Source organism: Sarcophilus harrisii, chromosome 1 (genome assembly GCF_902635505.1).
Source record: "Sarcophilus harrisii chromosome 1, mSarHar1.11, whole genome shotgun sequence".
NCBI lineage: Eukaryota > Metazoa > Chordata > Mammalia > Dasyuromorphia > Dasyuridae > Sarcophilus > Sarcophilus harrisii.
Genome location: NC_045426.1, coordinates 429,588,906 through 429,660,994, shown reverse-complemented (window position 1 = coordinate 429,660,994; position 72,089 = coordinate 429,588,906). Strand labels below are relative to the sequence as shown.

Here is a 72,089-nt window from a genome sequence, read left to right as displayed (position 1 = left end):
ATTCTTTTCTACATGGTACACTTAAGAAACTAAGAATTCAACTAATATTAATTAAAATAATTAGTGATGTTAGCAAAATAGCAACATATAAAATAAGCCCACAGAGGAGCAGCTAGGGTACAGTGGATGGATAGAGCACTGACTTTAGAGTGAGGAGGAATTGAGTTCAAATACAACTTCAGAGATTTGATGCTTACTAGCATTGTGACCCTGGGCAAGTCACTTAAGTCCAGTTACCTCTAATAAAAATAAAATAAACCACATAAATCATTAGCTTTTCTATATAATAACCAACAGAAAAATGTAAAGTATTAATCCTTTTGTATGTGAATAGCTCATTTCGGTAGGAGCATAGAAAAACATTATTTGTTTAAGAAAAATGGTTAAAAATCCACTTTTGAATAAACATAAATCTCTCAAATAAAATGTAAGGAGAAATACAAACTGCTCTGGGAATCTGATAGAAAACACTACATTGAGAGGACTTATTTGAGGGAAGAGCAGTACCTTACAAAAAATATAAAAATTCTTTTGAAAATAACTACAGAATTTATAAAATATTGGTTGTTCATTTACTGAGACACACCCATGGATTATAAAGATAGAACTACAAAATATTCTCTACAGAATTAAAAGTAGAACTGAGTAATTGGAGAGATATTAAAGATTCATGATTAAATCATGCCAACATAATAAAAATAAATAATCTACCTGTTTTACTTATTTAAAATAGCTAGCAAACTATCAAAAGTTTGTCAAATAGAATGTAAATGTCATCCTTTTTTTATTTGTTTTAAATTTTTATTTTCTTACTCTGAACTTGACAAACACCAACAAATATAAATATTTCTACAAACAAAGAACAGGGGAAAAAAGAATAGTGTATATAAAACCATGAAACTCTGTTAGGTATAGGTTATTTTTTAAAACAAGTATATTATACACTCAACATGGTTCCAGAGTTGTCTTGGTTGTCCATGTCTCCCTCTGAAATTCTTCTCTGTGCTTTTAAAAAATGCTTCATTAACTAGAAAATGAATGGATGCCCATCAATTAGAGAATGGTTGGGTAAATTGTGGTATATGAATGTTATGGAATATTATTGTTCTGTAAGAAATGACCAGCAGGATGAATACAGAGAGGATCGGCGAGACTTACATGAACTGATGCTAAGTGAAATGAGCAGAACCAGGAGATCATTATATACTTCAACAACGATACTGTGATACTGTATGAGGATGTATTCTGATGGAAGTGGATTTCTTTGACAAAGAAAAGATCTAACTCAGTTTCAATTGATCAAGGATGGACAGAAGCAGCTACACCCAAAGAAAGAACAAACACTAGGAAATGAATGTAAATTGCATTTTTGTTTTTCTTCCCGTGTTATTTTTACCTTCTGAATTCAATTCTTCCTGTGCAACAAGAGAACTGTTTGCTTCTGCACACATATTGTATCTAGGATATACTGTGACATATTTAACATGTATAGGACTGCTTGCCATCTGGGGATGGGGGTGGAGGGAGGGAGGGGAAAAGTCGAAACAGAAGTAAGTGCAAGGGATAATGTTGTAAAAAATTACCCAGGCATGGGTTCTGTCAATAAAAAGTTATAATTATTTTTTTAAATGTAAATACAAACTATTATTATTATTATTACCTTCTATTTTTAAAGTCATTGACTAATGATATGTTTAAATCCTGCATTTCTTATTAAATTGTATTCTTGAATGAAGGTGAAAAAAAAAATACTTCATTGACATTCTTTTCTTTTAAATTGTTACTATGGAACCAAATAATCTCTCAATCCTTTTACTTCACCCACCCACCATGAGCAAAAAATCAATAAATAAAAGGAATAATCAGATTCTTTCTGACTATAATTTTCTATTATTTGTTCTCAGTCCAAAGGCTTTAAATTAGATTGGCATAAGGATCCCATGATCCTTAAAGTCTTTTTATCTTGCTTCTTCCTCATTGTGAAGACATAAAGGGGGAGAGGGGACAGGGTTGTTTGCTTAAAATGTAAAAAGCCTTAAAGAACAACCCAAGGCATTAAAAGATAAATGATTTGTACAAGATTGAGCTGCTAATTCTTCTCTGAAATGGTAACTTAAACTCATATTTTTACTGATCTCTAGTACTAGTACTGATTCTAGTATTATCTATCATTCCATAGCTACTTAGTTTTTTCATACATTGAAAATTAACATTGTTCCTTATATTTTGTTGCCTTTAAATCCTTCAACCTGAGTACCCCAGAGAACTCTCTGAGATTATCAAATCATGAGCTTTTTGAGGACAGGGACTATCTTTTGGCCTCTTTTGTGCCTTTAGCGCAGTGCTTGACACATAGATAACACTTTATATATGTTATTCATTGATTGGTTGACTAGAAGTTGTAAAACAGTTGCCCATCTACGTTAGTAAAGGGAGTTTCCTCAACTGAAAGTTTTGTATCCCAATGAAATTACAGATCATGTTTCCCCACTCCAAAAAATGTGGTCTTCATTTGTATTATGGCAACCATTATCTATATTAGACTGCTTAAAACAAAGTTAAACTCTTGTCCCACCTACCCTTTGATGATCCTTCTCTGAGTGGGGAGATTAGGGACATGTATTTAACTAGTCCACATTCAGCTACAAAGGTCACTTGGAGAGATTGTTGTTCTGCCAAAATCCTATCAGAGATGCAGCTGTTCCCTGCTACCTTCAGACTGGAAAGGGGAGGAGGAGGGGTTAGTACTGAGCCAAGCTGGACCTAGGAGCCTAGAACTAATCAATGTCTGAAAATTTACTGGGCCTTCTATGCCCTTTTCTTCTCAGTTCCAAGCTCTGAGGTGGTTTCCACCCCTTAATACGTCTCTAGGGGAAAGGTTCTGAAATTTGTCCTGTAGAGACAAGTACATCATGAGTGGTGCTGTTTAAATAATCTGTAATCTTCTGGGAGAAGCTGAGAAAAGTTATGTCCACCCTGGGTATTGGTGAAAGAGATCCTCCTCATGGGGAGGGAGCTGTTGGCTTCTTTCTTCCTCTTTGTAATGGAGGAGGGGGGACACTGCTGTTTGTTTAAAATGTAAACACTAGAAAGAAAGTCCTCCAATTTAACCCTTGCTCAACTCTTTTTCTCAGTGGTTATTGAGTTGTAAAAGAAAGTAATAATACTTCTAGTTAACACAATGTGGTAAAGCTATTAGTGAAAATTGAAAAGGGATTAAATTTATCATTAGCTAATATGAACCTTCATTATGTCTCTATCAGTGAAGCCACACAAAAAGGCTCTTACTTCACTCTGACTCAGTTCAGATGTCTCTGAATTCATTTTTGTATTTTCTGACAGCACAATATTATTCCATTATATTTAGAGGCCACAATTTTTTCTTAAGCTGTTAGGTATATGCATTGTTTGTTTCCATGTATTTTGTTTTACAAGTAGGACTAGTATTAATGTTTTGATATATAGGGAATTTTTCTTTCTGTCATTTACCCTTTAATGTGTATATCCAATAGTGAGAGTGTTAGGTCAAAGAGTATTTTTTTCATGAGTACAAATTGCTTTCCAATAATTAAACCAAGACACACCTTATGTGGATGCTTTTCATGGCATTTTTAAAAGAAAGGTTATATTGATTTCTTTTCATTGCTGCCACAGAGCTTGCATATAGTAAGTATCTAATAAATGTTAATTGATTGATAATACCTCAGTAGAAGTCTCCATTTTAACAAAGTGCTATTGAGCAAAATAAACCGATTCCTTGACCTTCCTTGTCAGCATTTATCTCCCTCCACTCTTGTATGATCACTACTTCTCTAGGAGAGGAGAGGCCTATGTTTCACTACTGGTCAATCTGTTCATCCAAATTCCAAAGTATTTTAGTGTTATTTTCTCTTACATTATAGTGGTCATTTGTGTATAATATTCTTTTGATTTTATTTATATTATTCCTTATAAATTCATACAAGTCTTCCTAAATTGCTCTGACTTTTACCCCCTATTCTTTCTCATAAATATAGAAATTACACTGAATCTGTTTTCTTCCATTGTGTACTTTCAGAAGCTTTTTCTTCTTCCAGAAGCCCTACATTGAAGCAAAAACAAACAAAAACCAAGAAATATTTTAAGATAGATGAAATATTCCACTACTATATAGATGGAAAGGTAATCCTTCATCATACACTGATTCTCTGACAAGTATTCAGAAGAAAAAAGCAGAATTGATCAAAAAGGCACAAAGATGGTTTGTTTTCATTAACCAGAAAATATCTATGTGAACATAACCTGGGCCATACAATATTACTACATTTAATATGCTTGTAGCCTAAGCAGAATTGATGGAAACTATGAAGTATGGAGCCACCTAGTGGAAAGTTACATAAGAGGTTCTTGATTCTCTAGATTTTTGTTCAATCATATATAAGTATACATGTATAAATTGTATTAATGTTTGTATAAGAATCCCAGAATCTCAGATTTGGAAGAGTACATAGAATTCTAACCTTCCTGTTTTATAGATGAGGAAACTGAAGTCCAGAAAAGTAGAATCAAAAAACTAACCAGAGTTGAGAGTAGAAACAAGATCTTCTGAAGCCCAATATAGTGTTCTTCCTACCATACTTAAATCATGAAAAGAAAAAGAAAATAGCTTTCATTTAAGGTACTTTTCATATATTACCTCAATAGGTCCTCACAAGAATAACTGATATTTATATTCCACTTTAAAATTGTCAAACTATTGTACATGTTATCTCATTTGCTCCTCATCACAACACTGAGGCTCAAATATTATGTCCATTTAACAGGTGAAGAAACTAAGAATGAGGGAACTCCAGTGTCACCCAGCTAGTTTCTAAGTCAGAATTCAAGTCCAGGTACTCTTGACTTCAAGCTTGTTACTTTAACCACTATACTGTGCTATAGTTTCAGATAAGAAAATACAAATAGCAACACAGATCTTTGTCCTTTTCAATTAAACTGTACCTGATAAATTATCAGGCAGCTATGTAGTGCTGATACAGAGATAGATAAATTGCCACACCAGGAGTCAGGAAGACTTGAATTCATATCTGGCCTTAGAACTTACCAGCTGTGTGACCGTGGGCAAGTCACTTAACCCTGTTTGCCTCAGTTTCCTCATCTGTAAAAAACAAAAAAAAACTGGAGAAGGAAATGATAAATCACTCTAGTAATTTGTATATTTGCCAAGAAAATCTCAAATGGGTTCACAAAGACATGAGCAAAATGACAGAATACGAAATATTATTAGCTAACACAGCTGTTAAGACTTAGTTATACTTCAATACATAGATGACTTCTGTGGTCCCTTTCCTCTCTCAAACAATGGCCTTATGATCTATAGCTACTTCTTTCAAGGACGCAGATAACAGTTATCCATGCTTTTTCATCCTATGTAATTATTGTCCAATTTCTTCCTTAAAATTAAAGGATTTATCTAAAGTGCTGAAGGATTTCACCTAGGTAAACTTTTATCATACCTTGATTGTAAAATTATTCTATATATACTTCTATTCATTAGTCCTTTCTCAGGATGCAGATAGCATTTTTATTATATATTCTTTGTTTCTATGTTCTATGTTGATTTCTATGTATTCTTTACATTCATTATTTTTAATTTGTGTGTTTATAATCATCAAAGAGATCACACTAAATGTCTCAGACTCTTTCAGTTCTAAAACTATGATCCTATGACTTGGTGAGCATATTCTCCCTCTTTTATGACTTACTTGAGGTGACTCTTCAGAGCACACAGAGTAACGTTATCTCCAGTCTCATTGATTAAGAATCTTGCAGTCTTATAATATACTTGAAGGATACCTTGTCTAAGGAAAATATTTAAGACTGTGTCAAATGCTTTTTTAAAAAAATTATCAATTTTCTTGTACAGCATGATATTTATGGAAATATGTATAGAAGAATTGCACATGTTTAACATATATTGGATTACTTGCTGTCTAAGGGAAGAGAGGGAAAAATTTGGAACATAAAGTTTTGCAAGGGTGAATGTTGAAAATTATCCATGCATATATTTTTGAAAATAAAAAAAAACTTTTAAAAATTATTATCAAACAGTAAGCAGATTCAGTTATTGTATTTCCTATACATTTCAGTCGGTTGTATAATAACTATGATCTGCAGAAAATTATCTCCCTTCCTAGATTTTTCCATCATGGTCCCCCAGCATTGCTTTCACCTTGGAACTTTCCTAGTGACTTGGAACTCTTCACACTGGTATATTAATCCTTTCCTGTGGCCTTTTCACCCAGGAACATCCTGTTACTATGCTAGTTTCTTCTTTTTGCTTTTCTTTCTTGCCCCAGCTCTTACTTCATTGTCTGGCATATGGTACTTGATAAATGATTAGTGACTAATAATTTTTTTGTTGTTTTGAATTGAATTGAACTGAATCTCTCCATCCCCTTCTTTCAATTCCTGGTGCCATAATCCTAGTTAAAATGCACATCACCTTAACTACTGCAATAGCCTCCAAATTTGTCTCATTATCTATAAACTTGAAGAACACAGCACATAAGCATCATTTGAAAAAAATTAGGGAATTTTAGCCCAACAACTATCTTCCAGTATTTAAATTTGTGTCTTTTAAGAGGGATTAGACCATTGAAAAGTAGCTCCCTATATAGTTTAGGGCAGCTAAGTGGTAAAACAGATAAAGTACCAGTTATGTAGTCAGGAAGACCAGAGTTCAAATACAGCTATGTGACCCCAGGCAAGTCACTTAATTGTTTGCCTCAGTTTCCTCATCTATACAATGAGCTGGAGAAATAAGTGACAAACTACTTCAGTATCTTTGCCAAGAAAATCCTAAATGGGGTCATGAAGAAGCAGACAGGACTGAAATGATTAGACAATTATAAATGTGGCTTATGTAGTTTTGAGATTTGTAAAATGCTTCACATCCATTATTGCACATAATCTCCACCACAGTCCTGTGATGCAGATGCCATTATTATCATCACCATTTTTCAAATAAAGAAATTGAGACTTAGAGAAGTTTGGTGATTTGCCCAGAATCAAGCAGCTAGTAAGTAACCTGAAGCATAATTAGAACCAAAATCCATCATGAAACATTACTTCTCACTATTTCTTCCTTTAAGCCTCATTCTGCTTGTTGAGGACTCTAGGTGGATATAAAGTAGCATGTGTGACACTGAATGTGAAGGAAATTTTCCAAAATACTAGAACTATCCAAAAGGTGGAATGGACTATTCACTAGTAGAGTCTGTACAACTTTCTTTAGATGATATTGTAGAAGAAATTCCAATTCAGGCACAGATTGAAAGAGTACGCCCTGGCAATCCCTTTGTACTCTGAGATTCTAGGATTCCCTTTCAGTCACTAGTAATAAATGATAGGAAGATATTGCTCATCTCAAAAATTTTCAGTGGTTCACCATTGCACATGAGATAAAACACAAAATTCTTAACTGGTCCTCTACAATCTGGTTCAAAACTATCTTTCCAACCTTGATTCATATCACACACTTTCATGTATTCTCCTTCCAGAACATTTATGACTACTACTAGTAATTATTTCCCACTAATATATTGCACTCTACTCCTCAGTATTCTTTTGCAAAATGTACTCCATGCCTAGGATTCCCTGGCTTCTTAATTCTGCCTTTTCCAGGCTCTCTATTCCTTCAGGGTTTGACTTTGAGATGATCGTCCTTGAATAGTCTTCCCTAATCTGCCAACTAAAAGAAAAATTTTTTTTCTATTTTCCTAAAACATTTCAGATGTCTCCTTTGTCCTCATGCCTGGAAATTTATAAATATTTATATTTCCATATCTTATCCTTCTATTCCCAGGAATAAGTAAATTCCTTGAGGGCAAGGAGTGAATAATTTTTATCTTTCTATTCCCAGAACCTTACAATGTGCCTTATATATAATAAAAGTTTAATTGATATTTGTTGAACTGAATTGTAGATTTTGAATATCACATGGCATGATGAAAAGCCAAATAAGTAGCACAGATAGAAGGTATTTTGGTATTATAAGTTCAAAAGAAGAGAATGTTACTGTAGTTGCAATGGTCTGGAAAGACTTAATAGAGGAGTTGGCTATGAAGTTAATTTCTATATTTATCTTTAAGAGGAAATAACATATCTACCTTCCTCATCCCCAGCATTCCAGGAATGAACAAAGAATAATCATTATTGTTAGGAAGACACTTTGATCTCTCTGCATGAAAGGGACACAGCGCCTAGTTGGTACCAATAAATGTACATGGCAGGTTACCTAGAGATGGTTATCCCAAGTGCAAGGTGCTTTATAGGTCTATATCTACTCAAAACCAGAGATTACAAGCCCCACATATATGTTTAACTTGATCAGCTATCTAGATGACACAATTAGTTCAACACAAAGGCAGTTAATGAAATGACATAATAAGAAAAGTCACAAGAAAATATATCCCTCCCTCATGAAACTGGGACACCCTTCCCAAAATATACACAGCATTCCTGGGGAAAGTAGATACCTATGCATAGCATATGTAAAGAGGCATACACATAGTGACTGTGTATTAACAAGATATGTCTTTTATGTATTTAATGGTGTTATCACTCTTCTTTCCAGAGATCTACTTCCCCATGATTTCTGCTAGACACTATTCCCCAAATGCTGCTGGAAATGTGACTATTGAGATTGTCAGCTTCTTGCCTTCAGCTCTAGCTGCAGACTTTTAACTACCTCTTCCTCAAGAGAACAGTGGCATATTATTCTCATTTAGGTCAAAGTCTAAAGTTCTTTATTTGAATAGCTCTTTTAGAAAAGCATTCACTCCAGCCACAGATCAGCAACAAGGAAGAGAAAAGAGAACTTCTCCATATTTTTTTTTTGTCTATGAGATTCTCAGTCCCAGTCACAAATCCCTTTAGAAAAAAGATCATAGACAGTCCTGGTTGAAAAGCTAGTATGCTCATCTTCCTTCTGATTTTTCTTTAAGCAAAGCTTCTTGGTCTCTGAGCTTAAAGTCTCCATGGGCAGTTTCACTCTGACAAGTATCTCATGTACCTCCTGATTTGAATCTCAGAAGACCAGTCTCCACCTGCTCCTTATTCTTGTGAAAGTACAATCAAATAACTTCCAAATAGCTCTGAGGTTCAGGGTTCCCCGGTTTTTCAACTCCAAGTCTTTTCTGTTCTCTTATACAAATAATTAGGTGAGGAAAATTTCTGGAGGAAAGTGGTCTAGCCACATTCCTGGCCTTTCATATATAGATACAGCCAGCAACATTTGAAAAGGCTTAGATCTCACCATATACCAACCTCAGAAATGCAAGCAGCACTTGGTGTCATTTTAAAGCACTCCACCTGAGGCAAAAGATCTCCTGAATCCAGTGCCAATCATCTCTGAGGCTGACAAATATGAGGCTTTATTAGAGGTTTACTGAATGAAGCAGCTCAGTGAAGGATAAGATACTGAATCCTGGAGAAGGGAACTGAGTGGGGGTAGATTAAATTGGGTTTAAGGTTAAGAATTTCACTGGTTAAGAAGTTTTATGTCTAAAAATTATAAAGAACCCCCTCTCCATCATTTTGAATAAATATGGACAAGTTAGTAAATGAATGAGAATTAATAAATGAATGAATATCACTTAATGCTTTGAATGCAACAAGTATCATGCTAAACATTGGGAATGTTAATAGAAAAGTAAAAGAACTCCTGCTTTCAAGGAGCTCACTTTCCAAATGAGAAACACAAAGAAACATAGTGAAAGGTCTAATGGTCTTTTTGGTTCAGTAACAGGATGGATAGCAAAGCCTAGAATAGTCCTGAGGGAATGTCAATAGATCACATGGCAATGTTAAAGGTCTGAGAGCTGAGAGGGACCTCAGTAGCCATGTACTACAGTTATACATGTAAAAGAAATTCACACACACACACACCAATAAACATGGCCAGCAAATAGTCCCTGAGCCTCTATTTGAAGATTTCTAAGGAGAAGGAATTCACCATTTCTTAAGGAAAGTTATTTTTACTATTATAAATACCCAAATTAAGTGTAAAGGACTTCTGAAAGAAGACTCTGCACCCAGAGAAAGAATTGATAAATATAAGTATGGATATATAGAATGATTTATATATATATGTGTGTGTGTGTGTGTGTGTGTGTGTGTATGTTTGTATTTGCGTCTAATGTTGGCCTTTAGATATTTCTATAAGGTGGAGTGGGGGGAAGGAAAAGAAGGAAGAAAAAAGAGAAAAAAGAAAGTTACATGATAAATTTAATATATATTTTAAGAGGAATAACAAGTTGTACATAATAAATTTATTTTTTCATATGTAATTATATTGTTTCTCTTCTACTATGTTATGGAAATACTTGTTTTATTTTTTAAGTTCAGAATAAAACATATTTTTAAAAAAAGGATATTCTATTTTTTTTAAAAATTCTAATTGTGATAAAGTTTTCTAACATCAAGCCTAAATTTCTCTTTACATCCTCTCTCTCCAGGGCACCTGGTTCTTCCCATTGAAGCAAAACAGAACAAATCTAATTCTTCTTCTGAATGAGTCCTTCAAATTCTTGGAGATGGTTATCATTTTCCCCTCTGTGTCTTCTCTTCTTCAGGCTAAATATAGATAATTCCTTCAACTTGTGTTCATAAGACATGGTCTCAAGGTTCTTCACCATCTTAATTGCCCCCCTTGTAGATGCTTACTAACTTAACAATATCTTGCTTAAATTACCCAGTTGAATTACCCACATTACCCAAAATTGAATTATAATACTGCAAATGAAGTCCAATGAGGACAGAGCCCAATGGGACTTTCTCCTTTTCCCTGGAATTTATGCCTCCTTTAATGCAACCCAAAGTCACATGAGCCTATTTAGCTTTTACGTCATTCTACTGACACATACTGAGTTGGCAGAACATCAAAAACCTCTAGATCTTTTTCCAGAACAACTGCCATCACATCATGCTTCTTCCGTTTTATACTTAGGAAGATGATTTTTTTTTTTTGTACCCAAGTGAAAGATTTTACCTTTATCTTTATTGAATTTCATCTTTTTGGATTCAGTCCAGTGTTAAACAACTGGATTTACACTCTAAGGAACTTATCAATAAGAAGCCCCTTTATATGCCAAAGTACTTATCGTATCACTTTGTATGCTAGCAAAAAATTGGAAACAAAGAAGATGCCTATTGATGAGAGAATAGCTATACAAACTATAGTACATGAATGCAATATAATGTTACTATTCTGTAAGCAGAGCCAAGAAAACAATGAACACAATGACATTAACAATGTAACTGGAAAGAACAAACACACACATACATATGCATACACACAATCAAAAATGAACATTGAAAAATCATAAATACCAAGCATAACTGAAAAGAAGAGACATGAAAGAACATGCCCAATCTACTCCTTATCTGGAATAGAAAGAAACATCCATAAACATTGCAAAGTTTTCCAATTTTTAAATGTATTAATTTTTTTGATTGCTCCTTTTTTAATTTTTAAATTTGCTTAAAGTATCTCTTTTTGAAATGAGTAAAGAAGAGAATACTGGGGAAAATTGTAAAGAAGTAAAAAAATTCAATAATTTTTAAAAATGAAAATAAAAATAAAAAATGTAAAATAATACATAACCAAAGACAATTCCTGAGGTACTCTATTAAGAGATCTCCAATAACAGGAGCTTTGAACCATTAACAACTATGAATCTAGACATCCAACAAGGTCTAAATCTATCTTATTGTGTTATTATTTCATTTAAATCTATCTTCTTTACAAGAATACTATGAAATGTTTTATTAAAAAATCTGTTATAATATAGGCAAACTAACAATATTAGTTCTCTCTACTTATAATTTGGTAATCTTGTCACAGATAAAAATGAGGTTAGACTTTCATGACCTGTTCTTGAGGCAGCCACATACTAGACCTTTATGATCATTGCTGCCCTTACTGGATATTCACCAAACATGTCTCTAATGATTCATTCTAGAATTTTCCTTACTGGCTTTATAGTTTACATACTCTCTGTTATTCCCATTATTGAAAATCGAGGTATTTGCTCTTCTCCAATCTTCTAGTGTTTCTGTTGTTTTCTATAGTCAGCATCTGGGTATCTCAGAGGTCACAGTTTCCAATAATAATAATAATATATAATAATATAATAACGATATCAGCACTCAAGGATGCAGATCCTTTGGTCCAAGTTACAAGTGTATCGAGAGCAATGAAAAACTACTTGTTAGTCACTTTCATTCTTTCATTTCTAATGTGAAGATCATTTTATTTTGCAGGGGAAACAGACAATTTGGGCATCCCTGTCTTCTCTCTGGTGTCAGTGTAACTTGAGGCTCAAAGTGTATTTATATAAGATAGAAACTTTTTTGCCAATTTCTGAGGCTGAATAAGGGGTAGACAGCTTGAGAGAAGAGAGATCCTGTCTCCTGGGTTCCAGAGAAGACACAATCAAAGTACTGCCTCCTCTATACATCAGCTTCTTCCCAGAGTTTTTCTCTTCCTTCAAGGATCTCTCTCTAAAGAGAAACTGGAACTTCATTGTCTTCTCTCTTTCCCCAACTTTTTGCCAACTCTATACCTTAGCACTGAGAAATCAATATCCACCAATGAAAGTCTTATGCACATAAACTTTGAACAAAGAGTTGTATCAAACCATAAATAAATAAATATGTATTAAGCATTTACTATGTTCCAGAAACTGTATTAAGTTCTGAGGACATTAAAAAAATAAATAAATAAATAACAATTCCTGCCTTCAAGGATCTTACAATATATTGGAGGAGAAAACATGTAAATAATTATATATAAAGCAAGTTATATAAGAATAAATAGAAAATAATTAATAGGGGGAAAAAAGCATTGAAATTAAGAGGTTGGGAAAAATTTTCTATAGAAGATGGAATTTAATTAGAAGCCAGGGAGGGCAATATTCAAAACAAAGTGGGAGAGAGTTCTAAGCATGAGGGATAACTAGAGAAAATACTCAGAACTGAGGGATAGACTGGGTTATTTGTGGAACAACCAAGAGACCAGAATCACTGTATCAGATAGTATTTTTCAGGGAGTATGGTAAAAGAAATTGAAAAGGTAGGAGGGAGGGTTGATTATAAAAGAGGACTTTCTATTTGATCCTAGAGGCAACTATTGGATTTATGAAGGGTTCAGGATGGGAGTATGGAGACATAGTCAGACATAATCAAAAATCATTTTAAAGGCTGAAAGAAGGATCAATTAGAGTAAGAAGAGACTTGAGCATGCAGACCCACAATCAGGCTTTTACAATAATTAAGGCATAAGATGATAAAAGACCTGCACTAGAGTGGTGGCAAGTGTCAGAAGAAAGAATGAGGGTATATTTGAAATTTGTTGCAACAGTAAAATCAATAGGCCTTGGCAACAGATTGGATATAGAAGATGAGAAATAGTAAGAAATCTAGAATGATACCTAGATTGTAAACCTGAGAGACTGAGAGGATTGTGTTGACTTCTACAGTAATAGAGAAAATAGTGAGGAAAGATAATAAGTTTTACTTTGGACATAGAGTTTAAGCTGCCTATTGGACATCTAGTTTCAGATGTCTGAAAAGTAGTTGGAAGAGAGAATGATGAACAGATTGAAAGGTTGCAGAAAGGTCAAGGAAAATAAGGAATAAGAAAAGGTTTTTGGATTCAGCAAGTAAATCATTGGTAATTTTGGAGAGAGCAGTTTCCATGCAGTGATTAAGGTCCAAAATCAGATTGTCAGGAGTCAAGAAGAGAGTAAAAGGAAAGGAAGTAGAGGCACCTATTTAGAAGGCCTTTTTGAGGAGTTTAGGAATAAAGAGATTTAGAACTATAGTAAGTGGGGATAGAAGGATCAAATGAGGAATTTTTCATAATGGGAGAGACATGGGAACATCCATAGACAGTAGGAAATGAGCCATTAGAAAGGAAGAGATTGAAAATAAGTGAAAGAATGAGAATTACAGAGAAGGCAATCTCTATTGGAGGAGATGGAATGGAATGGGATTGGTTGAACAAGTAAGGGGTTAACTTTAGTAAGGAGTTAGGCTACTTCCTCATATAAGATGGGGTGAAGGAGGATGTAGTGACAGAAGACTTCTGGGTGATAAATGAGAAAGAATGAAGAAAATAAAGTTCATGGTGGACTGCCTCAATTTTTTTTCTATAAAAATATGAGAGGATCTCAGCTGAGAGAGCTGGTGGAAGAGAAGATATAAGAGGCTTAAAGGAAGGATAAAAAGGTTACATTAATTATCATATTCCCCACCCCCAACTACTCCACTGAAATGTTGTACCCTTCTTTGATACTTTTTTTTTAAATCAGTGTTTTTTTGTTATTCTAAGCTTTTTTTCCCAGCCTCAACTCATTTGAACTTTAACATTCCTGATACTCTTTCTATAGGATTATACTACGTTTTTATATTTATTCTCTGTTATCTGGACTTGATTCCATCTTATTTAATTTTTTTAAATCTAAGTTGATCATTGAATTCTCTATATATACACATTGATTTCTTAATGAAGAAATGAAAAAAATAAAAATATTTATCAAGCAATTACTTTGAGCTAGGTCCATTGATAAATGGTGGAGATACAATTAATTTGAAAGATACAGACCCTGCTACTTATGTTTTTTTTTTTTCCAATTACATATAAAACATGTAATTATTTCATTTTTGTAAGATTTTGAGTTACAAATTGTTTTTCCCTCCCTCCCTAACTACTACACAATTCCAGGGCAGACTCAAGATTAAGCAGGAGATACAGGAAGGATTATGAACACACATTCTCCATAAAGGGAGAAAAAGACTCCCAAGATAGGAGGTCATGAAATTTCCCTCAGTCTCACATGTTCTCTATATATGTGTCTCACTACCTTGTGCTTTAAATTTGAATTCACTTTTCAAAGGGACTGCATATGCAAGCAGGAGAGTATACCTGTGATTTGGGAAAATATTTTGTAGCATCTATCTTTTTCAGTGTTTGAAAGCATATAATATGGGAGCTCATGAATGATAGGACCAGAAACTCTGTCCACTCAGGATTACCCATAGAACATCAAGAAAAGAACTCTTGTTCTTTAAGGACCTAACTAGCCTGTGTCCTTCAGTTGGAAAACTGAATCCATACAGAATACATTTACTTCTCATTTTATGCTGTGAAACCCAGACACCTGAATTCTAAAATCTGCTTCTTGCAATTGCACTTATAAACAATGAATTTTCTGTATTACAGGATCATAGAACAGAGCTGAAAAGAAGCTTTGAGAGAGTATGACACTCTCATTTTACCATTGTGGAAATAAGCTTACAGAGATTAAATGTTTTATAAGTGATAATAGCTAAGGTGTAGATCCAGATCTCCCATTTTAATCTCCCCAAGAGGTCGATTTCTTCTTTTATAAGATGAAGGGGTTAAATTAAATAGTTTTCATCTTCCAAGTCTAGATCTATGTTCCTATTTGGGGCTTTTTACATTATATATAACCATTCAATTAACGGTAGATATTCTGCCTTACACATAGGATCATAGAATGGGAACTAGAAGAAAACTTGGGAGTTAATATAATTCAAACTTCTCATTTTAAAAATGAAGAAACTGAGGACCCAATGAAATGACTTGCCTGAAGTCTCATTCTGAATTTTATTTTCTTCAGATTCAAAGGACTTTGATCTAATTTATTAATCTATAAAAGGCCGATAAATGTTAAGGCATTTCTGAATATGTAGTTCAAAACGTTGGGGAATTCAAATACAACTCTCAAATGCCATTTCAAATACATGCCTCAAATGACATCCTCCTGTCATCTGGAGAATAAAGTAGAGCAGTTCAATGAATCGAATACAAACGATTATCAGGTGAAATATCCCTGATCTCACTAGATGGCACTCTAGCTACGTTGGTTTACCAATTCCAAGCCTTTCCTGACCACAGCTATCATTTTTTAAAAATTTTCTTAATGTCTTAAAAAAAAAAATTCAATCTTTTCCTCAACATACTCTACCCCACCTCATCCCCAATATAAAACTCTTATAACAAAGAAAAGCAATTAAACAAAATTGTCTAACATAACAACCATGGCTCCAAGAATATGCAAGATTCTGTTCTTATAGTCCCCAGTGTCTTGTTTGAGAGAACTGTGTCTAATTATATGTTCTCCATGGTCATTACTGCACTTCATCTGAATTAAGCTGAATTTTATTTTCAACTTCATTTCCATTATTAAAGTCGTGTATTTTGTTTTTTTTCTAAGTTTTATTTTCTGCTCTGTAACCCTTTTTATGTCTTGTCTCATTTCTCTCAGTCTCCCATGTTTACTAGTTCTCTACTATTTCTTTTTATTATGTCACAGTAATATTCCATTATTTCCATAAACCACAATTTGTATAGCAATTTTCCCATTTGATGGGAATCTACATTCTTTCCAGTTTTTGATTTCAAAAAGTAATACTATAAATTGTTTAGTACACATGGCATATATATTATAGTATTCTGACTTTTGTAAACATTTTTTTTTTTAAGGCAGAGTTGGCTTTATGGTATGGGAGCTGAGTAAAGATGGTCTCTTGCTTTGGGTTATGTCCCATGATCTTGGTCATTATAATAGTGACAAAGTCACAGATGATACATTTATCCAATTTACTGTTAATACAAATCTGAGAGGAATAGCAAACATTGCATCAGAATTCAAAAAGTATTGATGGGTCTCAGAGTCAAATCTTATAAGACAAAATATAAAAGGTGTAGGTGTGAAGTCTCACGTTTCTAAAACTTATGAGGAAATCAGGACTAGAGAATGGTTTGTATGACAAAGATCTGGTGATTTTAGAGTGTAACAACTTAATGTAACCATGGGATGGGTTAAGAGACAATGTCCAAATGCTTTAGCTATGTCTGGAGTATTGTGTTCATTTCCATACACTACATTTTGGTAAATAGGCGAGGATGGAGAAAAGGGTTAGTGAAGGGCCTCAAAATTATGCTTACAAGATTCAATTGTAGGAATTTCTAGATGAGTATTTACTCTGAAAAAAGAAAAGAATGACCCAGGGGAAGGAAGGAGGACATGACAGATAATGTCATATGAAAAAGGAATTAAATTTGTCCCAGAAGATAGAATGAGGAGCACTAATTGGAAATTACAAAGAAATTACAAAGAAATAAATTTAGCCTTACTGTCAAGAAAAACTATAACAACTAGAGTTATGCAAATGGATGACCCCTCATCGTCAACTAAAAGCTTCTTTATTACTTATTGGATATGTTATAGAGAGATTCTTGATCATCCATGAGTTAAACTAAATCACCTCTAAGCTCCTAATTCTTAAGATTCTGCAATTCAGTGCTTTATTATCTTAGATTGTATTGATTTTTAACATTTTTTTTTAATTATCAACTTCTTGAAGTCAGGAGTCTTGTCACATACCTCTTTATAAATTCTACATAATTTTATCTCAAGACCTCAAATATAGTAGATTATCATTAATTTTTTGATGATGGAATATAAACTTCTTCAGGGAAAAGATTTTCATTTATGATTTTGTATTTCCAGAATCTAACCCACTGACTGAAAAAAAAAAAAAAAGTAAGCCCTTAATAAATGCATGCAGATTGAAAAAAAGATCAACAGTCATAACAATAGCAATACTCCCCAGATCCACTGCTATCAGTAAGCAGTCACATTGTTTTATTCAGATATTCATTTTCCCTGCTGTTCTTATATTTGTTTGTTACCAAGCAGAGAAAAAGGTCTATTGGTTTCCTCATTAATTTTTTCTATGAATAAATGTGGAAATGGGGTATGGCCTGCCTTCAATTTAGGCAACATAGGCATCCAGTTATTCCAGAGAATTTATAGTTTTTCACAAAGTTCCCCAAGCTAAAACCTGCCTCCACCTGTATAGAGAATTTTGATTAAAAGGAATGGGTATCAGAAAGGCCAGTCATCTTAAAACTAAGTATGGAATCAGAGAGGAGGAACTTCTTCCAAATGGATATGCCTACTTATGGTGAGCTATAATTACCTTTGATAGGAATCAATACAATGTGAAATTGTCAAACTTAATTTTCATGCCCCAATGGGCTGATCTGAAAACATATTTCCCCCATTAAACGGCAACAAAAGTTACATCATACAGGCATCTCATTTACTGATGAGGAAACAAAGCTAATAAGATTAAATGTCTTAAAAAAAAAAAAAAAAAGATGAAATGTCTTTTAACCCTAGATTGCACAAGTGCCAGGGATGGGATTTGAACCCAGAGCCTCTAATTCCAGAATCAGTTCTATTTCTTTTTATACCACAAGACAATAATTGTTTCTAAGGGCATCATAATTAAAATATAAGATGGTGCAGAAACTAATTCATAGTAAAAAAAAAAAAAAAAAGTAATCTTCTTGAAAAGTGAAACATAATTTGTTATTTAAAAAATTTTTTTTTTCAGAGCTTGAGATAGAAAGGGATTCCAGGGCTACTTTGCAGGCCTTCTTATTTTATCCCATCTCAGTGGATGAAAACATCATAGAGTATCCTATTTTGTTTTCTTCCCTTTCCTCTATATTTAAAACTAAGATTGATTGGGGATAAAAAAGTGGAACTTGAAGAGGGTTTGGGGGATGCAGGGAGTGTATGGTGGGGTGAAGGAAAAGAAAAAGGATCTGGTACATGGAAGCTGTGAGAACCTTAGCATCCAGGATAGGTCAAGGTCTTAAGTCCATATCATTAGAGAATGATGAAGAAAATGGGGTTACTTAGGCCTGGGAGGGGAGGGGAGAAGGAAAGACTCAAAGAACATATAAATATGTCCTGAGTATACTAAGTATCTAAAGGACTGTCATGTAGAAAAAGGATTAGATTTGTTCTATTTGGCCCCAGAGGGCATGGTAGAGAAAGTTCACAGAAAATACAAAGGGACTCTTTTGACTTCACAACAGGAAAAACTTCCTAGCTAGAAACTAGAGCAGCAATGGATCCTCTCTTCCTTGGAGGCCTTCAAGCAGAGCTTGAACTACCTGTCAGGTAGGAATTATTTTCATATACAGATTGGACTGTGTAGTCATCAAAGTTCCTTCCAATTCTCAAATGCTCATTTGAGCCTCAAAGTTTCATATCTGGAAATTTAGAGAGTTGGACCTCTCTTCATCATTGATATTCCTATTTATTTTTCCCGTACATTAAAGCTTGATTGTGATATTTAAAAAGAGAATATTATGTAAAATCACAGAATAAATGGAAGGCAAGGAAAAAAAATAGACATTTAATTTAATAACATTTTTATTCTGAATAGGATAAGGTGAACTCAATACCAAACAAATGCAGCAAGAAAATGGAGATGAAAATTAAACCTATTTATAGGACACTCAACAGAGGATCCCACTCACAAAGGAACCCATTAGTCAAGGAAATCATATTTTGTCCAGAATTAACAGATGGATGTATATTGTTCTAGTAACTTAACAGATTTGCTTTACAAATACCCCATTGATTCCAAATCCCAACTAAACCTTCATTAAATCAGATCCTTGAATTAGAAAAATTATAAAATGGTAGAGTCAAGAGCCCTTTAATTATTTGTTTTATTCTGCAAAAACCTACCAAGTTCCCCTTGTTTTCCCAACATCATGCTAGACGAGACCAATTTCCAGTCCTTTTTCTTCCCAATCTCAAAAAGTCTTTTTATTTTTAATTACAAGTGATTACAAGCATTGAAGGAACCTGACATCAGGTGTCCAAAACTATTTTGTTTGTTAGCTGGAATCCACAGCTATTTTTTGGTGTGCACAGCACCAACTAGATAACACTCTAATAAAGAGTTCACTTTCTGAGTAGATCTGATCTTCTCATCAGAGCTTATAGTCTAACTCCTGCTACAAAAACAGACTGCTTTATGCTCTAGTTAGAATCACTAAGCAGAACTGAACCTAATGATAAAAATTGGTCAAGTTTCAATTTTGTATGGCTTCTACAGTTTGCCACAGATCCCTGTATTCCCAGCCCTCTATACTAACATTAGTTAATCACAATACATGAAATCTTTCACTCCACCCAAATCTGCCCCTAGAACTAGCCTTTGCTGCATCTGAAAGACCAATGGTGGAAACTCATCCCCTGTAGGTGACTTCTCTGACATGTTTGAGAGTAGTCCCTAAAAAAATAATTATCAAATAAATATGTATATTTATATTTTTTGCTAAAAAATTCACCCTGTTCTCTTTTTATTGAGAAAGGAGTGAAATAAAAAATAGTTTTAAAAAAGAGGGGTATTCTATGTGATGACTGAATATGAAAAGTATTTATTGCTCCCTGCTCCAAAAATATTAATAATATGCCAAAGTTAGAAAGTAATTCTCTGGGTGAAAAGTTTATAGAAACCTGTACCTATGTAAAAGAGATAGGGTTGATTAAGGAGAACAGAATTTTCCAAAGAAAATGATATTGCGTGTTTTGTTGTGCCTGATGATATAAATAAATGGATGGTCAGCATTAAATTCATCTTTATGTTGCAGGATTCGAGATCCTGGTACTTCTATAGAATCACCACCATCTTCTGTTATTTCTAAACAGGCTTTGTGGATGACATTAGACAAAGCCACTCCCTTAGTTTCTGACAGCCCTGAGAAATCACTTGTACTTTCATCAAAGACATTTTTCATTCCAAGGCTCTCCAGATCTGTTTTAGGGTCAATAATTTTTTCCACCTTAAATTTGGGCATTGAAAGTTTCACTTTAGTGCTAGCCATCGTACTGGGATTGGTCCACTCCTGCAGAGTCTCAGGGCTGAGCTCTTTCTCAACCTAAAAGAAGGAAAAAAAAAAGCAAAGTATTTTATTACCAAGGAGTATAAAAGGAAAAAAAATCCTTCTTTACCTCAATCTCAAACATGAAAATGACCTATCAATTAATAAATACTCATTAAATACCTATTATATGCCAGGAACTGGGAAAGGAACTAGAGATACAAATAAAAAACCACAACACTGTCCCTGACCTCGTGGAATTTACAGTCAACTAATAAAAATAATATATGCACATCTAAGTAGACATAAAAGAATAAATTGAGATGATAGAGTTTTCTTAGCAAAGATAATGGAGTGTTTTGCCATTTCCTTCTCTAGTTCATTATACAGATGAGAAAACAAAGCAAATACTCTTAGGTGACTTGCCCATGGTTGCATCTGAGGCCATATCTGAATTCAGAAAGATAAGTCTCCCTGACTCCTATTCTGGGACTCTATCCACTGAGCTATTAAGTTGCTCCCCATCAAGACAACATAGGTGTCATCAAATCCCCAAATGGTTTAGTTCACTATTTTTCCCATTACAATATAGTTATTATATATATAAAAAATCATCACCTATATTCCATACCTTTTCCAATCCAGTTGAATCATCCTCTATATCTTTTGGTAGTAAAATGAGCATGCTTAGGTGCTTGTTTTGAAAGGGAAGTTCTATGATCTTGCAGTTCATGTCTTTGATGTTGCCCATACAAAACGTAGCTTCTATATTCATCATTTGTACTGGTTTGGTGTCTGTCTATAAAACACAGGAAACATGTAGGTTTTTGCCACAATCAGGAAAAACAGCATAGGTACACAAATTAATTTGCCTTTATTAGAGACTTAAAAACAAGATGATAGCCTTTCTATCTACTTCCAAATAAGACTGTTGCCTTAAAACTCCACAGAACATTTAAACCTCACTTAGTAAGTCAAACTAGGACTTATTTTATTTATTAAGATGTAAATGCTTTGAAGATCACAGTTTAATAACCCCTTGTTTAGTCCAAATTTCATTTTCACATACCCAGAAACCGAAGTTCATGGAGATAACATTTCTTATTCAAGATCATATAGTTTAATGCTTTCTGTGCTAAGAATAAAATCCCCAGGCTCTTTACTCCTAGGTCATTTTCTACTTTTTTCTCTCTATTAATGCTATGCTGCTTTTTCTTCCATTATTTCTGATGGAACTAATTTGAATGCCAATAATAATTCAAAATTTCATGTTTTTTTAATAAATATTTTGCAAAAGAATTTCCTTGGAAACTAGAGTAGCTTGATGCTAAACCTTCTGATTGCATTCCTTCTGGAAACCACTAAATGTGGTTGGCTCTGGCCAACAATAGCTAGTTTGTTTGCTCATCTGTTTCCTTCTTTAAAAAAGTATTCCTTCCTACTATTCCCTTATCATATGGTGTAGTAGAAAAGAATATTAGATTAGGAACCAAAACCCAGATTCTATTCTCAGCACAACCATTAAACTCATAAACTAAATGAATAACTTGAGTGAATCACTTAAACTTCTAAGGAACTCACTTTTGTTCCTCTGCAAAATATGAATTAAAAGGTCTCTAAGATATCTTCCAGCTCTAATATGCTTTGATTTATGAAAAATACATCATTTCCATATATCTTTTTCCTTGCTCCATTCTCCTATACACACACACACACACACACACACTCTCTCTCTCTCTCTCTCTCTCTCTCTCTCTTTCTCTCTCTCTCTCTCTCATCATCATCATCATCATCATCATCATCAAAAATTATCAGTCTTTAGAACTATCCTTCTCTAGTTAATTTGTGATCATTTAATTCAAACTATGGAATAAGGAATTGATAGCTCAGTGATTCAGCCTTCCCACTAAGGCATTGCCTTTTGAAAGGTTTGGAATTTTACTGATAAAATAATTCAGTGTCCATGTTAAGTCATCAGGAAAGATATTCACAGGCCATTTCCAAATCACTGGAAGGCAGTCACTTCCTTCCCTTTCTTCATATGACCAGAAAACTCTACAATCAGGATGGTTAAAGTAGATGACCAAGTTCTTTCCCTGGACTTATTATACTTAAAATGGGTCAGGGATTAAACTTCAATTTTAAGATCTCTATCCAGTTAAATAATTGACAAACCCTAAATTTAGATAAAGTTATGGTTTCCCAAAAGCTTCATTTATTTCATATGCCAGAACTGAATTTGGGTCACCTATGTAGGAATAGCCAGATGTACTAAACTACTCATAAATAGCTTCAAAAATTTAGGGCAAGCCTTGAAGGAGATGGCATAAGATGTGAGAAAAGCTTTAATAATGTGACTCAAAAGTGCAAGGACTGACAGAAATCCAAGCAATCACAGGAAAGTAATAGCTTCTGCTGTCCTCAGGAAGAAAGCATCACTAGAGTCTTCCAATGACATTTTATTGCCCTATTAAGGGAAACAGAGAACCATCACTGACATTCTAGTCCCTTATTAAGTCTGTTCACAGAGACAGGATATCAGGCCTGGATCCAGCTTGAAGTTTTAAAATTTAATAAATGAGAAAGCTGGAGTGCTAAGGTTTTTCCTCATCTCAAAGAGTATTCGTTCATATTTTTGACAATTCAAAACTGGAAAGTCCATGGAGATTTGAGAAAAAAAAGCCAAGGATGTTCTGACCTCTCCCTCTTCTACCTCTCCCTCCATTACAGTCTAATTATAATTTGTTTCTTTAAGCTTATGACTGACATTCCTGCTAAGGTGTGCCATTTAATGGCAGGTTTGAATTTAAATGGGAAAAAAAAGACATACAGGATTTTTTTTTTTTTTTTTTTTTTTTTTTTTTTTGCAAAAATGTTTCTAGTAACCTCCTTAGATGAGAGAACCAATAAACAGCTCAATGATAATCCCACACAAGATGGGAGTGGCTGCATGCTGTAAGAACTTGCTTCATTAGGAATCCAACTAACACTAAGGTTATAACACATAGAATCTGATAGATCTTCAAAGGATTCTTAAAGATCACACAGTTCAATGATTTTATTTTCAGAAGAGAATATTGAAGTCCAGAGAAACCAAACGATTTAACTAAATCACACCATGAACTTGCCAGTTTCTACAACTGTAGTAAAATGGTAAGAATCAAATAAGATAGCATAGGTTCTGACGTATAGAAGATGCTTAATAACTGCTTTTTTTCCTTACTTCCTTTCGAATCCATGTCTTATGACTTCTACTCCAATGCTCTCTCTCTCCCTATATTCTGCTGACTTTTGAGTCACTACACGATCTCCCTAACTCACAACAAGATTTGTTAAAGTTCAGTACCCTCACATCTCAGAATGAAAGGAAATAATAAAAACATAATTCACTAAACATTTTGAAAAATGGGGGATTTGTTTATAAAGACTTAGAAAAAAGTTGGGTTTTTTCTCCTCTGGCATATCAGGCACCCCATCTTTGGTGAAAGAGTAAGCAGATATTCTTCCCTATAATCTGTACCACTGATATTGTCTAAGCCGAGGTCCCCGATCTTTTTTGTGAGAAATAACTACATTTATGTTCTTGGTTAATTATTTTACAAATGTAACTGAGTAATTATTTGCTATTAGCTATTAGCCTTGTATTCTAGTAGCTATCAGGTATCACTATACTGATTTCCCAAATAAGGAAAAAAAAGTAAATTATGTTCTTAAGGTTACCTCTCAGATGTTCCTTGCATTTTGGTCTTGATTTCAAATCTACTCTTTAGCCTCAGACACATACTTACCTTTGATAAAAATAGAAATGTTTATATGCCTTTTAATGTCTTTTTTTAAAGGTCACCCACCCCAGAGCCCACTGATAGGAGACTCTTTCCTCATTTGTAGAGATTCATGCCCCAGACCTGTGTAAAGGGCAGCATGGAATTGACAAGAGCAAGATAGAAGATAAATTCAGTTCTCTTCTTTCTCTTGGATTCTTCCAGCTTCCAGGATGGATATAAAAATTGTCCAAGACTCCAATCTCTCTTCAAGACCATGAAGAGAGAAGAACTTCAGGAAGAAGCTGACATAAGAACTAACAGCGTCCATCAAATCCATAGTTTGCTGCTCTGGAGACTTTAGAGAATTTCCCTTGAGGTAAAATCAGGGATTCTCTCTCTCTTAGTTGAGTTGAGTTACCCTCTTCCCAATGGGAAAACTCATTTACTGTGTGTATTGTCCAGTAAGTGTGTGTGTGTGTGTATGTGTGTGTGTGTACCCTTTTCCCTCATACATACATATATATACACACATATACATAAATACATATACACATTTTCCTATGTATCCTCTCTGATTTCTGTTTTGCTACTGACTTGTATAAATAGATTTATTTGCTATTTACTATATGTATTCATTGTGGACTTAACATTTGATGAGAAGGGAGTCAAGCCTTGGCTATAAAGTTTGGAGTAATCATTTATCCTTTTAGATATATCAAACAAGAATGTAGATTGAACCTAAAAATTACATCACTTAGACTAATAATATTTAAGGGAAAAGAAAGAAGTAATTCAAGTCCAGTATCCGTTCTCTCTAAGGATATCAGAGTAGTGACCAATCTCCAGATTCAACTTCCTGCTTTCCTTTCTAACAGGAATTAAAATTTCCTTTGGATAAAGCTGGGGGAGGATATGTTTTAGATATATAACTATTCCAGCCACATATGACACCTACATCTTATATTTGTCAAATGGTTCAGCTATTTTACAAATCAAAATAAGACTACTCCCATTTCATAGATGAACAAAGGCATTCAAAATATCAGTGACTGATAGTGGCAAAATCCAAAGTCAAGGCTTAAAATATAGGTGTACCAGTAGTTCATTATAATCTGAAGAATTATTATATTTTTAAAGTTCCAGTTAATTTGGGTCCTTTTCTACGAGGTTATAACTGTATGGCACTTCCCCCACTGAAATATAAATCCTATAAAAATCTCCCCCAGTTCAGCTTTTGATAATTAACACATAATATTGGAGCACAAACCTTGTTGATTCTAAATGGACATTCTTTTGTTTCAGATTCAGGAAACTTCTTCATCCATTTTCCTATGAAATAGGCTGCATTCACCACAAGGATCTTGGTTTGATCATTTACATTGTCCTCAGTCAACAAATTCTCAAAATGGCCTGAAAAGATATTTTTTAAACCCATACAAATTTCACAAAATGAATTTTCCAAATTTGACATTATTTACCTATAGGTTTATGAAAGGGGAGTTTATGATACTTCTACCTTCTTCCTCAGACAATCTTGAGTAGGATGTCCATGATTTTGAGGGGTGGGAATGGGAGAGGAAGCATACAATATGCTCAAAATTTCCACTTAACTGGCTGAGAAAATCTCTTTGAGGAAAGACAAGCAATATAGCAAGACTTCCTTGCTTACACATTAGCATAGAAGCAGCAGGCATCTTTACTAATCAGGGATTCAGGGAAGCAGGAGGCAAAGGACATAAACAATGCCATGCATAAAAGAACTGTACATGGGAAGAAGTTGAGGTGGGAGCCAGAAAACCTGAATTTAAATCACACTTCTGACTTGGATTCTCTGTGTGGCATTTGGGCAAATCATTTTCTTATCAGTCTCTTTTTTCATATTTCAAATAAAAGAGTTGGATTAAATAATGTTTAAAGCTACTTCAAGCTCTGAAATCACAAATCACATGTGATGCTAAAGCTCAGAGTGAACTGAGGCTATCAAAGAAAGCCAAAACAATTAAAATTTGTTGTGAGGGGAAGGGAAAGATTGCTTTTTGAGTTAAAGTGAAAGATTACAGGGTAGATAGAGTAAATGACATGAAGAAGGCAAAACCACACAAATATTACTTTGCTTCTCTTTGTCAAAGTGAATGATCATTAGACTGATACAGACAGAACTGTGGTTAATAGGGACAACCACTGAGGTGAATTATACTGGAGATACCTTTCACATATGATTTGAATTAAATGGTCACTGTAATCTCTTCCAACTCTCAAATTCTATGATTCCATGATTTGTCATTTTGTGTTAAGATATAGATGAATAATAAATTCAAGTTACCAATTCCAGACAAACTAAATCCCAATATACTAAAAAATATATCATTTTTTGTTATTGCCGAGAAAATGGTCTTCAAAAGATTTTGAAGGAAGGAAAAGATGTCACATAACTAATAGGAAAAATTGTGCCAATTTTTTTCTTCAAAATAAAAATGGAAAGGGGAAGAGAGTTTACAAACAAAAGCTAATGAGATTGACCTAGCAAATTTCTAGAATGTATCATAAGAAAGAATGATTAGTAAACATCCAGGAAAAAAGTGTTTATCACAGGGAGCCAACATGGTTCCATCCAGACTAGCCTCATTTCTAGTTTTGACAATTTAAGTTTTTTTAAATAGATTTTAGGGGAAATAAAAAGGTAAACAATTATATACTAATTATTTTCCTAAGTCCTAAAGGACTACAAGTTCATTGTGAACCAGCAGTGCTTTACAGCAGCCAAGAAGTTAATGTAATTTTAGGTTACATTAAGAGAGGAATGGTGATAGTCCCACTGCAATCTGTCCTGGTCAGACTACACATATTATATTGTGTTCCATTCTTCACACCAAATTTCAGATTAAGCTTCAGTACATATCCAGAAGAGGGCAACCATATGAGGATATTGAGGAAATGGGATATCTCTCAAGGAGAAGATCCTAGAAAAGTGGGGAAAAGGACTGTATGACCTTTTGCCTTACTTTCCTCATCTGTAACATGCGCTGGAGGAAAAAAATGGCAAATCAGTATGTTTGCCAATAAAATCCCAAATAGGATTGCAAAGAGTTTGGATACAACTGAAATGACTGAATAACAATAAAGGAAAGCCTCTTAGTAGTTCCGGCTATCCAAAAGTGGAATAGGCTCTCCCTTACCAGAGGTCATGAAGCAAAGTCAATATGAGTGCTTGTCAAGTTATAGTCTAGAGGGGATTATTGCATTAGGCAGTCTCTAAAAACCCTTCCTATTCTGGCCTTGCATGACTATATGATGCAAACCTTGAGGGTTCCAATGGGATTCCCATTTCCCCATTCCATGACAAATTACCCACTGACTGAAAAGAGAGTGAGAGGAATGTTCTAAGTACAGAATTCAGTTTAAGAATTTTCAAGAAATAAATGTTACATTTGACTTCCCAGTCTGTCTTAAGGACCTAATTTCATTGGTGGTTGTTTCTGGATAAATGTAAGCTATATCTATTCCAAAGTGTTCCCTGTCCACTGAAAGGGAAAGCTAACAGGTATGCCTTCAGAAGTCATCCCTAGTCTATCTGAATTTTAAAGTATTTAACCTCTTTGAAGAAGATAACTGTTAAACTGTTCTAAGGATCAAACTAAGTAACTATGCCTAATACAGGAAGAATCATTTAATTGCCCTATGACAGATGCTTGAATCTGTATAAATCTATGAAATTTTATATCAAATTTTTATTTAAAGTAGGTTTTTAACCATTTTTTGGGCCATGGTCCCATTTTATAATCTGGTATAGCATCCTACCCCTTTCACATAATGGGTTTTTTAATTAATAATTAAAAGAAATACAAATTTTCAATAAGAAATTAGTAAAAATAATAAGTATATAAATGTTTACCTTTTTATTTCCCTAAAATCTATAGACCCATTGGAGTCCATGGGTCTCAGGTTAAGAATTCCTGCTTAAAAGGAAATGAAGAAAAAGCACAGTAGAGAGGTGGAAAAACACAAGGAAAAAAATACTGTGTGACAGACTGGCAAATCACAAAATCACCCTTATGAAGAAGAGTGTTAGTTTCTCACAAAGGCAGAATAAGCCTCAGTCTATGAGATTTGATTTGAAAGCTCTTCCCTGATTTAAAAGAATCTCTCATCACTTCAAATTCTATAATCCTTGAAATGTCCATCATTAGAATTATTTCTCCGGGTTAAAGATATGTCTCCAAAAGGCTTTCATTAAGATACAGATATGCTGCCTGGGAAGAGAAGCCCATAATCATACCATTTTAGATTTATTTAAAGACTTGCTAGGGGGAAATAGAAAACTGAGGCTCTGCTGAATACAAGATTCATAAGCATTTAAAGGGCCCAAAAGAGGAATATGTTCAATTAAAGAAACAGGAAGAAAAATGGGGAAAGTACATAGTATTATGAAGCACTGTCAGAGGTAGGAGAGCTAAGTAGGCTTCCAAGGAGCTTTCATTAGGTTATAATGACGCAGCAATAGATTATAAATGCATCAGTACCAATACAGGAAAAGAGACACAAGTAAAGCTGATATGAGAAGAGATTTGAAGATTAAAAGCACATTGCTCTCACTTTATAATTCTGCCTAGATCTGGTCTTAAAGAAACTATTTTTTCCCCTTCTTTTCAGTGAATTTTTGGGGCAGAAGGCAAAGGAACTGGCACAGGGTTATTTAATTATCTTAAATACATGTGAAGGTAAGGAACACTGACCCAGAGAACCTGAGTTCAAATTGTGCTTCTTAAATTTACTATCTATGTGACCTTGGACAAATGACTTAAGTTCCTCAGGTCTCAATTTGATCTGTAAAATGAGGCTAGGTGGTACAATGGTTAGAGCACCAGACCTGGAGTCAAGAGGATCTGAGTCCAAATTCAGCCTCAGACATTTACAAGCTGTGCGATCCTGTGTAAGTTGCTGAATCCTGTCTGCCTTAGTTTCCTTTTCTGTAAAATGAGCTAAAAAGGAAATGGAAAACTGACTCAAAGAATCAGACACAGCAGAAACAACTGAGTGCCAAAAGGAGATGGTTGGACTAGATGATCTTCAAGTTCTTTTCCAGATCTAAAACCTAACATCTTACATAGACTTATATACTTGTAGGCTTAAACCATGAGAGATGACCCAAAGGGGAAAAATAGAAATAGAAATACTATATTATGAAAATGAAAAGAAAAATACCTTCATACTGAGGAAATTGTTATATAAAACCCATTTGGTTTTACTTGGGAAAAGAGGCTAAAACAAAGTGACTACTCAAAGTTTCTTACAGGTATTTAATTATAATTGATCTGCTATGTGTTGTTTTGGGATGACAGAAGAAAAAGCAGAATATGGTCACTGGTACAGCATTAGGTTAAAAGATACTTGCCATCTGTAAGGTCCTTAATAGATTTGTTGATCTGGCCTTTAGTTTCTTCCAGTTTATCCTTAAAGTCAACAGTTTCCATTTCATTTGCATAGGGCCTTTTGGTGGCACTGACAAATTCCTGAAAAAAACACATTTTACAATGTAAACTCATCATAAATTACTTAAAAAAAATAAAGTCAACATACCACACACAACTGTAATCATTCTACTACACAATGGACAACTCTGAAAAACTTTCTTTGTCCAATACCTCATTGTGGCATAGAGGTAGCTCTCAGTTCCTGGAAAATATGATAACAGTACTTCTGTCATAACAGGTCCTATCAGACTAAGATCTTAAATACCAACTCAGCAAAGAACAATGCATCTGCTTTCTGATAACCAGCCCAAACAGTGTTTGGAGAAGCAACACTATGAGATTGGGCACTAGGTACTGTTTAATTACAGCAACTTATTTTTTTTTTGGGGGGGGGAGTCTTTTTATTTACAAATTATATGCATGGGTAATTTTACAGCATTGACAATTGCCAAACCTTTTGTTCCAATTTTTCCCCTCCTTTCCCTCATCCCCTCCCCAAGATAGCAGGTTGACCAATACATGTTAAATATGTTAAAGTATAAATTAAATACAAATTAAGTATACATGTCTTAACAGTTATTTTGCTGTACAAAAAGAATCGGACTTTGAAATAGTGTACTATTAGCCTATTACAGCAACTTACTGAACTGCTTACCAAAGAGTGAAAAGCTTGTGATCTACATTTGTAGAGAGACCACCTTCACCCATGAAAACATAAATCTTTTGAAGTATCAAGGAATAATAATCACAACTATTTTTTTCAAATGCTTTAACACTGTATGTTTTGAAGAAGAAAGACGAGGAGGAAAAGGAATGGAAAAGGAGTAGATAGAGAATGAGAGGAAGAAAGTAGAAGGGAAGGAAGATAAGAAAGGGAATTTGATAAAAAGAAGGAAAGATGGCAGAGAAAAAGAAAGAAAAGGAAAAAGAACCAAGAAAGAGAGGACATGGAGGGAAAAAATGGAAGAGGAGAAGGGGAAGATGATAAGGAGAATGAAGAGAAGAAAGGAAAATGAGGAAGAGAAAAAGACAGAGAAAAAAAAAGAAAGGAAGAGAAGAAAAAAGAAGGCAAAAAGAAATAACTGGAAGAAGAGGAGAAAAAGAAGTGAAATAGGAAGGAAAAAAGATGAGGAAGATAAGACCAAGAAGAAAGAAGACAAAACTGATCATTTATATATACAAGTTTGGGTTTTTCTACACAGGAAACAAAAGTACTAATGAAATATGTAAATAGCACACAAACAAAACTAAAAATTGAAAGTAAATAGCAAAAACCAAATTCCATGAATTTGATCAAAATGAATCATAGGCTTCCAAGGTAGCAGTACAGTCCATCTATGATATAGATATATAACTTTCTCTCCAAATACTATCCAAAATGTTTTGCAGTATACCATATAATAGCTCATAAATTATTACCATAATGGTTGCCACCTAAATAGTTTATAATAAGAGTGAACTTAATTGCAGCTCCCAGAATGAAGCAGTTTCCACTGCAGCTAGTGGCAGTTACTCCTACCTCCATTCTCAAAGGGGAAGGAAAAGGAATAAGCATTTCTATAACTCCTACTATGTTCCAGGAACTGTTCCAAGTGCTTTGCAACTAACAAAAGCATAAGGAAACTTCATCCAAACCCTAAAGATGCACTCTAACCTTCAACAAAAATAAATATATTATATGTATCATCTATTATGTTTAGGCATTAATATGTTGCAATAAAAAGAAGCCTATGTAAATGTTACTTTAGACCACAGGCTGGCAAACTAGGACAGCTAGATAGCATAGGAGTTAATTGAACCTAGCTTGAATTGAAGTTTGAATTTAAAAATACTATTAATAAGCCACTAAGGATAGTAAATAATAAATTTGGATCATTCCAATAAAACATTCTTCATAACACTATCTGCTCAAATAAATAGAGAGGACAGACTTTATGAAATAAATGTGGCAAGTAAAAATAGATGGAATGAAGATTTTCTCCCCTATTATGTTGATATCATTGGCTACATGAATGATATGAGAGCATTAGGCCAGATAACAGAAGGTTTAAGTGGTTGTTATACCATCAATGACTAGCCCTAATATTTACTGCAAGGCTATACAGTGGGTAGAATACCTGGCCTGGATTCAGGAAGCTTTCTGAGTTCAAATCTGGCCTCAGACATTTATTAGCATTGTGCCCCTGCACAAATCACTTAAGCAAGTTTGCCTTAGTTTCCCCATTAGTAAAAATGACCTGGAGAAGGAAATAGCAAACCATTCCAGCATCTTTTCCAAGAGAATCTCAAATGGGGTCAAGAAGTCTGGGACAGAACTAAATACTTACTGACAGCTCAGTCAGCCATGGACAGAAAATCTTTAAATGCCAAAAGATGATATGTATATCCTTCTCATGTGGGGATCATAGATTTGGAAATGGGGGAAAGAGATCTTTGGAGTCATCTAAATGAATTATTTTATAGAATATAAGTGATTTGCCTAAGAGACGGAAGGAGATTTGAACCTGAGTTCTTTGCTTCCAAATCCAGCATTCCTTACATTGAAACATTCTATGATTAAACACAATGTGAAGGTCCCAGACAATAGTCTGAGATTACATAGTGAGATCTGTTGCTCTAAAAATTTGAAGGCAGCATCAGTTATTGCCAGATGCTCAGGCTTTTACTGAGTATTTCCCTAGTCATCCCATAAATAATTAAGGAGAGAGTCAGCTGAGGCGCAGGTGTCCCCAAATGCCTTAGCACCCTTAAATGCTCCCATGAGGCTACAATCCCGTATATAGCTTTAAAAGTGTGAAAGGAAACAAAACCAGTTGTTGTTGTTGTTGTTTTTAATAACTTACCATACATGGGTTTAGAGATTTATCAACATAGAGCTTTTTGATTAGCTTCAAGGAGTAGAAAGAACTAAGTTTGTTTACATCAGAAGTCACTGTCTGAAAACTAAAAGGTGCATCTTTGACATTTTCAAAGTGAAGGACCTGTGAACAAAAAGAAAAAGTTAATGGAAACCATTGATCTTTTCTGTCACTGCTGGACAGCTCAATTCAACTTTCATTTATTAAGTTCAATGTCCTTTGCTAGGCACTGGATGGGGAATGCGTTTGGGAGAAGGAGGCCAAGATACAAATTACAGGAGCTATAGTCTCTGACTTCACAAAGCTTGTAATTTAATAGGGGAATATAGTATATGCATAAATAACTATACTCAATTCTCTTGCTTCTGGGCAAGTAGGTGATATAGTGGATAAAGTATCAAGTCTGGAGTCAGGAAGAACTGAGTTCAAATCCGACCTCAGATACTGACTATGTGACTCTGGGCAAGTTACTTAATCCTGTTTCCCTCAGTTTCCTCTTCTGTGAAATGAGCTGGAGAAGGAAAAGGCAAACTATTCCAATATGTCTGCCAAGAAAACCCAAATGGGATCACATAGATTCAGACTTGTTTGAAAAACAATGAACAACATTCTTGTTATTTGTCTTAGGAATGGTGATCCTAATGTTAACATTGGACAATTTTCAAACATGAATAAGTTGCCACTCCCTCAAAGATGAAACTAGGATCATCATTTGGAGAAACAATATTTCATGAAAATGATAATATTTAATAATAATAAATGACATTTATAGAGGTACCTTAAGATTTCCAAAGTATTTTACATGCATCATCTCACTTAGACTTGAAAAAACTCTATGAATTGGGCATGAGAGGTATTATGGCCATATTATAAATGAAAAAATTGATATTAAGAAAGTTTGTAACTTGCCTTGAGCTAGTAATAATCAGGCCTCGGTTTCTGTACTGAGTACTTCTCAAGTCTGAGTCTATTATGGCATAATAGAAAACCTCTGAAAACATTAGCCCCAGCCAGTCTATAGGATTTAAACAAAGCCTCACAAACTGAAGGGAACAGAGCACGAGGAAGCATGTATTGTCTCCCCAAGTCCTTTCAGAAATACTAGTTCCCCCTGATGGAAAATGGACTTATTGTTAAGATGCAACTAAAGGAATACTAATATAATAAGAATTTATTTCAGTCATTTTTCTCTTCTTGACCACATTTGGGATTTTCTTGGCAAGGAAACTGGACTGGTTTATCATATTCTTCTCTAGCTCATTTTACATATGAGAAAACTGAGGCAAATAGAATTAAATAACTTGCCCAGAGTCACATAGCTAGTAAGTGTCTGAGGCCACATGTGAATTTAGGAAAAGGAAACTTTCTGACTCCAGACCTAGTGCTTTATCCACTGCACCACCTACCAGCCCATAATAAGGTATAGCAATATAATAAAAATGGTTGACATTTATATAGTGCTTATTATGTGCCAGGAACTTTACAATTTTATTTCACTTGATCCTCAAAGAAACCCTGGTTGCTACTTGCTATTATTGTGCTCATTTTACAAATGAGGAAAATGACACAAGCAGGGTAGGAGTCATATCCAGTATTAGAACACGTAGTAAGTATCTGAGGTGGGATATAAACTCATATTTCCCTGATTGCAGGCCCAGTGTCCTATTTTGTTCAAGAACAGTTATGTGAATCTAGATCGCTAATGTCTCTTAAATAAACAGTAGATGACCAAAAGAACTTGTTCCAACTGATCCATCGCAGACATATTTGAAGTAGGCAATGCAACATGTAGGAAAGTAATGGATTTGTGATTTTAAAAAAACTAGGCTTAAATTCTGGTTCTACAACTTACTACTCTGGTTAAAGCACTTAAAACTCTTAGAATTTTCTGATCTGTCAAAGAAGGGTTGGACAAAATGATCTAAATAAAATACTTGAGCCTAACTGAATGTGGATCACAACATAGTATTTTCACTTTTGTTATTGTTGTTGTTTGATTGCTTTTTTCTTTCTTATTTTTTTTCCCCTTTTTGATCTGATTTTTCTTGTGCAGCATGATAAATGTGGAAATATGTTTAGAAGAATTACACATGTTTAATTTATACTGGATTGCTTGCTGTCTAAAGGAGGGGAGAGGAAGGAGAGGAGGGAGAAAAATTTGGAACACAAGGTTTTGCAGGGGTGAATTTTGAAAACTCTTTGCATTTATTTTAAAAAATAAAAGAATGTTATTTTTTAAAAATAGAAAAATAAATAAATAGCTTAGCCTATTACTTTTTTTAAAATTTGTTAGGGATTTCCCTTCTCCCCTAGTTTGTTCTTAAGGAAAATGAACCTTGGGGATCTTGGCATAGAAATTGCACCTTGCCAGTTACTGTCCTAAATATATAATTATTGTTTTTATTATTAAATTATGGTCCTAACAACAATCTTCAGAGGTAGGTGTTATTATTATTCCTATTTTACAGATAAGAAAATTGAGGCAAACAGAAGTCAGTGACTTGCCCAAAATCATACAGCTAGTGAATGTCTGAGGCTGGATTTGAAACTGGGTCTTCCTGACTCCAGATCTGGGACTCTATCCACTGCACTACCTCACTTCCATAATTTGCCAATCCATGATCTAAAGTAATGCTTATATATGCTTCATTATATTGCAACATAAAATAGATGATCCATACAATAGATCTTTTGTTGTTGTTGAAAGTAAAAGTCCATCTTTAGGATTTGGATGAAGTTTCCTTAGGTTCCAGTTTAGTTGTAAAGTATTTAGCATAGTTCCTGGAACACAGGTACTCTATGAATGCACACAAGGCAATGGGATTTTTCAGAAAATAAGTTTAAAGTGACTTTTGATAGGAGTTTCCACCTCCTTATTTATAACAAGCGGCAGGTTGACTTGCATTTTATTCCAAAAATAGAGCCCCAGCAAATAATTATTATCAACAGCGATCCTACAGAAGAAATGCTTGGCAAGCCCAATAATGCCATTCTTCTTCCCCTACCTAGTCTACATTCAATTCTCATTTCTCCACCAATACTTTTCATGGAATCAGACACTTAGAGGTGGAAAGGATATCAGAGACTGTCTAATACATCGGATTTTTTACAGACAGGGAAACTGAGCCTTTGAGACAGTAAGCTTCTTGCCCAAAGTCACATGCAGTAGATATCGAAGCTGAGATTTGATCTGAAGTTTCTCTGACTGCATAACCAGTGTTTCTTTCCTACACTATGCTGCATAAATTTAGGACTGATTAAGTGACTTGCCCAAGCTCACACAGCTAGCATCTGAGGCCAAATTTGTATTCAGGTCTTCCTGACTCCAGACCCAGTGTTAGTCTATTCACTGGGCCCCCCCACCTACCCTATTCAAAATCAAATTTAGAGATTATTTAATGACAGAATTGTAATAGCTGGTAGAATAAAAAAATAATCCTGGATTTGGGACCTAAGTTCGAATCTCAGTTCTCAATTTAAATATATTATTTTACTGTTCCAGGCTTTATTTTTCTCATCTGTAAGATGAGTGAATTGGATGAAAGAAACCACTAAGTCTCCTTCAAGCTCCTGATTCTTAAAATCTTATGAATCTGGTTCTCTGACTCCTAATACCATTGTACCACAAAGGCTTGATGCCACATATAAACACTCAATAAAGACTTATTGATTGATTGATCGATTTACTGGTGAGTTGATATGATTAAAGCACTTCACTCACTCTTTCAGTCCTTTTTGTGCTTTGTTTCTTAAGGTTGTCATGTTTTCCTATGTTGGTAAAGTTCTATGTAAAGATTTAATATCATTATTGATAATAATGCTTTAATACTTTAGGCACTAAAGCGTTATTATCAACCCATTACTAATTTTGAATTTAATTAAGGAAATACAGATTCTTTATCAGGGGTAACACTGAGGGAAAGTCTTAATTCAAAAAGGCCCAAAGTTGTCCACTGCATCCTGGGCCATCATCAGTCATCTTGATTTTTGTCTTGCCACTAGACTCCAGGGGAGAAAGTGAGAATGACAACTGAAACTGCCTCACTTAAACTCCAGTTCACATACAAGTGATGATATTGGTCTTTTAGACAAAGGATGAACAACAATAACACTCCTGTGCATCTGTACTTTCCAGAAAAATGGATTGGAATTGGGTGGGAAGGGGGAGGAGTGGGTGATGGGGAAGAGACAGATAAGAGAAGGGTTATTCTCTTGGCCTTACATTTCCAGGCCTCATTTAAATTATGACCCAGAGGTTTCCAGGAATTGTTTAAGGGCTTATACAAAGATACCGGGCTAAAAATTCTTCAGAGTTCCTTGGAGGGAAAGAAAAGTGCTATTGAACTATAAAATAATTGTTAGCATAACAATGCTAGGTTATAGGGAATTTCATCTGATGGCAAAAAGTAAATGAAGTTGTGAATAAAGATAATAAGAAGCTTGAAATACACTCCATGAAAATAAGCACTGACTAGAGATAGATTTGGGCAAAATAATGATTTGTAAACTTTCCTGTACTTCACCACCAAGGGAACTAACTCATCTTTACTAGTAACAAAAAGCTTTTGTTAGGTTTGGTATTTTAATTGAGTATTGACCAAAAATGCACTGATGAGAAGAGAAAAATAATATTTACATTTGCACAATACTTGGTGAGAATCCCCAGCATGCTGGGTGCATACCCTGTGGCCAAAATATAAGAGAACATATTTAAGGTTTGGCCTGCATAGGTGATAGGAGGTATTATATGTTACTGAAGAAAACCAAATAGATGAGACCACAGATCCATATGGGCAAAGCACTTCTCAAAGTGTTTTCAAATGCTTAATGTTACTTGATCCTTACTATATGCCCTGTGAAACTGTAGGAATAGGAACTATCTTCTCCACTTTATGGATTAGGAAACTGAAGAAGAGAGACTGAGTGACTCAATGTAATTATTGGCAAAGTTTGGGCTGGAACCCAGTTTTAGAGAGTTCAAGGATCTTCTGTTATACTATCCCACAATACTTAATATAAAACATCTCCATGGTGGTCTGAATCTCAGAGACACCACAAGAACTATTTTAAAATATCAGAATAAATGCTAAGAAACCATTCAATTCAATTGCAGAAACTGCTACTCCTATACTATTCAGCATATTGGAAATATGAAGAAAATTGGCTGTCTTAATTCTTGCAGAAATACTACACTAAAATTCCTCCTACTTTTCCCCTAAATGTTGCTCAAGTAAAAGCAAATACAACTAGCTCTTAAAAATGAAAACAATGAAGCCAAAATTCACCTTTCCGATTTCATTTGCTGTATCACCTTTGGTGCCTATTTGAGCCAGGGACAGGGAAGTAGAAAGACATATTGGAGAAAAAAGGACATTGCTAGTTGTTTCCTTGTCACACAACTGTTTGAAAAGGTCAACCGCAAAAGCTGAATTTGCCAATCGTAGAGCATCCATTGTGAGCCTAGAATGGAAAAGGAGAGGAAAATATTACATTTTTACAATCACATGGCTCTGAGAGTATCTCATGGCTCTCAGAGTGAGGAGGTCTCTGAATCAATTTAATCCAATAAGAAGTGAATCTATAGTTATAAGAGATAATCTAAGACCTTCATGGCTGGAGAATAAGAGGTCAAGAGAAGGAGGCACATGTTATCCTTCAAGCAAGAAAAGCTAAGTGATTATTTTTTTTTAAAGAGTCTTTAAAATTTTGGTGTTTAAAGTATTTTGAAACTGTATCACTTCAACACTATAATGATTCTCCCTTCAATTAATAATTGTTACCTAACATGGTGACACACATACATGACTAAAGCTGGCAGATTTCTTGAGCTCTGGAGTTCTGAGTTGCAATGAGTTATTCTAACCAGGTGTCCACAGTAAGTTTGGCTTCAGTATGATGAACATCCAGGACAAAATAGGAGGGACAAACTGGCCCAGATCAGCCCATTAAAGCTTGGATACCACAGAAAATTTCCCTTCTCAGAATAATGTTTTCAAGTATATAAAATAAAGTAAACAGGACCACAAAGGAAAATAATTATATTCTACATCCAGAGAAAGAAATGATAAATCAAAGTATGTATAAAATGATTTTACATACTTGCAAGTTATATTTACATATTTGTAATTGTATTTATATAATATTTGGTATCTAATGATGCCATGATAGAGAGGCAAAATAGATTTTAAAAAGAAATTTACATGATAACTTTATTATATATTTAAAAGGAGTATTAAGTTGTACATAATACATAATTTCATGTGCAATTTTTTAAAATTATATTGTTATAAAAACCCTTTTTAATTCCACAAATTAAAAATAAAATTTAAAAATAAAAATAAAAAATAAAAGTAATATATTACTGTTATGAATATATTTTTAAAACAAATTTATAAACCCTTGAAATCTACACATGAAAATTCCACCAGATCTATGGACCCCAAGTTAAGAACTTCTGTCTGAGACTGTTGCTAAACCTAAATTTTGACTAATTCGCTCACAATTATTATTCAATTAAGAGTATAATCATGCCCATCATGGCAACATATTCACTCATTCAATCAGCAAATGAGAGTATAATGGTAGTAGTAACATATTTATAAAGAAATTTACAGTTCACACAGTGCCTGTGCCAAAGATATGTTATTCTCATAACAAACATGTGAGGAAAGCAATGTATTATTATCTCTCTCTATTTTGCAGATGGGGATACTGATTTCCAGACAACTTAACTGGCCCATAGTCACAAAGCCATTAATATGGATATATCCTGTGTTTCATTGATCTACAAAGTGAACAAGAGACATGGTCCCTACTTTGAAGGGGTTTAAAGTATAGTAGGAAGTTTGTGACATATGCATACACAACTATTGATACAAGACTCAATGTAAAAATACAATGAAAAGATATAAAATACTATGAGAATTTGACAGGACTGGATTTTAAAAGATTAGAATTAAATTTTAAAAAGAATAATCTGACTAAAATATGCAGGATAGGATACCCTGGGGGAGATTACTTTGTTACAATGATCCAGATGAGGTCACAGGAGTCTAAATCAATATGGCAGGAGGGAGAATGCAAAGGACCAAGGTGGAGTTCAGAGAAAAACCCCATCCCAAGTTCTAATCAGACTCTTCTGAGTTTTGTGATCATGAACAACTTCCTTATTCTTTCTCAGAGCTTCAGTTTCTTTTCTTTAAAATGGGGATAGTAATATTTGCACTTCCTACCTCATTGAGGAAAACATTTTCCAAATCCTTGAGTGTTGCAAAAAATGTGATTTATTATTTAAGAAATTCTGTGGAAGCTGTCATGGGCAACATTTAGCCATTAATGGCTATAGGAGGAGCAATGGAGAGGGTATAATCAATGGCAATAAGAAGCTATGATGACCAATACAAACAGAAAAATCATAAGAAGGGAAGGTGAAAGAACAAGACTGAAATAAGGCATGGGAGTCATATATATGCAGAGAGGCAGCAAAAGAATCCAATAGAGCAAATAAAATTACCAAATGAAAAACTAGAGAAAAATAACAGAATAGAACAGAGATCTGAAATCTGGGGAACAAAGACATTTGAGGACAGGAAAAGGAGGAGACAGTGAAAGAGCAATTTAATATCATTTAAGCCAAGGGAAGAGTTCCAAGATCAGGTGGCTCAATAGTGTTAAAAGTGACAAAGAGTGAAGAAGGGTAGATTATCCCTCAGGAAGGTCCTGAGCAAACAAATATTTGATTCAATACTACATGTATTTAAAATTAAATCTGCTTGTGGAATATGACAAGTGGTGGAGGCTAGACTGGAATTCAAGAGTGATATTAGTCAATCAATAAACATGTATGTGTGTATGTTATACAAATGTAAATATATTATATATGCCATTTGAATATTATATACTTAGATTTTTAAGTATTAGGGTTAGATATATAAATTTAAAAGTCATCTGCAAAGTGAGAGGATAAAAGAAGGTATGGGAAGTAATAAAATAATCAAGTGCAAAAACAGAGAAAAGTAGGAGAAGAGGCAGAGCAATGCTATCACTGACAGGGCAAGAGGTCCATTAATAAGCGCAAGAAACCAAGAATGTTTATTGAATGTTCACTACTGCTTGGCATTGGACAATAAAAGAAAGTCCTTGACTCCCCACAGTTTTCAAATTAGATTAAGAAATCACATAAATAACAAATAATCCCAATACAAGTATATGATTGCCATCATAAATGGATAACAAATGAGATTTATTGTTGTTCAGTTATTTCAATCACGTCTGACTCTTCATAATACCATTTAGAGTTTTCTTTACAAAGATGCTAAAGTGGTTTTCCATTTCCCTCTCCAGCTCATTCTACAGATGAAAAAACTAAGGCAAACAGGGTTAAGTGAATTACTCAAGGTCAGATAGCTAGGAAGTGTATGGGGCCAAATTTGAACTCAGAAAGATGAGTTCTAACAAATGGGATAAGAGTTCATATAAGTAAAGGTGGGTCTGGCATGAAAAAGGCACTAAATTTGGAATCAGGGGACTGGATTGAATCCTAGTTGCCACCTGTATGATTTTGAACACGTCACTTTAATTTCTGTGTTAATATTTTCCTCCTCTATAAAACAGAAGAGTTGGGTTAGAAGCATTCTAATATCCCTCCCAACTCTTAAGTCCCATGACCCTATGGCCTATTCCCACTTTAAAAATATAGGATGCTTATAAAGAGAATATTACAGCTAATAGTCACCTGGTTTCATGAGAGGAACAACTTCCTAATTAAAAGTCCTATTCTACACATCTAATCTAAGCATATCTAGATGAAATTCCCATTTTCCCTACAAGATTTATAAGAATTCAGTCTCTAAGCTCAATTCCAAATCTGAAATGCTATGATTTGGTTAATTAAGACACATATAGCACCTCACTTCTAGGTTAGTCTATATAAAAGCAGGGGATTAAATTAAGTGATCTCTTCAATAACTGGCAACTAAATGGCAGTGTCCCAGTAGGCTAGCTTGTCAGTCAGTCATGGAGACAAGAAGACATGAATTCAAATCCAGTATTACATATTTTGTAGTGTGACACTAGGCAAGTCATTTAACCTCTGTCTACCTTGATTTTCTCATCTGTAAAATTGGTATCATAATAGAACCTACCTACCTTGCAATATTATGAGGATAAAACAAATATTTGTAAAGCATTTGGCATATAGCAGACACTTAATAAATGCTTGCTCTCTTACCTCTCATCAAGATGTAGGATTATGGATCCCTCTCCTTTTCTCCTTCTCCTTCTCCCTTCTCCCTCTCCCTCTCCTCTCCCTCTCCCTCTCCTTCTCCCTCTCCCTCTCCTCTCCCTCTCCCTCTCCCTCTCCCTCTCCCTCTCCCTCTCCCTCTCCTTCTCCTTCTCCTTCTCCTTCTCCTTCTCCTTCTCCTTCTCCTTCTCCTCTCCCTCTCCTTCTCCCTTCTCCTTCTCCTTCTCCTTCTCCTTCTCCTTCTCCTTCTCCTTCTCCTTCTCCTTCTCCTTCTCCTTCTCCTTCTCCTTCTCCCTTTCTCTTCTCTTCTCTTCTCTTCTCTTCTCTTCTCTTCTCTTCTCTTCTCTTCTCTTCTCTTCTCTCTCTCTCTCTCTCTTATCATTTCCTGTAACTTTATTTGAAAGAGGCAGATTGGCAATTCATCTTGGTCTTAAGAAGTTGCCTGGGTCACTGATAACCCAGTTACACAAGGAAAGGGAATCAATATTACCTACACTTTATAAATATTATCTCATTTGATTGTCACAATTCTTTGAGAAATTGAGGCAAATAGAGATTAAGGGTCACAATCTAACAAAAGACTGACAAAGGATTTTAACTCATCTTCTTGACTCCAGACCTAGTAATCTATCCACTGCAATATGTAACTGTCTCAGACAACGTGTGTCAAAGGAAGGTCTCTACTTAAATCTTCTTGCCTCCAAGACTGATCCTCTATCTACCATGTCCAGATTAGGTTATTCAGTCATTTCAGTAATGTCCAACTCTTTGTGACTCTATTTGAGATTGTCTTGGGAAAGATACTGGAATGGTTTGCTATTTCCTGCAGTTTCCTTCTCCAACTCATTTTATGGATGAGAAAACAGGTAAACAAAGTTAAGTGACTTGCATAGGGTCACATGATGTCTGAAACTGGATTTTAACTCATTAAGACAAATCCTCCTTACTCCAGGTTTAACACTCACCCACTACACCATCTAACTGCCCAATATTAGGTATAATCAGTCAAATTAACACAGAACAACAATGAAAAAGTGTGAATGAAACTTCGGCATATGCTGTCATATATGTAGAGTTACATTTGCTAACATTTCTATCAACTACATCATAGGAAAGATGGTTTGCCCAAAATCCAAGGCTGAAGTCATGTGCTTGATTATGACTTAAATTTGCAGTTTGAACAAAAATGTCAAAAGCTGAGAATTCCGAAAGAATATCCCTAGTGAACTCCCTAGAACTGAGCTCTTGGTAGTAACTGTGCCTTTTTCACAGAACACAGCAAGTGATGACAGGAATAACACAAAACAAAGCGACCTTGAGTCTGAGACAGTCCTAGATAGGTTTCCCAAAAATCTCTTAGTCTGAAAAAGCTGTTCAGAGGAAAGAGATATTTTCATTGACAATATTCAAGCTTTCCAATGTAAGCATTCTCTCCTAGACATACTGTCGTCTTCTTCCTCCTAGTCTCCACATCTCCACATCATTAGATTAAGGAAACAGAAATGCAGCCAAATATACTCACTGATGGCTCCTATTCAAAATTCATTTTGGAAGCTCAAGGAATCTAAAGGAGGAGCAGAGTGTTTCCAATTTCTTTAAGGCCTGATTTCTTTGGCATCTAAGCAGGTGAACTATTTGCTAGCAAATTACATAGACCCTACTCAATAGGATTACACATCCATTAGTAAGTAAAATTCTGAAAGAAAGAAAAAAGATATTCATTGAAAAAAATCAATAGATATATTTTGAGTTGTTCACCTCCCCAAATTAATTTCTATCTTTGAATCTGTATTGTTTTTCCCTTTGCAAAAGGGAAAATTGAACTATGATTCATCTCAACAAAGATTTGTTGTTTCTGTTATGTTTACAACATAGGGTTTTTTTTTGTAAATTTTTCAAATTTCTGCTCAATGCAGAAGAATAAATGTTTTCTCTAAATTAAAATAATTTAAATTAAAAGAAAAAAAATAACCTGCCCTAAAAGTATTTTTTAAAGTAGGTATTTGCTTTAAAGACTAGGGAAGTTTACAAATGGCTGTGCTCTGTATGACTCATCAAGTCTTTTAGCGTAGTTGACATTAGCAAATTGATAAGGGGAAAAAAAAGACGTTGAGTATATGCCAAACAGCAAATTATTATTAAAGTTAAAGCACGTGGCATTTCTTTCTATTAGTGAACAGTGAATTATAAAAGTGGGAAATACCATATACTATCAGTAAAAATTACTACTCTTCAGTTTTGCTTAACTTTTTTGGAGAGATTTCTTTAGATATTTGTCATATGGAAGTGACTGCTGAATAAAAATAAAATGCACCAATATTTATTTTTAACAGAAAGCATAAGCATAAAATATGAGGCAGAAATCTCTAACCAGTAGCTCTCCATAAAGTACTAAATCTTATTTTTTTTTTTCTTTTTTTCTTTTTTTTAATTATTTAATAGCCTTTTATTTACAGGATATATACGTGGGTAACTTTACAGCATTAACAATTGCCAAACCTCTTGTTCCAATTTTTCACCTCTTACCCCCCCCCCTCCCCTAGATGGCAGGATGACCAGTAGATGTTAAATATATTAAAATATAAATTAGATACACAATAAGTATACCTGACCAAAACGATTATTTTGCTGTAGAAAAAGAATCAGACTCTGAAATATTAGTACAATTAAGCTTGTGAAGGAAATCAAAAATGCAGTGTGCATAAATATAGGGATTAGAATTCAATGTAATGGTTTTTAGTCATCTCCCAGAGTTCTTTTTCTAGGCATAGCTAGTTCAGTTCATTACTGCTCCTTTGGAAATGATTTGGTTGATCTCGTTGCTGAGGGAGGGCCTGATCCATCAGAACTGGTCATCATATAGTATTGTTGTTGAAGTATATAATGATCTCCTGGTCCTGCTCATTTCACTCAGCATCAGTTCATGTAAGTCTCTCAGGCCTTTCTGAAATTATCCTGTTGGTCATTTCTTACAGAACAGTAATATTCCATAATTTTCATATACCACAATTTATTCAACCATTCTCCAACTGATGGACATCCATTCAGTTTCCAGTTTTAGCCACTACAAAAGGGCTGCCACAAACATTCGTGCACATACAGGTCCCTTTCCCTTCTTTATAATCTCTTTGGGATATAATCCCAGTAGTAACACTGCTGGATCAAAGGGTATGCACAGTTTGATAACTTTTGAGCATAGTTCCAAACTACTCTCAAAATGGTTGGATTAGTTCACAACTCCACCAACAATGCATCAATGTCCCAGTTTTCCCGCATCCCCTCCAACAATCATCATTATTTTTTGCTGTCATCTTAGCCAATCTGACAGGTGTGTAGTGGTAACTTAGAGTTTCTTAATTTGCATTTCTCTGATTAATAATGACTTGGAGCATCTTTTCATATGACTAGAAATAGTTTCAATTTCTTCATCTGAGAATTGTCTGTTCATATCCTTTGACCATTTTTTCAATTGGAGAATGGCTTGATTTTATAAATTAGAGTTAATTCTCTATATATTTTGGAAATGAGGCCTTTATCAGAACCTTTGACTGTAAAAATATTTTCCCAGTTTATTGCTTCCCTTCTAATCTTGTCTGCATTAGTTTTGTTTGTACAAAAACTTTTCAGTTTGAGTATAATCAAAATTTTCTATTTTGTGATCAGTAATGATCTCTAGTTCTGCTTTGGTCATAAAGACCTTCCCTTCCACAGGTCTGAGGAGGTAAACTATCCTATGTTCCTCTAATTTATTAATGATTTCATTCTTTATGCCTAGGTCATGAACCCATTTTGACCTTATCTTGGTGTCGGCGTTAAGTATGGATCAATGCCTAGTTTCTGCCATATTAGTTTCCAATTTTTCCAAATTTTTATCAAACAGTAAGTTCTTATCCCAAAAGCTGGGATCTTTGGGTTTGATCAAAGACTAGGTTGCTATATTTGTTGACTGTTTATCCCTTGAACCTAATCGAGTTCCACTGATCAACTAATCTATTCCTTAGCTCAATACCAAATAGTTTTGGTAACTGCTGCTCTATAATATAATTTTAGATCTGGTACAGCTAAGCCACCATCATTTGATTTTTTTCATTAATTCCCTTGAAATTCTTGACCTTTTGTTTTCCATATGAGACTTTGTTGTTATTTTTCTAGGTCATTAAAATAGTTTTGGAGTCTAGATTGGTATAAGCGCTAAATAAATAGATTAGTTTAGGTAATATTGTCATCTTTATTATATTTGCTCGCCCTATCCAAGAGCATTTAATATTTTTCCAATTGGTTAGATCAGACTTAATTTGTGTGAAAAGTGGTCTGTAATTTTGCTCATAAAGTTTCTGATTTTCCCTTGGCAGATAGATTCCTAAATATTTTATATTATCAGTAGTTACTTTAAATGGAATTTCTCTTTGTAACTCTGACTGTTGAATTTTGTTAGTGATATATAAGAATGCTGATGACTTATGTGGGTTTATTTTATAACCAGCAACTTTGCTAAAGTTGTGGATTATTTCTAACAACTTTTTAGCAGAATCTCTGGGGTTCTCTAAGTATACCATCATGTCATCGCAAGAGTGATAATTTGGCTTCCTCATTGCCTATTCTTATTCCTTTAATCTCTTTCTCAGCTCTTATTGCTATAGCTAGCGTTTCTAATACAATATTAAATAGTAACAGTGATAGTGCAACCTTGTTTCCTCAGATCTTATTAGGAATAGGTTTGCAGTTTGTCTCCATTACATATGATGCTTACTGATGGTTTTAAATAGATGCTGCTGATTATTTTAAGGAAAAGTCCATTTTATTCCTATACTCTCAAGTGTTTTTAATAGAAATGGATGTTGGATTTTATCAAATGCTTTTCTGCATCTATTGAGGATGATCATATGGTTTTTTGTTAATTTGGTTATTAACATGGCCAATTATATTGATAGTTTTCCTAATATTGAACCAGCCCTGCATTCCTGGTATAAATCTACTTGATCATGAGTGTATTATCTTGGAGATGATTTTCTGTAGTCTTTTGCTAATATCTTATTTAAGATTTTAGCATCAATATTCATAGGAGATTGGTCTATAATTTTCTTTCTCTGTTTTCAGCCTACCTGGTTTAGGTATCAGTACCATGTCTGTGTCATAGAAGGAATTTGGTAGGACTCCTTCATTCCCTATTTTATCAAATAATTTATATAGCATTGGGGCCAATTGTTCTTTAAATGTTTGGTAAAATTCACATGTAAATCCATCTGGTCCTGGGGATTTTTTCTTAGGGAGTTGTTTAACTGCCTGTTCTATTTCTTTTTCTGAAATGGGACTATTCAAGCAATTTACTTCCTCCTCTGTTAGTCTGGGAAGTCTGTATTTTTGAGAGTAGTCATCCATTTCATTTAGGTTATCAAATTTATTGGCATAAAGTTGAGCAAAATAATTCCTTATTATTTCTCTAATTTCCCTCTTCATTGGTGGAAAGTTCTCCTTTTCATTTTAAGACTACTAATTTCATTTTCCTCCCTCCTTTTTCTAATCAGATTTACAAAGGCTTATCTATTTTATTGGCTTTTCATAGAACCAACTCTTAGTTTTATTAATTAGTTCAATAGTTTTTTTACTTTCAATATTTTTAATTTCTCCTTTTAATTTTAGAATTTCCAATTTAGTATTTGATTGAGGGTTTTTAATTTGGTCTTTTTTAGTTTTTTTTAGTTGCAAGCCCAATTCCATTAATCTTTTCTTTCTCTGTTTTATTCAAGTAAGCCTCTAAGGATATAAAATTCCCTCTTATTACACGCTTTGGCTGCATCCACAAATTTTGGTATGACGTCTCATCATTGTCATTATCTTGAGTGAAATTATTAATTGTATCTATAATTTGCTGCTTCACCCAATCATTCTTTAAGATGAGATTGTTTAGTTTCAATTACTTTTTGGTCTATTTCCCCTAACTTTTTGTTGAATGTAGTTTTTATTGCATCATGATCTGAAAAGAAAGCATTTACTATTTCTGCTTTCTTGCATTTAATTTTAAGTCTTTATGTCCTAATATATGGTCAGTTTTTAATAGGTTCCATGAACTGCTGAGGAAGAAAGTATATTCCCTTCTATCTCCATTCAATTTTCTCAAGATCCAACATACCTAATTTTTCTAATATTCTATTTACTTCTTTAATTTCTTTCTTATTTGTTTGTGGTTTGATTTGTCTAATTCTGAGGTGCAAGGTTGAGGATCTCCTACTATTACAGTTTTGTTGTCTATTTCTTCTTGCAACTCTCTTAACTTCTCTTTAGGAAGTTGAGTGCCATACCACTTGGATGCATATATGTTTAATATTGATATTGCTTCGTTGTTTATGTTACCCTTTAGCAGGATGTAGTTACCTTCCTTATCTCTTTTAATTAGATCAATTTTTTTTTGCTTGATCTGAGATAAGGATGCTACCTCTTTTTGACTTCACCTGAAGCATAATAGATTTTGCTCCAGCCTTTTACTTTTTACTCTATATGTATCCCCTGCTTTAAATGTGTTTCTTGTAAACAACATATTGTAGGGTTCTGACTTTGATCCAGTCTGCTATCTGCCTCCTCTTATGAGGGAGTTCATCCCATTCACATTTACAGTTAGAATTATTAAATCTGTATTTCCTGCCATCCCTAATAACCCCAAATTACGCTTTACTTATTCTTGCCTCCCCAACCCTCTTTCCCCCTTTTAAACTTATGTACCCCTCTTGTATCAAGATACTTATCCTCTTTATAATCCCTCCTCCTCCCTTTGAGTCTTTCCCCTTCCTTCCTTTATTACTCTTTTTCTTTTCCCTTTTCCTCTCCCCTGTTTTTAATGAGGCGAGAATTTTCTCTAAAACAAATGTCAATTATTTTTTCTTTGAGCCAACTCTGATGAGAGTAAGATTCACACAATGTCCTCCCCCTCTCTAAATTCCCTCAGATATGATAAGTTTCCTTAGCCTCTTTGTGGGATGTGGTTTCCCTCTTTTTATCCCTCCTTCCCACCTTATTCTGCCATCATCCCTTTTCCATATCTACTTCCCTTTTTATGTTATATCAGTACAATCAAATTATACATGTATTCTTTTTGTATATCCACAACAGAAATACAATTCTCAAGAGTTATTTTACCTTTTCTGCATCTCTTGAGTTCTATTCTTGGAGATCAAATTTTTGTTTAGTTCTGGTTTTTCTTCAGAAACAAATGGAATTCATTTGTTTCATTAAATATCCATCTTCTTCCTGGAAGAAAATGCTCAGCTTAGCTGGGTAGTTTATTCTTGGCTGCATCTCAAGTTCTTGTGCCTTTCGAATATCATATTCCAGGCCCTTCTTTCCTTTAATGTAGAGGCAGCCAGATCTTGGGTGATCCTTATTGTGGCACCTCAGGTATTTAAATGGGTTTTTTGGCTGCTTGTAAAATTTTTTCCTTAATCTGATAGTTCTGAAATTTTGCACAATATTCCTTGGGGTTTTTATTTTAGGGTTTCTTTCAGAGGTGTTCGATGAATTCTTTCAATGCCTATTTTACCTTCTGATTCTATTACATCTGGAGCAGTTCTCTTTTGATGATTTCTTGTAAAATAGTATCTAGGCTCTTTTTTTTCATCATAGTTTTCAGAAAGTCCAATAATCCTCAGATTATCTCTCCTAGATCTATTTTCCAAGTCTGTCGTTTTGCAAGTAGATAATTCATGGTTTTTCCAGTTTGTCATTTTTTGTTTTGCTTGACTGATTCTTGCTGTCTCAATGAATCATTAGTTTCAATTTGTTCAGTTCTAATTTTAAGAATTATTTTCTTCATTAGCTTTTTTACTTCTTTCTGTATATGTCAATTGAGTTTTTGAATGTATTGTTTTGGTCTGTGGAATTTTTTTCCATTTCACTAATTTTTTTTTTTAGTGAATTATTTTCTTTTTCAATTCACAGATCCTACTTTCTTGTGTGTTCTTTGTCTTTTCCAATTCCACAAATCCTACTTTCTAGTGAATTCTTTATTTTTTCAATTACGTATTTCAGGAAGTTGTTGCTCTCTTGTAAGGCTTCTCTTTCCTTTCCCCATTTATCTTCTAACTCTCTTTTGAGGACTTTTAATGGTCTCTTCTATGAGAGCATTATGTAAAGGAGGACAGTCTGATGCATTTTTGCTGTTTGAGGTCTCTTCAGGTTTGCTGACCTGCTCTTTTCTGCATAGAAGCTGTCGATCATTCTTTTCATCTTTTTTATTCATGTTTTAAAGCCTTTAGGGTAGGTCTCCTCGGCAACTGGGTTACCAGCTTCCTCTGCAGAGCAGGGAAAGATGTAAACCGATTTCCGCTCCGAGGTATGGGAGTGCTCTGAGTGAGAGTTTTCCCTTCCCCAACAGGAAGTGGATTCAGCACTGGCCGAGCTATCAAACTGCTTAGTAGGGCTGAGTGGATTATGGATTGCCCTTGGTTAGAGACTAAGTGGTGAAAGTGTCATCGCCCCAGGCCGGAGCCTCTTGTGGGACTGTGAGTATTAGCAGCTGACCGCAGAATGCAGACCGCCACAAACTCTGCCCAGCGTCTCTGCCTGATGCAAATCGGCCCTGGAAAAGCTCTATGGCCCCAAGCCGAGCTCCCCACTGCGATGATTGGAGGCTAACCCGGGCTCGTCCTCACCGTGCAGGATCACAACTGCCCCAAGGAAAAGCCCAGTACTGCGAGGTTGGGGCTGGACTTGTGCTGAGATCATGCCTTCACCCTCGGTTTGAGACTCTCCTCGGAACCTAATTCTCTCTCCCAGTCTGCTGATCTCCCCCCCTGGCCCCGGAACCAACCTTTTTGGCAAGACTGCAGATTTTCTTTGGCTGGTGAGTTGTTCTACTTCTTATCTTTACGAATTGTAGCAGTCAAGACTATTTTTGAGGCTCGATATAATATTGATAAAGAGGGTAAGAGAAGAGCTTAGAAAGTCGCGTGTGTCTTCTCCGCCATCTTGGCTCCGCCCCCCTAAAGTACTAAATCTTAAAGCTTTACATGGGAGATTTTCAAGCAGTCTGCAGCCAACCTCACCTCACCCCACCCCACTCCAAAGAATCACAGTAGAAAGGTAAACACAGCTTCCCTTTCCCTAATTCTCTATCAGCAATTCCCCCTTTTGCCTCACCCTAAAATGGCCCTATTTTCAACCAACCATCTCAAGTCTTCAGGAAAGTGAATAGTTCCAAAAAATTGAGGAACTCTCTCAAATACTCAAATGTATCCCATTATCTCAACAATTGAGGAGTTGACAGCAATGTTCCAATCTGTGCTACCTTTGCCCATATCATCTTAAAAGATTACCATAAGAGGTGCCCCTTGTTCTGCTAGAAGCCTTTCTTAATTTGTCCCAGTCTGCCAGTGATACTTGTGGAGATCTATAGTTATAGGGACATAGAGGATAGATAAAAATTCCTAATCAGACAGCAGGAAAATTTATGTTGACAAACTTGATTTTAAAACCATAATACACACAAAAACATTATTTTCATTTTTAAATAGTTTCTCTTGTATTATATAAGCCCTTCCAAATCTGGAAAAAACAGCTTCTCTAATATGAAGTGGCATATAAATTGGTTTTAAAAATCAATACTTAGCAACGCAACTGACTAATAAATAACTCTGACATGTCTTTTTTTGTGTTGTTCCCTTAGGAAACTATAGTGGATGTAATTGTATCATCAGTAATAGTAAGTTCTTATTTTAAAACAATTTTTTTTTTCTTTTTACCATGGAAAGGAATGGTCTAAATTTTTTAAATAATTGATGAGGGCATTTGATTGCAAATCTTATGTAACCAAGACAATATTGTTCTATGACAGCATTTGGATACAATGACCTAAACCTGCAAAGAAGAAAAATTGTATTCCTTCTTGTGTAGCCCAAGTATTATTCATTCTCAAAAATATTTTGCAATGCCTTTAACCTAAATGACACTACATGAATAAAAGACTCTCATGGCTTTTAAGGCAATTTATGACATAATTTAATTAATACTGTGTTTCAATTAAAGGCTGAAAGCTAGTTGCTTGTTAGAAAATTTAAGTCAGTGCATACCTCACTAAAGATGATGTATCAGAGAGACTTTCCCCTTAACAACCAACCTTTCCATTGAAAATGTTTCTTCCTGTTAGATAGGAATGACCATGCATGAGTCACACATGAGATCAGGCTTCCTCAATATGGTGCTATATGCCTTTCCCATAAAATTCTTCTTTGTATTTTGGGAAGGTCATTTCAATCATTAACATTTGATCTACATACTAAACAGCCTTCCTGAGCAATCCCATTCAATCAGGTTTTATTTAGCTTTGTCTACATGTGAAAAACTGGATTTGGTGCTTGGGGAATAAAAACAAAAATAAAATTTTCCTTGCTCTCAGAAACTTACAATCTATTAAAAATGAATGTAATAAAAATTATCAACATAATAGAGGACAAGGGAAATAAATACTATGCCTGGAGGCAACATGGTTGAGTGGATAGCCTAGGAGGACCTGTAATCAAGATCTGAGCTTGATTCTGGTCTCCTGGCATTTACTATCCTTGGAAAGCCATTTCACCTCTCTTAGTCTCATTTTCTTCATTTGTTAAATGGGGATAATGATAGCACCTATCTCACTGGGTTAAATCAAATAAGATAATATATATAAGATGCTTTTCAAAACTTAAAGAGCTATATAAATGTTAGCAATGCATATTTAAATAAACCCAACTAAATTCTATGATTCTATATACTTTTTTAAAATGATATTTTTCCCCAATTACATGTAAAAACAATTTTTAGTTCTATATACTTTTCAATATTATGATCCTGACCAAATTAATTATTATTTGAATTATGATGATCAATAACACATGATATTTAGAATCATCTGCCCAATGATTGGCCCTAACTGACTAATCAGAATAGGTTCAGTGTTATATCCATATGTGGCCTAAGTTAACACAAGGTTTGCCAGTGGTCACAGCCAGATATCAACCCAATGACATGGTAATACAACAAAGTCATTTTAATCAAATGTCATCACCATTAACAGCACATCAATTTTCAACAAAAAACAGTTTTCATTTTAAACAAGAATATGATGATGAAGAATAGAGAAGCAGGAATGTTTTCTCCTACATAGTAGTATAACCTTTTTATGACTTCCATCCAAAATACTTCATGTAGTCAATGCCAGTCCTTCCAGTTGGTTAATTGGATCTCAAATGCCTTTTTTTTTACTTGGTTTCTTTTGTAATTCTACATTTTTCTTAATTTTATATTTTTAAAATATTATTCTGAGAAGGGGGTCCATAACCTTCACCAGACAGCCAAAGGAATTTATAAACTACAAAAGCTTCAGATGACATCCAAACGTTTCTTCATTTCTAAAATTTTTTATTTATTTAAATGTCCTAACATTTAGTCCAGTTCCTGGAACATAGAAAGCATATTAAGAAATGCTTTATCTATTTATCTTCCATAGTACAATTGAGTATATAAATCCATTTTAAAGAGGAAAATGCCAATCTGAAAAGCCATTTTATAGAATAACAAAATTTTAGAGCTAACAAAGACCTTGGATAGGATTTCTTATAATTCTTTTACTATTCAGGCAAGAATACTGAGGTCTAGAGATATACAAACTCATAATTTTAGTAATAGAAGGAACCCTTGGATATCACCTACAGATTCCTAGCCATTTTTGGCCCATGAATTCTTTTGGCAGTCTAGTGAAGGTTATGGATCCATTCATACAATGTATCTTGCTATTAATTTTTATTTATTTTATTTTTAATTTACAGAATAAAACCAGCATCTCATAACATAGCATAATAAAAAAGATGATTACATGTGAAAGTGTTAATCTATTATGTATAACTTGCTATTCCTTTTAAATTAAATCATTGTGAAAATTTCATTTTTTTCTCTTCCCTCCCCTTCACCATACATGTATAGAACATATGATAAAGCACTAAATAAAACTAGAGTAACAAAGAAAACCAAATATATTGAAATATAGTTATCAAAATATTTTAAAAGCAAATTCATCGTTTCCAGGTTACAAAACCCTGAATCACATAATTAGTCAAAGTAAAAACTAGTGTCTCATCCTTCTGTTTTCCCAAACAATACTCCTTCCAGTAAGCTACTCTGCCTACTTAATTCCTTTCTTGATAATAGTGACATAATTAGAGACTCGGTTTCCAAAGGTTCTAAATATTTGTTGTCATTATGTTTCAAAAATTATTTCTTTAGGAAGAGAGAGAGACTTTTAGCATCACTATTTTTAAACCAACAGTTTTGTTTTGGTTTTTTTGAAGGCTATTTATTATAGTACTTGTGTTGGAAAAGACATTAGAGATTAACTAGTTTGACTTCATTTTGACAGGTAAGAATTCCCCAGATCACAGTAGCAAGTTAGAACCTGCATATCCTGTCTGTCAGTTCAGTGTGGGCTCTTATATACCACAATGCCTTTTTCAGTCATTCATGTGGTAGACATACTGGTAATGTATTTGTTGAATCATTTCATTACTGCCTTTAGAGTTTTTTGTTCGTTGAATCTTTCAATGATCTTTTGTCACACTGCATTCTCATTTTACACTGAAGCTCTGCCTAGGAACAGAGGGACAAAGGCTGATAACAGAGATCATCTTCCAGGGATCAAAACAATTGTTACATCTTGCTTATATATATGTATATGCATAGGGTTTCATTTACTTTCTTTTCAGCTAGTTTTAGAAAAACAAATTCCTTGACATTGACCAAACCTCTCCTGACAAGTCCAAGTTTTAAACAGTCTCAGAACATCCTTAAAAAAAAAACAACAAAAAAAAAAAAAACAGCTATGTGAAATCTCATAAATTTCATGTTCTAAAATTGGTGACTAGTTCCTCCCCTTAAAAAGTGAGCCATAATTTTCAATTCACAAATGTTTAAAACCATAAGATTGAAAGCCTTACTACTGTCCAGGCAAAATATGATATTTTATTCAGTCTTAGATTCCTATTCATTCAAAATATCCTTCTTGTAAATATCATTCATTTACTACTTATATTCAGAACACTGCATCTTGTCTATACTTCTGTTGGCTTATGGAAAAGATGGATTCACTGTGTATATAAACAAAAAAAAAACAGAGGGTACAGAGAAAGAAAAGTAAATGATTAAAAATCAAGGAAGTTAGTGCCTTTAGCAGTAACTGATTTGTGTTTTTACTTTCTGGTTCTCTTTATCATTTGTAGTACCAACTCTATAATTCTCTTTTGCTTACAAAAATTTTCATGTATTGCCTATAATATTATATCTACCACATCCGTCTCCTCTCCTCATCATTCCCATGGCTATCAATCTAGTTCATATTCTCATTATTTGAACTGGGAAAAGGGGTCAGAAGAAGTGGTGCAAGGATACTCTGAAAGACGTCTCTCTGAAGAATTTTGGTAATGATTGAGAGACAAAGGAGACACTATCCCAGGATTATCGGGCATGGAGTGCCTTCATCAAAGGAGCAAAATAGAATAAAAGTAGCTAATAAAATGAAATGCACAAATTTAGAGACATCTCCATTCCAAATGTTCGTATAGACTATTTGTGTTGAACATATGGTAGAGACTTCTGAGCTCGTATTAATTTGCTCAGCCACAGCTAGGTACACTATATATTAATTCTAACATAATGATGTCATTTTGGTCCTCTCTGAGTATGAAGGACAAACAACAACAACAACTTGGGGAGTGGAGAGGGGAGGGCTGTTGCCATAGCCTGCCTTCCCATCTCATCTCTCCTTCAAGCCATCCTCTACTTGACTGCCACATTCATCTACCTAATGTACAGCCCCAATCACATCAAATTCTGTTCAATGCTTATTGATTGAAAGTCTGGCCTTCAGTGTCCTCCAAAATCTGGCTCCCATCCACCTTTCTAATCTTATCTCATGCTGCTTCCCATTCTCTCATTGCAGCCAAAATGAACTACTCACTGTCCCCCTGAATGTGCTTTGTGCTCTACAGTTATATGCATTTATTTACACAAGGTCTGAAAAGCTCTATTTGATAATCCAGTCTATCAAAATTCTACTGATGACTGAGTTCAAATGCAAACTTTTAATGAAGACTTCTCTGATCCCAGTTACTTGTACTAGTAGCACCCCTTTTATGCAATTATGATATTCTGATATATTTCTCTGTTTTTTTTTTTACAAGATTTTAAGTTTTTAAGGATTAAAGCCATGTCTTAATTTTCTTATCTCTGCTCAATCTAGCTTAGCTCCTTAAAAGTGCTTCATAAATGTTGAATGAATGAACATTTGCTAACGCACCAATATTGCCCACATATCAGTTTCATATACCAATGCCACATACCAGTGTCATATACAAATTGCCAATATACCAATGCTAATACACCAATGTTACATTATGCCATAATACTAATAATACCAATAATATATTTGCATTTTAAAGAGACAGTGAGGGTTATTGCTACTAATTATTTTTAAAATAATTTTCATTCACTCTAATTAGCATCCTAGTGATTTGGTCTTGTTTTTCCAAATCAGTTTATTCACTCTTACAATTCATATTAGGCCTGCCAACCACCAATACTATTTAAAGAAAGAAATACAACAGTCAGAAGAAAAGAGTTAATGAGCACAGAAGTTCAAAGATTTGCATAAAAGCATTTGCAACCATAAACCTAGAAAAGCAATGTTCTTTTTGAGCTATTGTATGAAGCAAAACTAGAAAATTTATTATCCTAATTAATCAATCAAGGAGTATTAAGTGCTAACTATGTGCTAAGTACAAGGAGACAGAAATTAAATAGTCCTTAACAAGTTTACATTCTATCTGGGGGAACAACATGCAAATATTAAGTATATATACAACATATAGAAAGTAATTTAAGAGAAGCTCTATTAACTGGAGGAGGGAATCAGAAAAAACTTGACATAGGCTTTCTACAAACACAGAGACACACAAAAATAAAACCAAATAATTTTGCCTGGATAAAGAACCAGCTTTATAAATAAATCTCTTAAATGCTCTATTTTATGCATTTTAATTTAGAATTAACATTACAGAACAAAACACTTTTTAAAATGTATGCTACTCTATTACTATGTACAATGTCTTGAGAATTCCTGCTATAAAGAATTTAGAACCAACAGAACAAAGACTTTAAAGGCCCTAAATTAACAAATTTTAGAAATTCATTATTTGATTTTGCATGTTTAATTACCTTCTACTCTGTTAAAAAAAATCTAAAATACCAGTTTTCTTTTCCATTGCTATATATATGACCAATCTATTGCTGCCAGCAATGTTGTTTGGTTGGCAACCTTTTCCCAATGACCATAATTTATTGCAATGTAGTAGCAGTAATCCTAGAGAAACTGAAATGATCACATTCAAAATATAACCAAGCAAACTTAAAAACATAGAGGAACATTTTCTGTTAAGAATCCTTAGTTTGAATTAAGCAAATCCATAGGACAAGTCTTCTGCCTTTCCACCCACAAGGAAATTACTCAGCATCTGCAATGTGTCTGGGAACTGGCATAGTCTTCTTAAGATCAGAGTTCAGTTAACTTTGAGACCCGCCTAACCTGATTCAAACTTGCTTAGCTAAAATAAGTAGGCATTAAAAGAAAAAAAAGTCTGGAAATTCTAGTACTTAGAGTACTCTGTAAATGTAAGATCACTGCAGATGTTAAATAAGCATCATAACAGTTAGGTAGAAAGACCCAATAAATCATATAATTCATTTGCCTGTGGCAAAGTAGAATTGGTACAACAAATTATCTTCTCCAACTTCATGGAGTCTAAACTTCAGTGTCCATAGCAACATAGCTTCTATCATTTCTTCATTTCACCACATTTTTCTTAGTCCCAAAACTCTCAACTTCCAAAAATTCGTTGGGCTTTTCTTTATATGAAAACATCAAAATGTTAGATTATATTATATCAAAAATCCTTGCCCACTCTAAGTCTATGACTCTACAAATCCATGACAGCCTTTTGTCAAGTTTCTTTCCACCATAGTTAAGATGTAACTGTAATGATCTGTAATCATTTAGGAGAATATGGTGCCTTGTTGCCAAAGAGGAAATATGGAAATACTGCAATAAGAGGGACTCATGAGGACCAATTTCTTCATAAAAGTAGGTCCATCTTTTCAGAACAATAATAGCTAATATTTGTGTAGTACTTTAAAATTTGCAAGGTACTTACAAATATTGTCTCATTTGATTCTCACAATAACCCTAGGAGTTGGTGCTATTTTATTTCCATCTTATAGTTGAAGAAATTGAGGCAGTCTGCAGTAAAATTGAGGTTCTCAGAGTCAACTGGTGTCTGAGATCTAATTTAAATTCAGGCCTTTTATTCCAGTCCCAGAGCTCTCCTTAGTGCTTCTTTCACCACTTATACCTGTGGGATCTTAGATAAATCACCCATCTTCCTCAGAGCCTCAGTTTCCTCATCTGTAAAATGAGAGGGTTGAACTACATAGTCTCTAAAGTCCCTTCCAGATCTAGATCTAATCCTCTGTTCTTTGAAAGAAACCAACTGAAAATACAATTGTACTGACCCAGAATTAATGACAATTCATCAAGTAAAAAAAAAAAACAAAAAACAATCATGTGGCTAATGTATTGGTACATTGGTGTATCTATGACTTCACTAGTGGTAGTACTTCTTTCATATATACAGCTCAGAGTCTCTCTCTCCATGAATCCTATCATCTTCTGATCATTTTCTAGTATATATTTTCCCAGAAATGAGATCAAATGAGATAATGTAGGCAAAGCATTTTTTAAACTTTTAGGCAATATGTAAGTGTTAGGTATATAAAGTATTAATAATGTTAATATTAAGTCTCCATAAATTACCTATGCACTATAATCCTTCCTCTGATTTTTTCCCCATGTTTAGGATACAAGTGTATTATAAGGTTAAATCCCAGTTAAGCAGTACCTGCTAATGAGTGAACCAGTCATTCCAGTGTTTCCTTTGTAATTAGCAAATTAAAAAGTTTAGAAAAAAAAAAAACTTGCTTACTTTTCAAGATACACACCCTTTTTGAAACTGATAATAAAAAAAAAAAAATTATAGCTTTCAATGAATCAAAGACTAACTGACTGAATTCTAAAGTTGACTGAGAGAACATAATCAGAATACTGGGAAACCACTTCTTCCTTCATGAATCAGTGGTCACCCACTTGAAGAGATTATATGTTTCTGGCTTGTATGGTTAAATTTGATTTCAGTCCCAGAATCAGTACTCCCAGGTCACAGTGGGAAAAGTAAGGCAAGCTGCCTGGCTAACTTGAAAGCAAAGTGATGAGTAGGAAATCAACATTCATAAGAATTTGCCTTTGCATCGTCTGTTAAGTTTCTCTCCCTTTCTCCTCAAAGTTATTATTTTCTTTTAAGATTTCAGAAGTTAAGAAGGAAAATCTACCCATCTCCCTCATTTCCCCTTACCTTGCTATGCAGTAATCCTGGGGAAAGCAATGGCAAAAGAAATTTAAAGAGTGGAGCTGGGAAACTGGGTGTTGAGGCAATGCCTTTCAGAACAGAAAGAGCCAGTTAGCTCACCTGAGACCTGAGCCACTCCCACTGTAGCCGCTCCTAATTTGCACTCTCTGTGTCTCTCCCCTCCCACTTGCTTTCTCTTCTTACTCATATACCTTGGCAACTTTTCCAAAATTAAAAAAAAAAAAAAATGATTCAGCCTAAAGTTGCTGTTGTCTGCAGAGCTTCACAACATGCTACAGCAAGGAAGGGATGTGAAAAACCTGCAACACTAGGGACTATTGGTGGAGGTATAAACTTGTATAATCTTACCAGAAAAATATCTGGAATATACCCAAAGAGCTATAAAACTGCACACTTTTGATCCAACAATACCACCACTAGGTCTGTACCCTAAAGAGACTTTTTTAAAAAGTGAAAAGGATTTATATGTGCAAAATATATTTATAGCAACTCTTTGTAAGGTAACAAAGAAATGGAAATTGAGGAGATACCTATTAATTGGTTGAACAACTTGTGGTGTAAAATTGTGATGTTATACTCTTGCGCTATAAGAAAGCTGAGCAGGATGGTTTCAGAAATGCCTGTAAAGACTTGCATGATATTGTATCTAGGATATACTGTGACATATTTAACATGTATAGAACTACTTGCCATCTGGGGGAGGGAGTGAAAGGAGGGAGGGGAAAAGTCAGAAGAGAAGTGAATGCAAGGGATAATGTTGTTAAAAAAATTACCTAGGCATGAGTTCTGTCAATAAAAAGTTATAATTATTTAAAAAAATAAATTCTTAAAAAAAATTTTTAAGCCTTATATGAACTAATGCAAAGCAAACTAAGCAGAACCAGGAATAAAGAATAGCAGAACTGTGCTGTTACACAGTAACAGCAATTGTAAGGATGATCAATTGTAAAAGATTTAGCCATTCTGATCAAGATAATGATTCGAGATAATTCCAGAGAGAAAACTGGTGAATTCTAAATGTTGGATGAAGCATTCCTTTTTATTTGTAACTTTTTTTATTGTCTTATTTTTTTCTTTTTGCAATATAGCTAATATTAGTTGTTGTTATTTTTAATTACATCTATAATCAATATAATTAATTAATTATAATTAATATAGTATTAATTATAGGTATAGGTATAGATGCCTGAAACAAAGATTAAGTGACTTGCCTAGGACCATTCAATTAATGTGTCAGATGCAAGTTCTGAACTCAGATCTTTCTGTATCTACTGCACCAGGCTACCACTATGTAACCATCATTATTTCATTCATTTTTTTATGTAACAAATATTTATTGAGTAGTTCCTACATGTGGGAAATTAGGTGGTACAATAGATAGAATGCCAGGCCTGGAGTCAGGGGGACTTGAGTAAACAGCTAACCCCAGACACTTACTAGTTATGTGACCTGGGGAAATCACTTAACCCTATTTGCCTCAGTTTCCTCATCTATAAAATAAGTTGGAGAAGAAAATGGAAAACCACTCCAGTATCTTTGCCAATAAAACCCTAACTGGATCACAAAAACTGAGCATGGCTGAAATGATGCAACAATAGCAATAAACACAAGTTTCTTCACACTATATATCATACTAGGTCATAAAGAAGATCCAGAGATGTTAAAAAGTAGATGATTCCTGCCCTCAATGAGTTTATAATTTAGTGGTATATGAAACAGATCTTAAAGGATAGATTGGAAGGGCAGAAAAAAAATGGCATTCTAAGCAAGAAGGCATCATAAGCAAAGTACAGACAAATATAAGATATATAGCATTAGTATTGTTTGTTTCCACAAAGTGAAAACTATTGTTATAAAGAGTTTCCATGTAACAAATTATTTCTTCTTGGCACAAACTTCCTACTATAAGAGTTCAAAATAACTCAGAGTTTCACCCCCTGATTGAGGTTTGTCTATCTTACTTCTAGTTCTCTAGTCTCTTTTGGATTCTTTGTTATTTCCAAACATGGTTCAAAGACATTCTCTGCACATCCTAATAAAAAATGGAAAAAAAAATTCAAATTCAATTGATAAATGATCAAAGAATATGAACTGATGATTTTCAGATGAAGAAATTAAAATCCATCTATACTCATATGAAAAAATGCTCTAAATCATTATTGATCAGAGAAATGCAAATTAAAACAACTCTGAGATACCACCTTATACTTATCAGATTGGCTAAGATGACAGGAAACACTAATGATAAGCATTGGAGGGAATGTGAAAAAACTGGCATACAAATGATTCAGCCATTCTGGGAAGCAATTTGGATTATGTCCAAGGGCTAAAAAACTAATAAGGGTATGCTCTTTGATCCAGCCGTGTCACTCCTGGGTCTATGTCCCAAAGACATTATAAAAGGGGAAAGGGAATGTTCAAAAATGTTTGTAATAGCTCTTTTTGTGGTGTAAAAAAAATTGGAAATTGAGTGGATGTCCATCAGTTGGGAAATGACTGAACAAGTTGTGGAATATGAATATAATGTTCTATAAGATGAACAGGCTGAGTTCAGAAAATCCTGAACTGATGCTGAGTGAAGCAAGAAGAACCAGGAAAATACCGTACACACAAACAAGATTGTGTGATGATCAACTATGATAGACTTAACTCTTCTCAGCAATACAGTGATCCAAAACAATTCCAATAGTCTTGGAATGAACAAGTGACATCCGCATTCAGAGAAAGAATTGACTGAATGCAGATCAAAGCATACTATTTTCATCTTTTTTGTTGTTGTTGTCTTGTTTTGGTTTGGTTTTCTGATTTTTCTTTCCCAATATGACTCATTTGGAAATATGTTAAAAATTGATTGAATATGTATAGCCTGTATCAGATTGTTTGTTGTCTTATAAAGGGAGAAGGGAAGGGAAGGAGGGAAAAAAGAGTTAGAACTCAAAATGTTACAAAAATGAATGTTAAAACCATCTTTACTTACAATTAAAATAATTTTTTTAAAAATCAAAGAGGTTTTATCTATTTGGAAATGTCTCTATGTTTAGTGCTTTCTCTAAGTGACTTGGAATCCTTGGTTTTATCAATCCACCAAAAGATGAACTTATAATCATTTACTGTTAGAGCTAGAAAGAATTTGAAAGATCACCTGACTAAATACTCTCATTTTAAATGCCCAAAGTCATAGTGCATAGATAATTAGTGGCACAACATGGGCTACTCTAATTATGTCCTAGTACATCAGTTCAGATAATCTAGATACAGCATCTTTCTTCAAATTAAAAGAGAAAGATCTTTAACCTCAAGTTTCTGATATTTAGGGTGACATATTATCAGGAAAAAATCTGGATTCTCATCCTATCTCTTCCTCTTACTAGCTATGTGATGCTTTCTGAGCTACAGGTAGCTCCTCTCTAAACATGGATGATGACATTCCCTGCCTTCCTTTGGAAGCTTGTTGTCAGATTCAAATACATATTGCCTATGAAAGATTACTTTACTGAAGTATAAAAAGCAGTGGAGGACATATTGGGATGCATAATTTGGAATCAGAGGAACTGAGTTGACATCTTGGCTTTTACTACTTGTGTGACATTTAGTAAGCTACTATTGGGACATTACTAAAGCAACATAATTTTTTACTCCTTTCTAATGGATTCTTTATTCCAACTCTACCAAAAAGACTATCTCAAACCTCTTCTTTTCTCAAGTCTCCCATGCTATTTCTTTCCCCCAAGATTTTCAAATGAGGACCTCCCCTCAACTTCCTGAGAAAATAGAGAAAAAAATAGCAACTTCCACTTGTCATGAACTATCTCCTTCTTTTCTTCTCTCAATCCCCACACCTCATTCTTTTCTCCTTTATTACCCAATCTGATGAGTAGTTCTTCGCACAAAGACCAGCTCCCCTTTATCTTTGATTCCATTTCTTCCCATCTTCTCCAGCAGATCCCCCTCACTCTCTCTAACTATCAATTTCCAATTATCTATTCCTTCCTTCTCTGCTGTCTCCAAACATGCTTATATTTATCCCATCCTTAAAAAATTCACTAGACTTGACCATTCTCTCAAATTATTGTGATCCTGTATCTCCTCCTTTCACAGCCAAATTCTTAGAAAATGCTGGCTGTAATCATTATCTTCACTTCTTCCCCCCTCACTTTTCAGTCCTTTGCAATCTGGTTCTAACCACAACACTTGAATGAAACTCCTTTCTCCAAAGTTACCAATGATCTCTTAATTGTCAAATCCTTCTTGACCTCTCTAATATAACTAAATATAAAGTTATTGATCCTCCCCCTTTCCAGGATTCTCTCTATGTTCATGACATTGCTCTCTTTTTCTTCTGACTTTTTCTGTCTCCTTCTCAACCTAGTTTGGTGGTCCACGATTCACATGACTCTCCTACCAGAATAAGAGGGCTCTCTTCTTTTTCAACACTCTCTCCCTTGCTAATTTCATCAGTTCCCATGGATTTAATTATCATCTTTCTAAAAATGATCACCAGGCTTCAGCCATAGCATCTCTTTTAAGATCTAGTTAAGTGTCTCCAACTTCCTATGGCTATTTCTAAGTGGACATCCCTTAGCATTCTCAAACTCAGTGTAAGCATAACAAAATTTATTTGCCCCTCTTTTGAATTCTTTTATTGCAGTTGATATCTTTCATGCAAAACCTTGTTATCCTCAGATTCTTCACTCTACACTCCACATATCCAATCAGTTGCCAAATCTTGTCACTTCTAACTTTATACCTTTTCTTGGATCTGTCCCCTTCTTTCTTTTCCCATCACAACCATTCTAGTTCTTCTTGCCCCCAGCACTTCTTGTCTGGTATATTTTATCCTCCACATAATTCACATAGAGATTTCCTCAAATGAGGGACTGATGTCATCCCCTCTCCTAATCAATAATCTTCAATGTCTCTTTATCGTTTCAAAAATCACAAATAAACTTTTCTGTCTGGCATTGAAAGTCCTTTACAACATAGCTACAGACTACTTATCCAGCCTAATTACACATCACTCATTCTCCTTCATGCCCAAATTGGCCTTTTTATTGCTCTTTGAACAAGTTATTCCATCTTCCAATTCTTCAACTTAGCACTGGCTATCACCCATGCCTGGAGTGTATTCAGTTCTCAGGTTTGCCTCTTAGAATCTCTCATTTTTTTTTTTAAATTCAGTTCAAGGGCAGCTACATGACACAGTGGGTACAGCACTGGCCCTGGAGTGAGGAGGAGTTCAAATACAGCTTGAGATACTTAGTAGTTACTGGGCAAATCACTAAATCCCCTTGAGGAAATCAAGGGAAAAAAAGTTCAAACACTGCCTGCCACATGAAGTCTTTCCTGATTTCTTTCATCAAGTAGTGTCCTCCCCTTAAATTCACCTCATTTATTTTAAATATATTTGTATATATTTACATATCTACAAATCTCCCCAATAAAATGTAAAATACTTGAGAATGGACACTATTTCTCTTTCTTTTATTTGTATCCCCAATACGTAGCCATAGTAGGTACTTAATAAAATATGATGAGCCCCAGGGAGCAGAAGATCACTAGACTGCCTAAAGAGAGGCAAACCAAGCCAGGTCAGAGAAGTAGAGCAAGTTTAGATTTCTATATTGATCAATAGTAGGATCGGACCCACAAGTGCTCCTTGCATTTAAAGCCTGGGTAAAATAAGAAGACCCAAACTCAAAAAGAAAGGAAACATAAAGGAAAAGAAAAAGAGGATCACTGAGGCATATTTTTGTATTTTTTCTTTTTTCTGTTTTTTATTAAAGCTTTTTATTTTCAAAACATATGCAAAGATAATTTTCAACATTCACTCTTGCAAAACCTTGTGTTCCAAATTTTTCTCCCTCCCTTCTCCCTATCCTCTCCCCTAGAGAGCAAGTCAATATATGTTAAACATGTGCAATTCTTTTTCATATTTCCACATATTTCCACAATTATGCTGCACAAGAAAAACCATATCAAAAAGGAAAAAAATGAGAAAGAAACAAAATGCAAGCAAACAACAAAAAAAAGAATGAAAATACTATGTAGTGATCCACACTCAGTCTCCAGAGTCCTCTCTCTAGGTGCAGATGGCTCTCTTCATCACTAGATCATTGGAACTGGCCTGAATCACTTTGCTGTTGAAAAGAGCCACTTCCATCAGAACTGATCACTGTATACTCTTGCTGTTGCCTTGTACAATGATCTCCCAGTTCTACTCACTTCACTTTATGTAGGTCTCTCCTGACATTTCTGAAACCAGCCTGCTGATTGTTTCTTATAGAATAATAATATTCAGTAACATTTTTATACTATAACTTATATTCAGCCACTCTCCAACTAATGGGCATCCATCCAGTTTCTAGTTACTTGACACTACAAAAAGAGCTGCCAAAAGTATTTTTGTACATATGGGTCCCTTTCCCTCCTTTAAGATCTCTTTGGGAGATAGGCCCAGTAGAGACACTGCTGGATCAAAGGGTATGCACAGTTTGATAACTTTTTGAGCAAAGTTCCAAATTGCTCTCCAGAATGGTTGAAATCAGTTCACAACTCTACCAACAATGTATTAGTGTCTTAGTTTTCCCACATCCCCTCCAACATTTATCATTATCTTTTCCTATCATCTTAGCCAATCTGAGAAGTGTAGTGGTACCTAAGAGTTGTCTTAATTTGCATTTCTCTGAACAATAGTGATTTAGAGCACTTTTCATAAGACTAGAAATGGTTTCAATTTCTTCATCTGAAAATTGTTTATATTCTTTTATCATTTATCAATTAGTAAATGGTTTGAATTCTTATAAATTTGAGTCAATTCTCTGCATATTTTAGAAATAAGGCCTTGATCAAAACCTTGGATGTGTATTATTTTTCCCAGTTTATTGCTTCCCTTCCATCTTGTCTGCATTGGTTTTGTTTGTACAAAAACTTTTAAATTTAATATAATCAAAATTTTCCATTTTGCCTTCCATAAGATACTCCAATTCTTCTTTGGTCATAAATTCCTTCCTTCACAGATCTGAAAGGTAAACTATCCTTTGTTCTTCTAATTTACTTGTAATATCACTCTTTAGAGGCATATTAAAAAAAAAAAAAAAAAAAAACAGAGAAAACAACAGAAGGAAGGCCAGACAGAAACACAAGAAAGCTTTATAAGCTACCACTAGAACTTAGAAATTTGAAAAGAAAAGCAAACTGTATATAATAGAAATTTGCAGTTTCATATACAACACTACCTTTGTGTTCTGCTATGTCTATGAAAATGCCTATTTTATTTGATCATATTGCATACATATATATATATATAAATATACATATATACAGATTAAAAGGGTAGATAGGTAGATAGATAGATTTAATAGAAGTCATAAAAGCTAGTTTTCTAAGCAAGGTTCTTACCTAGCAAACCTACATCCCTATTTTTCAAACAATGGTTTGCATATATGTCTTTCCTCAAGATTGACAATGTCTAAGTATTTCATATGCTTAATAACTTTCCATTCTTTTTTTCAAGGAAGGAGATGTATATGAATGAGTTGTTGGCTCAATCTTCCAAGTCACACTATTGCCAACATCAGAAGATTCTGAGTTCATAAGACTCTTGAAACATATATAGGAGAAGAACATGTTCACAAAAAAAAAGAGTTGATAGCAGACTCTAATAAATTACTACATTTTCTGACCTGTTCAGCTATCCAAGAAATCTGTGGGTGCGTAGATATAATCTACCAATTTAGCAGTATCATTAAAATGACCTTTCATTTTCTATTTCAACACTCAACTTAATAGTTTTTATTAGGTATTTGCTGTAATTACTACTAACTCCCACCTTCTAGATTAAACCATGGAATAATAAGGCCTAATGAGAGATCTGAATATAACATTTTGGATAAAGTCATAATCTACAGAAAACTTCCCATTTTTAAAAAGGGTTTGGTCTGATGATGATTATTGATTGATCTGAGTAAGAAATATTAACTAGTATCACATAATCCACTTTAACCAAAATATTAAAATCTTTTAAATTCCACTAGACATATTTGAAAATAGAGAAAAGAGAATGGATTAGACTTATTCAAATATTACATGTAAAAGATATATTTTATTATTCCTGTATTTTCTGGCTACTTGACAACTAAAATGCCACATGTAAAAGATGGTGATTTTCAAAGCAAGGTGCCCATTTCTCCCAACCTCCCTGATCTTTCCCATAGACCTTTGCTCTATCCTCCCTTTCCTTCACTTGGACTAAGTAATCTCTAATGTCTTTCCTAACCAAGAAATTTTTTATTTCATGATTCTATGATACGGTGAAATAGAAGATAGCCAGGGACCTAGGAGAAATGACTGAGGACTAAGTGACTAAGAGGACTTAGTCTGAAATCTGATGAGAATTTAATGATATAGAGACTTGAGAGACATACATTAGAAACATAGCCTATTAGTGTAGTTAGGTGGTACAGTGGATAGAGTGCTGGACTAAGAAAGAGGAAAACCTGAAGTCAAATCCAGTTTCAGATACTTCCCAGTTGTGTGTGACCCAGGACAAGTCACTTATTTCTCTAAGCCTCAGTTTCCTCATCTGTAAGTATAGGGTTAACAATAGCTCCTACCTCAGGATCACTATAAAGTTGTAAAGCATTGTGAAAAACTTAATGCGCTATATAAATGCTAGCTATAACTGTTATTATTCATTTTACTATCTCAGAACACAGGGAAGCCTCAATAACTATGCTGTGTTCATTCAGTTAAAAGTTTTTAGAAGCTTCCTGCCTCCTGACCACATGAAAACCTAACTTATGGAGCTCTTTTGATCTCCCTTCAACTCTGGGAAGCTTCTGTTTGTGCTAAGCATTTATAAAATCCACGTAAAACTTCTCTTGACTCTACCAGAAAGATGAATTTGGAGTGATTAAAACCTTAACGTGTCAGAACTTAAAAGTATCTTAGAGTCTAACTCTCCTGTTTAACACCAGTGAGGGGAGGTTGCTTGCCCCAAATCAAGTGCATAGGCAAGACTAGCACCTCACCAGTAGTCACCAGATTCCTAGCTCAGTGCATTTTACATTACATTATGATTAGATGTTGGGGAAGAAATTGATAAAACTCTGGTTTTCATGGCTCTTATTATATCCAGCACCTTAAAAGTTAAGAATTCAGAATCAATTGGACATTATTTCAATGACTTCTGCCCTATCACCAATGCCCCTTCCTAAAATCCACTTTACACTATGATTATTTTATTTAGTACTTCCCGGTTATTGGAAATAAGGCCTTTATCAAAACCCTTGGATGTAAATTATTTTTCCCAGTTTATTGCTTCCCTTCCATCTTGTCTGCATTGGTTGTAACATTCCTTGTAAATTCCTTGTAAAAGATTTAAATAGAACCAACAAAAATACTTGGCACTAATTGACATGCCTGGGGTTTTTAAAGCATTTTTTGTACATTTTTATCAATGAATTTTCTTCTTTCCTTCATTTCATTTGCCATATGAATCATTTTACTAATTTCAGGTTTAAGTAATATTAATAGAGAAAAATAAGTACAAAGCAGCATTAATTGCCTTATGAAATTTCAGTAAACAATTCCTTATAGCCCAATGATACTAGAATTCATCCTGAATATTTAATGGCATAAAAGACTTTTTTTTCCCTCCCTCTCTGCCTATAGGTTAAAGCATTACAAACATTACTATTCCTTTACTCAGCATTCTCCTGGGGAGATGTCTTGACACACCCTGCCTCTCCCAATGAGCAATTCATAAGAGCCCTGTTTCAGCATGTTATGGAATCACCTTTTTTTCCCCCTTATAAAAAGTTCAACAGGAAATTCCTAATCATTCTCTATTTAGTACTTTCAGTTACTCAGGGGTTCATTTAACCCCTAATAGATGGCTGATAGGTGGACCTAAATCATATTTATGAGATTTCTCCCACATATTGATAAAAAAAAAAATCACCATGCTGCCTATTTATAGCAATTCAAAAAAATTGCTCAATGAAGGTTCCCAATGAATAACTAAGTATGATTATTCCTATTTCATAAGTGGAGAAACTGAGGATAACAGAGATGAAATGATTTTCACATTATGAGTCACTGAGAAACACAGAAACAAAACCCCAAAGTCTCCTAAACTGTCCTAATTACTAATTATTCTTCTGTATCTACAATTAACTATTTTAATATATTTTTTAAATTTTCTCATCTTTTAAAATTAAAATGGAATTTAAAACTTCATATTGATGATTTAGTGTCTAGAACACTGAATTTGGAGCCAGGAATTCTAAGAACCAAATGTCATGTCCAGCATTTCTTAGATATATGACCATGAACAAGTCACTTTTCCCTGAGCCTTGGTTTCCTCATCTGTAAAATGGTGATAATAATAGTTGTAGTGTCTACTATACAGAATTGTTTTGACACTCAAATGAGGTGATATATATCAAGTATTTTCCAGTTCTCAAAGAATTATCTCAGTACTGGTATTGTTATTATCATTGTCATAATTAAGTTCTTATTTAACTTGATGGCATTTGGATAGAAATGGTCTTGAGACAAGTTGATATACTGCTTTATAACTTTTTATTAAGTGTTATAATTACTATCCAGAAACACACTAAAACTAGTTTCAAAAATTGAATAAAAATATTAAAACTTAAGCTCATCCTCTATAGACTCATTGAAAATATCTTTAATACAATAACAGAAGCAGACAATAAAACAAGGATACCATATAATTTTGATTTCTCCTGCTAAACCTTTATATTTTAAAAGTTTTTGTTATAAGCAACTTGGAAATTATGAATATAAGTAAATTGGAGATTATGAAAATTAATATTTATTAAACATTCTTAAATTATAGATCAATGTGATATTCAAAGGAGTAAGAAAAACAGTTCAATCTTTAGTCATGCTCTGATTCCAGTACAATTTATTAATTAAGATATCCAGGATATTTTGAGGTCTGTATTGGTAATATGAGAATTTGTAATCTCTTAGTCCAGAAAGTTAGCGAGCCTCTGATTCAATCTTCTAGTCATTGGTCAGTTCTTTCTAAGTATTTTATAGAAGCTAAAATTTTATAATTTATATGATATGTTGCACAATTTCCAATTTTCTTATTAATCTATATTATTAATCTATATTAACCATTCCTCAAATAAAACATTCCATTTCCCTACTCTGGGCATTTTCACTGGCTGCTCCCCAGGCCCAAAATGCTCCTTACCTTCCTCTCCTTGTTTCCTTGACTTCCTTCAAATCCCAACTAAAATTACACCTTGGGAAGATTTTCCCAATCACTTCTAATTCTACTGCCTCTTCTCTGTTGATTATCTCCAATTTATCCTGTAAATGATTTTTATATAGTATGATATTTTCCCCATTAGATTATGACCTCCTTGAGAGCAGTTACTCTTTTGCCTTTCTTTGTATCTCCAGTCTTTAGCACAACACCTGACACACAGTAGATGCTTAATAAATATTTATGGACTAACAGTCATTGTAAGTATGTGATTGGCTTAGTTTGTGCAGATATCAACTGTACAGGGCATTTTGAGTTAGCTCTAGTGTTTTAATAGTTTCAAGGATTTCAGCTATAAGTAAATATATTTTGATTATATTCAACAAATCTAAAGAAATGTAACAGTCTTTATTATAATGCTTAATGAAGCTTAGCCTTCTTATTTCAAAGCATTTCTATAGATTTTTTAAAAACATTTTTTACTATGTACTCTGGGCATGTATATCCATTATCTTTCTGCTTTTTAATGAAGTTTTCATCTTTTTATAGTTAATTTAGGGTGATAGGTCCGATGTTTCATTAATATTGTATGTGACTTTGTTAAGATACTTTACAAATCTGCTGTGGTTCTGAAAGTGTAAATTAATACTAGTATTGCAGAAGTGCTAATTGTTTTAAGTATCCAGTTTTAAGTATTCCAACTTAAATTTGACTAGGATGTCAGTGAGCTTCTTGAAATTCAACGATGACCTTTTCCCAGGTATCTTTATGATTGATATGTCTGGCTTAGAGGATATCAAGATATTTGTACATATCACTTTCATCCAATTGTTCAATTTGACATCTATATTCAAATCTGAAATATTCAGACTCCATCTTTCTTTGGCAAATAATAAGAATTTTATCCTTGTTGAATGCAAATGATATTTAGTAATATTGGAGAAAGATTCCATGAGATGAAGGAGTTCTTAAATGTATTTTTGTTGAAGCCACATAGCATGTCATTCAGGTGCATCAAATGATTGATAAGATGTTATGGCTCAACTCTTTAATTTGGAAGTTACATTTTTTTTCTGTTCAAAGGAGATTATAATAAATTTAAGATGAAACAGAATCAAAATAAGCTTAAACTATTTCCCTGAAAAAGTGATGTTTCATATCATTTTTTTTTTTTACATTATTGTATTAGGGTCATGTTTTAAATAGAGAACACTTGGTTCTATTTAATATATTTGCAGTGTCTGGATAAGC

At 34.2% G+C, this 72,089-nt stretch overlaps 1 protein-coding gene across 1 annotated transcript; it reads right to left on the bottom strand.

The window, feature by feature from the left end:
* Positions 1-19,285: 19,285 nt before the first annotated feature.
* On the bottom strand, positions 19,286-59,688 carry SERPINB5 (serpin family B member 5). The gene is made up of 7 exons (XM_031946180.1): positions 59,579-59,688; positions 38,149-38,323; positions 32,849-32,986; positions 29,927-30,044; positions 25,802-25,944; positions 21,402-21,569; positions 19,286-20,827 (listed from the first exon to the last, which is right to left on the bottom strand). The coding sequence occupies exons 2-7, from the start codon at positions 38,314-38,316 to the stop codon at positions 20,435-20,437; spliced, it is 1,128 nt and encodes a 375-aa protein (XP_031802040.1). The 5' UTR covers positions 38,317-38,323; positions 59,579-59,688; the 3' UTR covers positions 19,286-20,434.
* Positions 59,689-72,089: the final 12,401 nt, after the last annotated feature.

Coding starts and splice junctions, on each gene's coding strand:
- SERPINB5 (XM_031946180.1), bottom strand. CDS start 38,316: ATGGATGCTCTACGATTGGCAAATTCAGCTTTTGCGGTTGACCTTTTC. Junction 32,987..38,148: donor CAGCAAATGAAATCGGAAAG/GTGAATTTTGGC, acceptor TTTTGTTCACAG/GTCCTTCACTTTGAAAATGT. Junction 25,945..29,926: donor TATTAAGGACCTTACAGATG/GCAAGTATCTTT, acceptor ATATCTTTTCAG/GCCATTTTGAGAATTTGTTG.